At 42.2% G+C, this 60,228-nt stretch overlaps 1 protein-coding gene across 4 annotated transcripts; it reads right to left on the reverse strand.

Moving 5' to 3' along the window:
* Positions 1–11,560: 11,560 nt before the first annotated feature.
* On the reverse strand, positions 11,561–59,337 carry USP36 (ubiquitin specific peptidase 36). 4 transcript variants are annotated; one of them, XM_077166136.1, is made up of 21 exons: positions 59,174–59,336; positions 56,759–56,926; positions 54,443–54,704; positions 53,591–53,812; positions 46,253–46,363; positions 45,033–45,135; positions 40,223–40,290; positions 39,594–39,664; positions 38,798–38,880; positions 37,718–37,829; positions 29,679–29,819; positions 28,998–29,098; positions 27,900–28,038; positions 23,459–24,139; positions 22,670–22,800; positions 20,186–20,749; positions 19,402–19,619; positions 16,991–17,092; positions 16,228–16,343; positions 15,676–15,827; positions 11,561–15,503 (listed from the first exon to the last, which is right to left on the reverse strand). In XM_077166136.1, the coding sequence occupies exons 3-20, from the start codon at positions 54,693–54,695 to the stop codon at positions 15,696–15,698; spliced, it is 3,348 nt and encodes a 1,115-aa protein (XP_077022251.1). In that variant the 5' UTR covers positions 54,696–54,704; positions 56,759–56,926; positions 59,174–59,336; the 3' UTR covers positions 11,561–15,503; positions 15,676–15,695. The 4 variants fall into 4 exon arrangements, with proteins under 4 accessions (XP_077022251.1, XP_077022250.1, XP_077022252.1 ...); XM_077166135.1 differs by having other exon boundaries at positions 59,099–59,336; XM_077166137.1 differs by lacking the exons at positions 56,759–56,926; positions 59,174–59,336 and adding an exon at positions 54,877–55,534.
* Positions 59,338–60,228: the final 891 nt, after the last annotated feature.

The raw sequence follows: 60,228 nt of genomic DNA on the forward strand, positions 1-60,228 counted from the left end.
AGCCACTGCCATACCGCCCTACTATTGCATTTTTTAACTCCACTTTCTACTTTCTACAGGATCTAAGAAGCAAATGCATAAAATCAAATGATAAACCAAAGGTTCTGGACACATAATGTATAAATATGTCATTTGTGATAGGAATTACATAAAGGTGTGGGAGGCAAAGGAGTATTAGAACAAAGATCGTGTACACTATTAAAGTTAAGTTAGCATCAAAGCAAATAAGATTGCTATACATTCAGGCTGTTAAATTTAAACCCTATGGTAATCACAAAGAAAATATCAAGAGGATATGTAAACTCATAGAGAATAAGAGTGCAAGTTGCCAGGGGCAGGAGACAGAAGTAACTGGGAGTTACTGCCGAATGAGTGTGGAGTTTTTGTTTGGGGTGAAGAGAGAATTCTAGCAAACGGTGGTGAGGGTATTGCAACATTGTGAATGGGATTAACCCCACTGAATGGTGTGCTTGTGAAGGGTTGGGAGGGGAAGATTTATGCTATATATATGTTCCACAATTGAAAATGCCCGGTAGGCATTTTCCTTTTCCATCTCCAAAGGTCACTGGCTGGTGGACTCTGTCTGCTTCACGTGGCTATGTCATCCTCTGCTCTCTCAGAATCTCCCACATTCTCCAAATGTTTCCTCTTCTATAGGTGGAGACACATCTCCACTTAATCCAGTTTAACAACCACTCTTGATTGAGTTACATCTCCAGGGAGATGATCTAATAACAGTTTCAAACATACAGTACTGAATAGGGATTAGAAGAAGTAGCTGCCTTTACAAAATGGGATTAGGATTAAAACATGGCTTTTCTAGGGTACATACATTCTTTCAAACCAGCACAATATTTTAAATCAATGTTGAATTTTTGAAGTTGATAACAGCACATGAAGTGATTATAAGTGAATCAATGCTTGTTTGTAGGAAATATACCTGGAAATGGGTGTTCAAGGAGTATTATGTGTGCGACCTGCTCTCAAATGCTCAGAAAATAGATGATAGAATGATATGGCAAAGGTAGCAAAATGTTAAAAGTTGGTGGGTCTGGGTACCTGGCTGCAAGATGTGTATGTTAAAGTTTGCACTTATTATTAGAGAAATTGTGGGTTACAGAAAAACCATGCATAAATACAGGGTTCCCATATAGTTTCCTAATATTAACATGCATTGGTATGGTATGTTTGTTACAACTGATGAAAGCACATTTTTATAACTGCACTATTAACTATACTTCTTGGTTTTAGGGCTGTTTGTGTACAGTTCCATGCTTTTTAAAAAAATTTGTTCTAGTACACATATACAATCTAAACTTTCTTTTTAACCTCATTCAAATATATGCCAGTGCTATTAATTATGTTCACCATGTTGCACCATCCATTAGAAAACTTTTCCATTCTTCCAAATAGAAATTCTACATTTCTGGCCTTAAGTCTCTATTCCTTTCCCCTGATAACCTATATTCTAGATTCTGACTCTGTAAGGTTGCTTGTACTAATTACATCATTATCAGTGAGATCATATTTGCTTTTTTTGTGTCTGACTTCATTAAACATAATTCACTACTGATAATGCAGGACTTTCTTCTGCCATTTTGGTATTTAGTTTTTGTACATTTTATACCTTTTCTTGGCACTCAAGAAACAAGTATGTCCACTTTCATACTAATTAGAGTTTTTGTATTATAAGAGATTGAGTCCCTTCTCATTTCTATCGGGGTATATTTTTCATATATTTCTCTCATGATTATCATGGGGTTAAGTAATAATATTTGATTTGATACCAACTTGATTTTAACAGCATACACATATACTGTTTCTATACCCCATCCCCTTACTTTTTGTACTTACTACAAATTCTATCTTTGTACACTGTCCAAAACCATAGGATTTTGTCCATGACTTTGTCCAAAGCCATAGGATTTTCATTACTTTTTATCTATTTGCATTTTAGCACTTATAGGGAGTCAAAAATGGAGTTACATACCAAAAAAAATACAACAGTACTTGCATTTATATTTACCCAAATGCTTTCCTTTACTGGAGGTCTTCATTTCTTTATACTGCTTTGAACCACTGTTTTGTGTCCTTTCCTTTCAGTCTAAAGAACTCCCTTTAGCACTGCTTGCAGGGCAGGTCAAGTGGTAATAAACTCCCTAGCTTTTGTTTATCTGGAATGTCTTAATTTCTACCTCACTTTTGAAAGAAAGCATCATTGGATATAAAACTCCTGGTTGGCTATTGTTTTCTCTCAGCACTTTTTAAAGTATTTGAATCCACTGCTACTGCCTTCTTGTCTCCATGGTTTCTGGTGAGAAATCGGTACTTAACCTAATTGGGACTCCCTTGTCTAGAACACCTTGCATTTCTCTTGTAGCTTTCTCTATCCTTGTGTTTGCATTAAACAGTTTGATCAGTTCAAGCTAGGGTGTATTTATTCTTCAAGTTTATTCTGTTTGGTGTTCTTTGTGCTTCTTAGCTGTGCATATTCACATCTTTTGCTAAGTTTGGGAACTTTTCTATCATCATTTCTTTGAATATACCTTCTGCCTCTTTCTCTTTTTCAACTCCCATAACACTTATTGGTAAGCTTGATGGTGTCCCAGGGGTCTCTTGGGCAATTTTCCCTTTTTATTCTTCTTCTTTTGTTTCTGCTCCTCAACATGATTAATTTCAACTGTCTTGTCTTCAAGTTTGCTACTTATTACTTCCGCCAGCTCCAATCTGCTGCTGAAATCCTCCTGGGCATTTTTTATTTCAGTCATTGTGGTCTTCGACTCCAATAGTTCTGTTTGGTTCCTTTAAATAATTTATCTCTTTATTGAGATTTTCAAATTGTTCATTCATTGCTTTCCTGATATCCTTTAGTTCTTTCTATTTTCCTTCATCTTCTTGAGCATATGGATGATAAATAAAAAAAAATTTCTGTGTTAAAGCTTTCTGGATTTTTATCCTCCTCTTTTGGATGGGCCACTGTACATGCTTCTTGTTTGTGTTGTAATCTTTTGTTGCACATCGTACATTTCAGTATTTTTTTTAATTGACAAAATATAACAACATACAAACATGAACATTCTTAATATATGAACATTCCATTATTGGTATATAATCAATGACTCACAATATCATTACATAGTTGCATATTCATCACCATGACCATTTCTTAGAACATTTGCATCACTCCAGAAAAAGAAACAAAAAGAGAAAAGAAAAAACTCATACATACCGTACCCCTTACCTCTCCCTCTCATTGACCACTAGTATTTCCCTCTACTATATATATATATATATATATATATATATTATTAATTAACGGAAAAAAAAGAAATTAACACAACATTTAGAAATCATACCATTCTACATATGCAATCAGTAATTCTTAACATCATCACATAGATGCATGATCATCATTTCTTAGTACATTTGCATCAGTTTAGAGGAACTAGCAACACAACAGAAAAAGATATAGAATGTTAATATAGAGAAAAGAAATAAAAGTAATAATAATAGTAAAAAAAAAACAAACCCTATAGCTCAGATGCAGCTTCATTCAGTGTTTTAACATGATTACTTTACACTTAGGTATTATTGTGCTGTCCATTTTGAGTTTTTTTTTTTTATTATTAATTAAAAAAAGAATTAACAAAACAATTAGAAATTATTCCAATCTACATGTACAATCAGTAATTCTTAATAACATCACATAGTTGCATATTCATCATTTCTTAGTACATTTGCATCGATTTAGAAAAAGAAATAAAAAGACAACAGAATAAGAATTAAAACAATAATAGAAAGAAAAAAAAAAAACAAAAACAAAAAACCTATACCTCACATGCAGCTTCATTCAGTGTTTTAACATAATTGCATTACAATTGGGTAGTATTGTGCTGTCCATTTCTGAGTTTTTATATCCAGTCCCGTTGTACAGTCTGTATCCCTTCATCTCCAATTATCCCTTCTCTTTTTTTTTTTTTTTTAATTAACGGAAAAAAAGAAATTAACCCAACATTTAGAGATCATACCATTCTACACATGCAATCATTAATTCTTAACATCATCACATAGATGCATGATCATCATTTCTTAGTACATTTGCATTGGTTTAGAAGAACTAGCAACATAACCGAAAAAGATATAGAATGTTAATATAGAGAAAAAAATAAAAGTAATAATAGTAAAATCAAAACAAAACAAAACAAAACAAAAACCTATAGCTCAGATGCAGCTTCATTCAGTGTTTTAACATGATTACTTTACAATTAGGTATTATTGTGCTGTCCATTTTTGAGTTTTTGTATCTAGTCCTGTTGCACAGTCTGTATCCCTTCAGCTTCAATTACCCATTGTCTTACCCTGTTTCTAACTCCTGCTGAACTCTGTTACCAATGACATATTTCAAGTTTATTCTCGAATGTCCGTTCACATCAGTGGGACCATACAGTATTTGTCCTTTAGTTTTTGGCTGGATTCACTCAGCATAATATTCTCTAGGTCCATCCATGTTATTACATGGTTCATAAGTTTATCTTGTCTTAAAGCTGCATAATATTCCATCGTATGTATATACCACAGTTTGTTTAGCCACTCTTCTGTTGATGGAGATTTTGGCTGTTTCCATCTCTTTGCAATTGTAAATAATGCTGCTATAAACATTGGTGTGCAAATGTCCGTTTGTGTCTTTGCCCTTAAGTCCTTTGAGTAGATACCTAGCAATGGTATTGCTGGGTCGTATGGCAATTCTATATTCAGCTTTTTGAGGAACCGCCAAACTGCCTTCCACAGTGGTTGCACCATTTGACATTCCCACCAACAGTGGATAAGTGTGCCTCTTTCTCCGCATCCTCTCCAGCACTTGTCATTTTCTGTTTTGTTGATAATGGCCATTCTGGTGGGTGTGAGATGATATCTCATTGTGGTTTTGATTTGCATTTCTCTAATGGCCAGGGACATTGAGCATCTCTTCATGTGCCTCTTGGCCATCCGTATTTCCTCTTCTGGTAGGTGTCTGTTCAAGTCTTTTTCCCATTTTGTAATTGGGTTGGCTGTCTTTTTGTTGTTGAGATGAACAATCTCTTTATAAATTCTGGATACTAGACCTTTATCTGATATATCATTTCCAAATATTGTCTCCCATTGTGAAGGCTGTCTTTCTACTTTCTTGATGAAGTTCTTTGATGCACAAAAGTGTTTAATTTTGAGGAGTTCCCATTTATTTATTTCCTTCTTCAGTGCTCTTGCTTTAGGTTTAAGGTCCATAAAACCGCCTCCAGTTGTAAGATCCATAAGATATCTCCCAACATTTTCCTCTAACTGTTTTATGGTCTTAGACCTAATGTTTAGATCTTTGATCCATTTTGAGTTAACTTTTGTAAGGTGTGAGATGGGTCTTCTTTCATTCTTTTGCATATGGATATCCAGTTCTCTAGGCACCATTTATTGAAGAGACTGCTCTGTCCCAGGTGAGTTGGCTTGACTGCCTTATCAAAGATCAAATGTCCATAGATGAGAGGGTCTATATCTGAGCACTCTATTCGATTCCATTGGTCAATATATCTATCTTTATGCCAATACCATGCTGTTTTGACCACTGTGGCTTCATAATATGCCTTAAAGTCAGGCAGCGCGAGACCTCCAGTTTCGTTTTTTTTCCTCAAGATGTTTTTAGCAATTCGGGGCACCCTGCCCTTCCAGATAAATTTGCTTATTGGTTTTTCTATTTCTGAAAAATAAGTTGTTGGGATTTTGATTGGTATTGCATTGAATCTGTAAATCAATTTAGGTAGGATTGACATCTTAACTATATTTAGTCTTCCAATCCATGAACACGGTATGCCCTTCCATCTGTTTAGGTCTTCTGTGATTTCTTTTAGCAGTTTTTTGTAGTTTTCTTTATATAGGTTTTTTGTCTCTTTAGTTAAATTTATTCCTAGGTATTTTATTCTTTTAGTTGCAATTGTAAATGGGATTCGTTTCTTGATTTCCCCCTCCGCTTGTTCATTACTAGTGTATAGAAATGCTACAGATTTTTGAATGTTGATCTTGTAACCTGCTACTTTGCTGTACTCATTTATTAGCTCTAGTAGTTTTGTTGTGGATTTTTCTGGGTTTTCGACGTATAGTATCATATCGTCTGCAAACAGTGATAGTTTTACTTCTTCCTTTCCAATTTTGATGCCTTGTATTTCTTTTTCTTGTCTAATTGCTCTGGCTAGAACCTCCAACACAATGTTGAATAATAGTGGTGATAGTGGACATCCTTGTCTTGTTCCTGATCTTAGGGGGAAAGTTTTCAATTTTTCCCCATTGAGGATGATATTAGCTGTGGGTTTTTCATATATTTCCTCTATCATTTTAAGGAAGTTCCCTTGTATTCCTATCTTTTGAAGTGTTTTCAACAGGAAAGGATGTTGAATCTTGTCGAATGCCTTCTCTGCATCAATTGAGATGATCATGTGATTTTTCTGCTTTGATTTGTTGATATGGTGTATTACATTAATTGATTTTCTTATGTTGAACCATCCTTGCATACCTGGGATGAATCCTACTTGGTCATGATGTATAATTCTTTTAATGTGTTGTTGGATACGATTTGCTAGAATTTTATTGAGGATTTTTGCATCTGTATTCATTAGAGAGATTGGTCTGTAGTTTTCTTTTTTTGTAATATCTTTGCCTGGTTTTGGTATGAGGGTGATGTTGGCTTCATAGAATGAATTAGGTAGTTTTCCCTCCACTTCGATTTTTTTGAAGAGTTTGAAGAGAATTGGTACTAATTCTTTCTGGAACGTTTGGTAGAATTCACATGTGAAGCCATCTGGTCCTGGACTTTTCTTTTTAGGAAGCTTTTGAATGACTAATTCAATTTCTTTACTTGTGATTGGTTTGTTGAGGTCATCTATGTCTTCTTGAGTCAAAGTTGGTTGTTCATGTCTTTCCAGGAACCCGTCCATTTCCTCTAAATTGTTGTATTTATTAGCGTAAAGTTGTTCATAGTATCCTGTTATTACCTCCTTTATTTCTGTGAGGTCAGTAGTTATGTCTCCTCTTCCATTTCTGATCTTATTTATTTGCATCCTCTCTCTTCTTCTTTTTGTCAATCTTGCTAAGGGCCCATCAATCTTATTGATTTTCTCATAGAACCAACTTCTGGCCTTATTGATTTTCTCTATTGTTTTCATGTTTTCAATTTCATTTATTTGTGCTCTAATCTTTGTTATTTCTTTCCTTTTGCTTGCTTTGGGGTTAGCTTGCTGTTCTTTCTCCAGTTCTTCCAAATGGATAGTTAATTCCTGAATTTTTGCCTTTTCTTCTTTTCTGATATAGGCATTTAGAGCAATAAATTTCCCTCTTAGCACTGCCTTTGCTGCGTCCCATAAGTTTTGATATGTTGTGTTTTCATTTTCATTCGCCTCGAGGTATTTGCTAATTTCTCTTGCAATTTCTTCTTTGACCCAGTCGTTGTTTAGGAGTGTGTTGTTGAGCCTCCACGTATTTGTGAATTTTCTGGCACTCTGCCTATTATTGATTTCCAACATCATTCCTTTATGGTCCGAGAAAGTGTTGTGTAAGATTTCAATCTTTTTAAATTTGTTAAGACTTGCTTTGTGACCCAGCATATGGTCTATCTTTGAGAATGATCCATGAGCACTTGAGAAAAAGGTGTATCCTGCTGTTGTGGGATGTAATGTCCTATAAATGTCTATTAAGTCTAGTTCATTTATAGTAATATTCAGATTCTCTATTTCTTTGTTGATCCTCTGTCTAGATGTTCTGTCCCTTGATGAGAGTGGTGAGTTGAAGTCTCCAACTATTATGGTATATGAGTCTATTTCCCTTTTCAGTGTTTGCAGTATATTCCTCACGTATTTTGGGGCATTCTGATTCGGTGCGTAAATATTTATGATTGTTATGTCTTCTTGTTTAATTGTTCCTTTTATTAGTATATAGTGTCCTTCTTTGTCTCTTTTAACTGTTTTACATTTGAAGTCTAATTTGTTGGATATTAGTATAGCCACTCCTGCTCTTTTCTGGTTGTTATTTGCATAAAATATCTTTTCCCAACCTTTCACTTTCAACCTGTGTTTATCTTTGGGTCTAAGATGTGTTTCCTGTAGACAGCATATAGAAGGATCCTGTTTTTTAATCCATTCTGCCAATCTATGTCTTTTGATTGGGGAATTCAGTCCATTGACATTTAGTGTTATTACTGTTTGGATAATATTTTCCTCTAACATTTTGCCTTTTGTATTATATATATCATATCTGATTTTCCTTCTTTCTATTTTTTTTTTTTTTTTTTTTTTTTATTTTTTTTTTTTTCTCTTTTCCTTATCTCTCTCTTCTGTCTTTTTGTATCTGACTCTAGTGCTCCCTTTAGTATTTCTTGCAGAGCTGGTCTCTTGGTCACAAATTCTTTCAGTGACTTTTTGTCTGAGAATGTTTTAATTTCTCCCTCATTTTTGAAGGATAATTTTGCTGGATATAGGAGTCTTGGTTGGCAGTTTTTCTCTTTTAGTATTTTAAATATATCATCCCACTGTCTTCTAGCTTCCATGGTTTCTGCTGAGAAATCTACACAAAGTCTTATTGGGTTTCCCTTGTATGTAATGGATTGTTTTTCTCTTGCTGCTTTCAAGATCTTCTCTTTCTCTTTGACCTCTGACATTCTAACTAGTAAGTGTCTTGGAGAACGCCTATTTGGGTCTAATCTCTTTGGGGTGCGCTGCACTTCTTGGATCTGTAATTTTAGGTCTTTCATAAGAGTTGGGAAATTTTCAGTGATAATTTCTTCCATTAGTTTTTCTCCTCCTTTTCCCTTCTCTTCTCCTTCTGGGACACCCACAACACGTATATTTGTGCGGTTCATATTGTCCTTGAGTTCCCTGATACCCTGTTCAAATTTTTCCATTCTTTTCCCTATAGTTTCTGTTTCTTTTTGGAATTCAGATGTTCCATCCTCCAAATCACTAATTCTATCTTCTGTCTCTTTAAATCTATCATTGTAGCTATCCATTATTTTTTCTATGTTTGCTACTTTATCCTTCACTTCCATAAGTTCTGCATTTGTTTTTTCAGTTTTTCTATTTCTTCTTTATGTTCAGCCCATGTCCTCTTCATGTCCTCCCTCAATTTATCGATTTCATTTTTGAAGAGGTTTTCCATTTCTGTTCGTATATTCAGCATTAGTTGTCTCAGCTCTTGTGTCTCATTTGAGCTATTGGTTTGTTCCTTTGACTGAGCCATATTCTCAATCTTTTGAGCGTGGACAGTTATCTTCTGCTGCTGGCGTCTGGGCATTTATTCAGATTTCTCTTGGTGTTGGACCCAGCAAGGTTGTAATATTTTTCTGTGAAATCTGGGTTCTGTTTTTCTTATCCTGCCCAGTAGGTGGCGCTCGTGGCACACGTTTGTCTGCGGGTCCCACCAGTAAAAGGTGCTGTGGGACCTTAAACTTTGGAAAACTCTCGCCGTCCTGGGGGTTCGCTAGCCGAAGCGGCTTGAGCCGGCCCAGGGTCCGAATGCAGGGAGGGTTGCTGGTTGCCGCAGCCAGGGAAAGAGCCCGTCCGAATTTCCTAGTCGGCCCTGGGCAACAAGCGTGGCGGGAGGGCGCCAGCGGCAGCGGCCCGCCCGAGAGAGTGCACGTTCCCCGGGAGTCACGGGGTCACCGTTCTCCGCGGCCTGGGGGTTTCCGATCCAATTCTCTCAGTTGGTCCGGGGGCTGCGCGTGGTGTGGGCGCCAGTCGCCTTGGTTTCAGGGGACCACCTCTCCAATTCTCCCAGCCGGCCCGGGAAGGGGGAAGGGAGTAACTCGGCCGCTTGCCACCCCGCCCGGTAAGGCCCGCGCGCCTCGGCGATCTCACCCGAGCTGCTTCTCTCAGCCAGCCAGCCGTTCCAGGATGGGTACGCTGTCTTTTTTATCTCTGTTGTGGCTTTGGGCGCTTTCTGTATCGTTTCTACTCCCCTAGTAGGTGTCCTGGAGAAGAAACTAAGATCCGCGCGTCTTACTAAGCCGCCATCTTCCAGGAAGTCCCATTTTGAGTTTTTGTATCGAATCCTGTTGCACAGTCTGTATCCCTTCAGCTCCAATTACCCATTATCTTACTCTGATTCTAACTCCTGCTGGACTCTGTTACCAATGACATATTCCAAGTTTATTCTCGAATGTCCGTTCACATCAGTGGGACCATACAGTATTTGTCCTTTAGTTTTTGGCTGGACTCACTCAGCATAATGTTCTCTAGGTCCATCCATGTTATTACATGCTTCATAAGTTTATCTTGTCTTAAAGCTGCATAATATTCCATCGTATGTATATACCACAGTTTGTTTAGCCATTCTTCTGTTGATGGACATTTTGGCTGTTTCCATCTCTTTGCAATTGTAAATAACGCTGCTATAAACATTGGTGTGCAAATGTCCGTTTGTGTCTTTGCCCTTAAGTCCTTTGAGTAGATACCTAGCAATGGTATTGCTGGGTCATATGGCAATTCTATATCCAGCTTTTTGAGGAACTGCCAAACTGCCTTCCACAGTGGTTGCACCATTTGACATTCCCACCAACAGTGGATAAGTGTGCCTCTTTCTCCGCATCCTCTCCAACACTTGTCATTTTCTGTTTTGTTGATAATGGCCATTCTGGTGGGTGTGAGATGATATCTCATTGTGGTTTTGATTTGCATTTCTCTAATGGCCAGGGACATTGAGCATCTCTTCATGTGCCTCTTGGCCATCCGTATTTCCTCTTCTGGTAGGTGTCTGTTCAAGTCTTTTTCCCATTTTGTAATTGGGTTGGCTGTCTTTTTGTTGTTGAGTTGAACAATCTCTTTATAAATTCTGGATACTAGACCTTTATCTGATATGTCATTTCCAAATATTATCTCCCATTGTGTAGGCTGTCTTTCTACTTTCTTGATGAAGTTCTTTGATGCACAAAAGTGTTTAATTTTGAGGAGCTCCCATTTATTTATTTCCTTCTTCAGTGCTCTTGCTTTAGGTTTAAGGTCCATAAAACCGCCTCCAATTCTAAGATTCATAAGATATCTCCCTACATTTTCCTCTAACTGTTGTATGGTCTTAGACCTAATGTTTAGATCTTTGATCCATTTTGAGTTAACTTTTGTGTAAGGTGTGAGATACGGGTCTTCTTTCATTCTTTTGCATATGGATATCCAGTTCTCTAGGCACCATTTATTGAAAAGACTGTTCTGTCCCAGGTGAGTTGGCTTGACTGCCTTATCAAAGATCAAATGTCCATAGATGAGAGGGTCTATTTCTGAGCACTCTATTCGATTCCATTGGTCGATATATCTATCTTTATGCCAATACCATGCTGTTTTGACCACTGTGGCTTCATAATATGCCTTAAAGTCCGGCAGCGCGAGACCTCCAGCTTCGTTTTTTTCCCTCAAGATGTTTTTAGCAATTCGGGGCAACCTGCCCTTCCAGATAAATTTGCTTAGTATTTTTTAACTCAGTATATTTTAACCTTTATTCCCCCTCCTTTTTCCCATACCCCTTACCACTCCCTTTCAGTGATCACTAGTATTTCAGTCTACTCAGTTTAACATTTGTTCCCCCTATTATTTATTTATTTTTAATCCATATTTTTTACTCATCTGTCCATACTGTAAACAAAAGGAGCATCAGACAAGGTTTTCACAATCATAGTCACACTGCGAAAGCTGTATCATTATACATTCATCTTCAACAAACATGGCTACTGGAACACAGCTCTAGTTTCAGATTCTTCCCTCCAACCTCTCTAATATTCCTTAAACTGAAAAGGGGAAATATATAAAATGCCTAAGAATAACCTCCAGGATAACCTCTTAACTGTTTGAAATCTCTCAGCCACTAATATTTTGTCTCATTTCTCTCTTCCCGTTCAGTCAAGGTTTTCTCAGCCCCTGGATGCTGAGTCCCAGCTCATCCTAGGACTTCTGTCCCACATTGCCAGGGAGGTTTACACCTCTGGGAGTCATGTCCCACGAAGAGGGGGGGAGGGCAGCGAGTCTACCCACTGTGTTGGTCGAGAGAGAGATAGGTCACATCTGAGCAACAAGCGGTTCTCTGGAAGTGACTCTTAGTCCTAATTTTAAGTAGCCTTAGCCTATCCTTTGTGGGGATAGGTTTCATATGAACAAACCCCAAGATCTAGGGCTCAGCCTATTGATCTGGTTTGTCCCCACAGCTTTCAAGAATATCAGGAACTCTCCAAATGGGGAAGCTGAATTTTCTCCCTTTATCCAGGTGCCATTAAATGTTATCTCCAGGATTTATGCCCCAAAATGTCTGTTTCTTGAGTTTATAACCAGTTGAAGATATGCCAGATTTTGAGTGTGAGGAGCTAATAAAAACAAGCAAATCTAAGCAAAAAGCACCTGTCTCGGCCTACTGGCTTTGGGTTAGCTGGTATGCTCCATCAGAGTTCAGCCCTCTTCTTAAGAAGGTCAGCCCAAAGTGAATGCAAAGTACAGGGTCCAACCTGTCTTTTCTGGGCCTATCCCAGGCTTGTGCTTGTTAGTGGCCTTAGAATTTCCTGTGTAGGGGTTTGAATGTCCCCTCTACTTCCCTGCAAATGGAGCTTCTCCCTTTTCCATGTCTTCCACTGCAGGATGGCCTGTACTCCTCCACTCCTACCCCTGAATCTTGGGGAAGGGGATTTTTATGTCCCTCTCTGGTGTGAGGAAGCTATGCCAGGGTGAAATAGTTGATTCATCCTGTTTAATAGTTGTTCTGGTGGAGGGACTGATTTCTAGAGCTTCCTACTCTGCCATCTTCCCACAATTCCTCAGGTTTTTTATTTTTGTAACTGTCTTGTAAGTTTGAGATTATTTCAAAATAGAAAGTTAAAAACACAAAACAATGAAAAGAACCTTTCTGAAAGATATATTCTTTCCAAGTACTCTTAATACAGTAATCATTTTATATAACTCACAGTTTAGCAGACCACTTCAAAGATTCCTGTTGACTGTTACTCTCAAGTAAGACCTGCTCTACTTTCTCCCAACACAGATACCTGCAGGTGCCCGTTTCTCCATTACTGACGATTACATGAAAGTACATCAAAGACAACCTTTTATCTGAACAGGAGGTTTGGATATAACTTTTTAAAAATCAAAGGAAAAATATAAAGACACAGGCAGGACTCACAAAAACTTATTATTTTATTGCACCAAGATCTTGGCAACATCCAAGGATCCCAGTCCCAGAAGAAGAGGTGCCAAGCATAAGAGAAGAGGAATCTGCACTCATACAGGCACAGCCACGAAACTGTGACCCAGGGGCTGAGGCTCAAGCCAGGAAAGGCCAGGCTGGCAGAATAGATGCCAAGTGGACCTCACCCATGGCAGAGAAAACAGGGACCACCTGGGGAGGCTGCGTGCCTGCCCCAGATTCGGCGCCTTCCAGCTAGGCTCCTAAATGCAAAGTTAATTTAAATCCATATTCTAAGTCAACCAAATGGCTGCTATTATAAAAGCTTTAGTTTTCATATATATTTATATATGTACATGTCACCTCAAATTTGGATTAATTCTCTGGGCGTTATCCTTTCCCTTCCCAATTTGGCCAATGATTATTTTGAGAAAGGAAAGAATGAGCCTCTACCTGATTATTTTGAGAAAGGAAAGAATGAGCCTCTACCTAACAGTGATAAAATGCTGCCCAGTCAGGCCAGTGCTCCTCACTGCCACAGAGATAATAGATTATTTTCAAAGTTTAGGAGTGAGGAATAGGTTTTACAATTACATGGTCTAGAAAGGAAGACATTAATTGGAAGACAGGACAGAAAGAAAGCAATGAGATAAATTCTGTGCTAGCAGACAACTAAATTTTTCTTTTTCAGTTATAAAACGTTACAGAAAAATCTGGTAAGGTAAATAGTTCATACAGGAATGAATGATAACACATTAAGGGGGAGAACCCCACCCATAAAACCATCTTCTTTTCCTCTGAAGACAAGGAATGACGGCTACAGGCACCCCAAAGTCAGCCCTGCATCTTTTAATCAGGTATAAGACAATGCTCAGACATCAGTCCTCTAAGGAAAGAGAAAGTCTCTGTTCACTTCCTTCTGGGGCTGTAAATGGCCAACCAGTTTAGGCCCCAGTACCATGATTCTCTCCAGCCTTTTTAAAGAGAAATACAAAAATGGTGAAAAGCCAAAAAAAAAAAAAAACCACTCCCGTGAAAAAACTGATGTATCTTCTCATATAAAAAATACAATTCTTCCTTCTATACCATTGGTATCAACTTAGGCCCTAGATAAGGTGGCAGAGCAAAAAGCCAAGCCAGTTCAGAAAGGAAGTGGCACAGGGTCCCAGAGAAGGGTGCTAGCCAGTTTGTTGCTTAGACGTAACCCTCTGGAGAAAGGGCCCAAGTTGATTCCATCTCCACATATGCCATCATTCAAAAGCAAAAGGAAGAGTTGAGAACAAAGAGGGGGTTTTCAGATTGACTTCCATACCTTCTACTGGCAGGTCGCTTGTCTTTTTTTCTTGAAAACATCAACATAACTAGTAATATCTTGTATTTATTAAATTACAAGTTCGCAGGCACAGCTTGAGCAAGATAAAAAAAATATCTTCTTGAATTATACAATCATCTAAATCCAAAGCACTCACAAAATTGAGCAAATAAAGCCAGTATTTTCATATTTGGGGAAGGGAGCATAGAAAACATACTGTTAATGAAACCACAGGCCTGGTAAAAAATAAATGCTTTATATTAAGTAGTAAAATAAAAGAAGTCTACCCCACGACCACCACCTCAGTAAAGACCCATGGGTTACTGCAGTTGCAAGGGAAGCTGCAGCAAGGACACCTCAATAAATAGCAGCCTTAAAAGCAGGTACATGACACATAATTTTAAGGACTCCCCCTCTGGCTCTCCAGAGACCACAGAGCTACTTCCAAGGAAGAGAAGCACTGATGAGGCATTTCCCCAATCCCAGAAAGGAAGAGGTGGCAGTGTGGGGGGTGTCACAGACAGGTGAGGCCTACAAACAGAGGCCCCACTGAGGAAATGCGGGAGGACACGGGGCGAAAAGTGCAGTGCCCACTCCCACTGCAGAACAGCCCACCCCCACTTGTCCCCTAGGAGTGCCTGCTCCTCATACTCTGTGAGGATATGCTAGGAGCAGTGTGACCACCTTCCCCCCTTCTGAAAGCCATAGGGCCAACAGCCTCTGTATGGAGAAGATACCACTGTCCACCAATACTGTCTTAGTGTGCTGCCCTCTCTGCTTTGCTCTGACCCTCTGTGCTTGTTGTCAATATCACCAAGAGTGACTCATCTGAAAACTTCACTCATTTAGATCATAAAAGTCCACAAAATGCCATCTCAGGGTCATCCCTAGACAGCAGTTCAGGGACAGCCTCCTCCCACCAGTGCAGTTTTACAATTCAGGGGGCCAAGAAGTGACGTAGTCAAGGTCCACACGGCTGCTCCTTTAGATCCAGACGCTTCCCAGGAAGGGATGCCTTTTTGCCGGGAGACTGTGGAACAAAGAACATGGTCACTGACAGAAGAACTAGGGTCCCAAATACTCCCACTACTATCCCCAGTGTTAAGGCTAATACAGGAAGCCAACAAAGGATATTCTGATTGGAGCCTGGAATGTCCTCTTCTGCAAGTCACACACATTCGCACATCCATACCCAAACAGACCTGCTTCAACAGCAGCAAATTCAGCGGCGATAGCTGAGGCTTGCAGCCTTGGCTGGATGAGTCACAGACCAAAAGTTCCATCTACTCTGAAGTTTCTGGAAGGCATTAACGTTTCTCTTCTTCTCCCTCTTGAATTTTTTAATCTTCTTTTCCTACATCAAAGACCACAGGCATTATAACTCCCACAAAGGCCTGTCACCTGAACCAAGGGAAATCCTTACTGCAAATATTACTGAGCACTTGTGACATGTGGCCTGATTCTAAATGCAATGCAAATATTAACAAGTTTAGTCTTCACAATTACCCTGCATGGTAGGTTCCCTTATCAACCCCATTCTACTGATGAAGAAACCAAAACAACGAGAGGACAAAAGGCTTCCCAGCACAGCACAATCATTAAGTGGCTGAGCTGGGATTTGAACCCAGGTGCCTGGCTCCAGTCTTGCCCCTTAGCCAGTTTTTGGCACAGCTAGCACTTCACACTAACTGCTCTAAAAGCCAGTTTCACGCTCTCCTCCTCCCCTCAGCCCCAGTTGTGGCTACATATCAGACCTTCCCGCGATCAAACTCTTCATCCCAGTCGTCGAGCACCGTCTCTGCCCGGGCCAGCCTGCTGTCTCGAATAGCATCCTGGCTGACAGCTGATACCTCGCCGTCCCACGTCAAAACTGCAGAACAGATACACAGGTATCAGTACTTCCGTGTCTTCCCAGCTGCCCTGTGGACGTAGTTCAAGAATGTGGCCCATCAACTAGATGAGTTTACCCCAGTTATTTCATCTTTTTGGTGACATGCAAAAAGGAAAGGAGGAGGGACAGCATGCTTGAAGGCATGCCTGATGGCTGGCAGTGACATGCCATCAAACCCTTAACGACTGCACCACAATCCAGTTTTGTTCTTTCTCTAAGTCTGAATTATGAAAATAATGGTACAAATATGAGCTCCTACTGTATTAAAGGTGTTGGATGCATTTTTTACCCTGCTCCCTCTCCCCTACCCAGAGAAGTTAACACTCTTCCTGCCCTGGGCCACCCAGAAGTGCTGCTCTGCTCCCTAAGCCCAAGGAGAATCTGTTAACTATCTTCTCTACAGATAGGAACCCCCCAGCCTTACCACACCCTCACCCCCCACCAGCCCTTGAGTGTCCTCTGACCTCTGTGAAGCGTTTATCTTGGTAAAAGATGATTACAACAAATGTTTGGAGTCCTCTTCCTGTTTCTGAGCCATTCCTGCCTTCCACACTCACAATACACCAGGATCCATTTCATGCTTCCCCACCTCCAAAATAAAAGAAGTCCAGTCTCAAAATCGGTACCTTTTCTCCCATAAGCTGTGTCAGATGAGTCTTTGAGCAACTCCTGGACCACGTCAGATCCTCTGTCTCTGTTCCAAGACACGAGAGGAAAGCGCCCCGGCCCTGCAACCGAGGAGAGGAACGAGAGGAACGTTTGCAGACAATGAAAACTAAACCACAGAGGCAGGACAAGTAGACACCTTATTTAAAACAGAACTGTAGAACTCCTAATGAGAAATGCTGCAAAGAACTGGCAAAAGCAAGCTCTTCCTGCCTGGCCTGCCAAGAGAATTATTACTTTTGTTTTCTTCTTTCTGATTATTACTTTTTAAATTACTCAACAGAAAAGGCTTTTGTCTGAATCAATTCTTTTTTTTTATTCTGTTCTATATATATAATCAGTAATTCACAATATCATCACTTAGTTGCATATTCATCATTTCTTAGAACATTTGCATCAATTCAGAAAAAGAAATAAAGACAACAGAAAAATAAAATGAAAACAGAGGGAAAAAAAAGATTATACATACCATACCCCCTACCCCTCACTTTCATTGATCACTAGCATTTCAAACTAAATTTATTTTAATCTTTGTTCCCCCTATTATTTATTTTTATTCCATGTGTTCTACTCATCTGTTGACAAAGTAGATAAAAGGAGCATCAGACACAAGGTTTTCACGATCACACAGTCACACTGTGAAAGCCGTATCATTATACAATCATCTTTAAGAAACATGGCTACTAGAACACAGCTCTACATTTTCAGGCATTACATCTTGAATAACAAGGTGGTATCTACTTAATGCGTAAGAATAACCTCCAGGATAACCTCTCGACTCTGTTTGGAATCTCTCAGCCATTGACAGTTTGTCTCATTTCACTCTTCCCCCTTTTGGTAGAGAGGGTTTTCTCAATCCCTTGATGTGAATTCTCAGCTCATTCTAGGGTTTTTCTTAGTCACTTGATGCTGAGTCTCAGCTCATTCTAGAACTTCTGTCCCACGTTGCCAGGAAGGTCCACACCCCTGAGAGTCATGTCCCACGTAGACAGGGGGAGGGTGGTGAGTTTGCTTGTTGTGTTGGCTGGAGAGAGAGCCCACAACTGAGCAACAAAAGAGGCTTTCTTGGGGGTGACTCTAAGGCCTAAATTTTAAGTAGACTAGACCTATCCTTTGTAGGGTTAAGTTTCATATGAACAAACCCCAAGACTGGGGGCTCAGTCTATAGCTTTGGTTGTCCACAAAGCTTGTGAGAATATCAAGAATTCAACTTGGGGAAGTTGAATTTCTCCTTGTTCTCACCATTCCCCAAAGGGGACTTGGCAAATACTTTTCCACTTGCTGATGAAATCACTCCGGGATTCATCAGGGCATCACTATGGACAAACTAACAAAATCTCATGTCCTACCCAAGATGAATCAATTCTCGAAAAAATAAAAAAAGACAAAGCAATTCACCCAGCAGGCCCACTGAGCCCTGCCAGCTTGAGGCCATGGGGCAGGCACACAGTGTCCTCCTGGGGGCTCCAGAACAATTCTCCACCAACCCCTGCCTCTCTCCTGACCTGCTGGAAAAGTGCTGGGAAGCACTAACCTCCTGACCAAGCCCCACCCCCGCCTCCTTGTGTCCACAGGCTGTGGGCCCACAATCCCAGCACCCAGCATGGCCCCTGACCTATCTTGAGGGCTTGATCTCCTTGAAGGAACATTAACAAATCCCTACCCTCCACCCCCCAACACTGGCCTGACCACTGCTATCAGACACTGCTCTCATGTCACTTCAGTTTAGCCTTTTCTATAACACATGAATTCCTCACTGCCTGGCAGTGTGTCTTTCAATATACTTTTTATGTCCTGACATCCATCTCCTGGGAGTCTTGACGAATGAGAAGTGATCCCTTGGGCCTGTCTGCCAGTGAAAGGGCCGACTCAGCTGAGCCCTGCGCCTGCCGAGTCTGATAACCCCACTGCCTCCTCGCCCTCTAACACCCAGAGTTAAGGGCCCTTTACCATATCGCAGTGGCCTTATGACACATGCTCCACCAGCCTTCAAGACCCCACCAGAAGGCCCACTACAGTGAGCAGAGGAACATGAATTTCTGAACCCAGCTCCTCCAAGTTCAAGCAAGACGAAAAATTAGGCTGGGAGTCCAAGAGCCATCACAACGGGAAGATTCAGTCACCAACAGCCTCGAACTGGAAGGCCTACAGGCACTCAAGTAACATTTTAAGGTTTGGGTGTCCCATCTCTCCTTCTATGTAGACTCTGCCAAATGCTTTCACAGGTGAGGAAGGTGTGAGCAAATCAAGTAAATGACACAGGGTAAGGGAGCTAGAAAGGGGTGGAGGAAAGAAGAGACCCCAGGTCTTGGCATCTGCACCTGGGCCCTTGCTACTGTGATGTGCCAGGGGAGTGCAGGCCCCTTCTCACCTGGGTACAAGATTACACGGTCCCCAGGTGGCTGGCCATTCACAGACGGTGTGTGGCAATCAGGGACAGGTGAGTCATCCTGCCTGTCACTCCTCTGGCCTTTCTGATGCTTATTCTCCTCTACTTTCTGCTGGGACTCTTGCTTTCTTTTCTTCTTTTTCTTTTTCCTTGGAGATTCTGTAATCATTTTTGGTTCAACTTCATCCAAGGGAGAGCAGCTGCCACGAAAGGGTCAAGAGTGAGCCCTCAGCAAACATAAAGCACGGAAAGGAGTTAAAATACAGACAGCCCCATCCAATTTCAAGTGGCACCTGCTTTAACACTTTAGAAGAGTATCCCTAAAAGAGAACACCCCAAACTTGAAGAAGAGGACAAGAGTGTGCCAGCTGCTCATCCTGGTACATGAAAAAAAAAAATTGGCCACACGTAGTAGCCAATATTTGCCAAGAGAAGTTTTGGAGGGGTACGAGTACCTGCACTCAGTGGCCACAGATTCAAGCAGGAAAGACATTAAGAAGAAAATTCTGCAACTCCATTTTGACCCCTAACAGAGGCAAGGACACAGGGTACCCAAGACAAGCAGGTTGGCTGGGGTCACATGACTGCACAGCCTTGGACCACACTCCACAGCGAGTGCTGACAGCACTCTGCTGACCCCTTCCCAACCCTAAAGAGCCACGCTGCTGTCACTCACTGCAGAGGACATTTTATAATATGTCCCCATCTCAGAGGTCCAGATGGAGAGAACGAGTGTGCAGACAGCATCTCCCTGTGCCGCACTCACCTGGGCTGAGTGAGGTCCTGGCAAGGGCAGCCCTCTCCACTGAGCCCTTCCACTCTCCTGCCCCTCCTCTTCTTGCGGCTCCTGTGCTGCCCGTTCACCTTTGGCTGACCGCCTGCATCCTCTGGACTGCCAGGTGGCAGCTCTGCCTGCCACTCCTTCCCACTCTCAGGGTCCCCACTTGGCATGTGTGGTGGCCACCCCGGCTGAAGGGGGGTGCCACTGTCCTCAGTGCGTCTCCTCTTCTTTCTTTTCTTCTTCACACCAGGGACGACGGCAGATGCTACCACTTGCTGGGAGCTCTTCTTGGGGCTGTGCTCCTCAGCCTCTCCCCCAGGGCTCCTTTTTCTCTTTTTAGAGACGCTCTGGGGGGCAGGACTGGCCCCTCGCGGCTGGTGTGGAGGGGATGAGAAGGCCCCGCGTCCCTGAGACTGTGCAGAGGTGAAGGTGCGGCTCTGTGAGTCTGATGCCCCCAGAAATGGGGCACTGCTGGGTGAGGGGGCCGTGGGGTGGGGGTCGGAGGGAGGCTTCAGGCGGCTGCGGGACAGGGGGGCAGGTGAGATAGTCCTGGAATGACAGGCAGGTGTCAGGCCCAGGGGTTCTGGGAGACCCAAGCAGAACCCCTTCCTGCCCACCCTCCCCTGACTTTTAGCCAAGCATTTTCGATGATTTCTTCCCTGGAATTCTCCAACATGTGTAAATTACATGTATGTTAAAAAAACAGACTAACAATAAAATTCAGTCTACTTAAGATCAAAGTTATTAAAGATCAAATTCATAGGGGCAGAAAGTAGATCAGAAGTTATTAGGGTCTGGGAGTGGAGGGAATGGGGAATTAACCCTTAATGAGGACAGAGTTTCTGTTTGCAGGGATGAAAAGCTTTGGTCATGAATGGTGGAGATTCAACATCGTAAATGCAATGAGTACCACTGAATGGTACAACTAAAGATGGTTAGAGGGAGAAATTTTATGTTATATACCTGTTACTACACATACAAAAAACTTAACAATCATTACGTCTTACTTTCTTGTTACCAAGCAGATCAAAATATTTTTGCCAATTCTAACGTTTTATTTTTTGATACAAATATGCAGAGAGGAAAACTCCTCTAAGCAGTAACCGATAAGGAACCTGATCCTGTTGGCACCTTTTCTTAAAGGTCCCCAAAGCCCCAGTGTATTTAAGTACAGAATGAGCCTCACGAGAAAAGTGTGTTGGCCTTGGCATCTTTTACTATTATTTTCCTCAGAACTGGGAGCCTGAAAAATCAGGAACATAGCCTACAGTTGAGTTATACAGGATGATGGGTAACAGGCAGGATTTAGTACTGTGTCAACTTAGAATCTTCCATTTACCTCTTGCTAGCTGTAATCTTAAAAAGCTAATTTTCCCATTCACATGGGGGACAACAGGGCGCACCCCAAGGGCTGCTGAATGTGCAGCAACTAAACAACACTGTCCTGTTAGGGGCCAAGCCAGAAAGTGGTCTTGTCCATCCCCACTACACTGCAGTCACATCACTCTAACTGTTAGGAACCTTTTGAAAGGTGGAATGACAAAGAAAGTAAGAAGAAATACCCCATAAATCCCTCAGATGCTCACAGGCCCATCGCGGGCAGGAGAGGGTGTGAGCGAGCAAGCAAGAAGCGGGGAGGCGAAGGGGTACCAGGGAAGGGCCTCGACGACGGTTGGTGGCAGCCAGGATTAAGGTCAGGGTGGGCAGCAACTGAGCCCCCCATCCCCACCCTAGGGTCTCACCCCAGCTCTCCTGCTTCCTCCCCACCAGCAAGCAGACAACCATTTTCAGTGACTCCACTTTTTTGCCATGCAGCGCAGCCAGGGAAGCAACCTCCCCAGTCTGTTACCTCCATGGGGATGGGGGCGAGTCCTCATGGGCCACAAGCCTGCAGAGCCCACTAAGCAGCCCTTGCCTGTGCTGCACACCAAATCAACCTACCCAGGAAAGCTCCACAGGGCCATGGAAACAGAATCCCTGGCCCCTGCACTGTCTGGAGACCACAAAACTATATGGCAGGCAAGAAAAGAAAATATCCCTCAACTTATTCACAGAACTCTGGGCTCACTTGACGGTCTTGCCTCATCCTTTTTTTCTACTGTGGCACCACCATCCTGGGGATTGGGGAGAGACTCCAGTACAGACCCGTTTACAGAGCTCCAGAGTTGCTATATGGCCAGGGAAAATGGGTGAAAATAAAGATGAAAATAAAAATCCAGACGACAGAGACCCATGGCCTTCAGACTGCTGCCATGCATTTAGCAGGTGGCTACAGAGAAGGCAACCGAAGAAGCTGGTCTGCTGGCCTCTTCCCCACACCTTCTCAGCTCCTTTAGGAACCTTTGCAAGGGTTCCACCATGCCTTCTTCATCCTCTACGGCTGGGAGTCCACCTCTTCACCAGGGCCAAGTTAACATGAACCCCAGAGAGCACCAGCTGGCACCCGGGGATCCGGTGCCCACAGCTCACCTGGCGTTACTGTCAGGCCGTGTGGAGGTGATGACAGGGTGGATGGTCTTCATAGGGTGGGTGGGGTCGGAGAATGGCGAGTGGGGAGGTGAGCGGAGCTCACTGCCGGTCGCCCTCCACAGGGTGCTGGCCTGCAGTTATTGACATAAATAAAAACTTGGTGGTCTAAAAAAAGGTTTCCGTGAGTGAAGAGGGAAAATAAAAATAAACAAAAAATAAAATAAAATAAAAAAAAACAGAAGAGCCCAGAGAGAAGGATGAGGAGGCAAAAGGAAAAAAGGGGAGGGGGGAGGGTTGGGGAATGGTAGAAGGAGAACCAGAAAAGTGTTTTTGGTTAGAAACAAAAAGGAAAAAAAGGAAGGAAATTTAAACAAAAATCTCAGTACAACCCCGCCTACACCTCCGGACTATGGAGTCCTCAGGGTCCTCGATCCCCTGGAAACCTAGCCAGGGGCCCCAGCCTTGGCCCGCCCAGTGACAGCTCCCCCCGCCCCCTCCCACACCATGGTACAACGGCACGCCTTCACAGCAGCCTCTACAGACACAACTGTGCAGTTGCTATCTCACCCCACCTCCCCAAGTGGCAAACTGGCCTTCCCTCAAAACCCCACCACCCTCATCTGAGTGACAATAAAATAACTGGGAATGCATAAAATAAACTTCGTCCCTCTGAATCGAGGGAGGCCAGAGCCCCTAAATGATTTTCCCACATCACCTTTAGACTACTAGCAAATCTACTGCTTTTAGTCCGACTGACACACTTTTGGGAACGAGACCCCAGAAACCCACCTTCTTGGCAGAAAGGGCCAGTTTCTTGGCTGGTGGAGGAGACATGGTGTTTGCAGGCTCTGTGGCGGTGTTGCTTGAGACAGGTGCCTTCAGCCCCACCGCCTTGGACTCTTCTCCATTCGGCAAGGCTTTGGGGTGACCACCAGCAGCACCATTAGTTTCCTGAGAATCACAGAAATGGACAGCTCCGTTCTTGGGGGTCGGGGGGGTCCTAGCAGTGACACCATTGGCCGAGTGCTGTGAGCTGGGACTACCAGGGTCCTTCCTCTCGAGGTCGGAGCCCCCCAAATTCCCCTTCGGCCTGGGCCCATTGGCTGTTGCTTCTGCTAGGAGCTTGGGTGAGGTAGAGAGGACAGCATCCCTGCCATCCCAGGAGCCCGACTTTCGGCTCTCAGATTTGTTGATACTCAAGTTGCTGGTGCCATGTAACCCCTGAGTTTTGAGTGGTGGGGAGCAGTGCTGCAGGAGAACAGACTTCTTGACCTTCTTTCCAGGCTCATCTATAATGGTTGGCATGTGTATGGGTGTTTTGGTGGCTCTGGGGGATGAGGTCCCCAAGGGAGGCTTTGGGGTAACACTCCCATTCTGTGACTTCAGGCCAGCCACGGAGCCATTCCTGGAAACTGGCACACCGATTTCTTCTGTGATTTGCCGTTTTTTTACTGTCACTGGGTCTTGTCTCTAGGAGAGCAAAGCAGAAAACAATCAGAAACTTTGAGGAAGTGCGGGCGAGGAGAGTTCTTCACACAAGGGGGCGCTGTATTTGATGTTGCAGGCATGGCCTTTGATTAGCAGCTCAAGAGAATTACTACACAGATAGGTGATGAAGACATTTTTATATCCCATTTCTTTAAGCAATCTCAGTCTTTTGTGAGTTGTAGGCATATGAGTGTGTCTTTGTCTACTTTTAATATGAAAGTAGCATATTCTCAACAAGATTTGAAAAATACAAAAAAAAAAAGAAAACAACTTACTCATTGTCCCACCACCAAACATAACCACTTATTAATGTACTAGTGTTTCCTTTATTTGGTCTTTTCTTGTGCATGGTTTTGGCCTGAGTAGTTGCATCCTACTTTAGCTTTTTGTGTGTGTGTTAGAGAACTTACTAGTTTAAAAAATAATCATGTATCAAATACAGGATTCTCATTTACTACCCTATTTTTAACACCCTGCACTGGTGTGGAATATCTGTTACCCTAGTTTTATCTTAATGCTATTATCTGAAAGATTTTTGTTTTTTACAAGTCAAAAATTATAAGTTTATTTTTCACTCAACAGGCAATTGAAATACATGGTACAAAAATAAGTGGTAAGATACTGTAAAATAAAATGAACAGAATATTCAGTTTAATTTTCCATTTATATTATACTTTCACTATAAAATCATAGTTTATTTTGTATTATAGATGTGCTTGTTGGATCTATTCATCCTCATATAAGTCAACTGACAAATTCCTGAAAGTACTGATACTTTATTTGGGTGAATATCTTTTTTAATGCTTCAAATGTTTTCTGCCTTATTACACTATAAAGAGGGCAAGAGTTTGTAAATTATTTTCTAAAGAGGCTGAATGACATAAGGCAAATATGTTAGATGTGATGCCACGTACTTCAGTTTTATATACAGAAGTTGTTCAAACCATCAGCTTATTTTTGATGAGTTAGCAAGAAACATTACCTAAATTTAAAGTGAAAGCATATTTACATAATTTTTTTAGTATTCAAAATTCTGGTATTCTTTCCCCATGGCAGTCAATATTGGGACTTCTGCACAAGATGTTTTAGCATGCTTCACTACTTGCTTTTATGTATATGCCAGTAAATGCAGTTTTGGAAAAAAAATTCCCATTTCTACCCCCATTTTCAAGTCTAAACATTTCAAGCTACTATGGGCTTTAACAATCCATTGACTTAATAATGAAACTATTTGTTGTCATGTTTCAAGCACAGGTGCCTGCCATGAATGAGCTTACAGTATTATTTATACAGCATAACGAGCAGTTCTAAACCTAAGCAGTTGCAATCTCTGATAGCATCTGAAGCATTTTTATCGCTTAGATTCTCAATAAATCTTCAATGTCTAACTAACATTTCATTGCATAAGGTTAATTTATATAACCTAAACTGTCTTCAAATTCCACTGACATTAATTATGTAGTACTAAACAGACCATCCTTTTCCATAATAATGCTTATTACAATTCTATCTAAATTATGTACTCTGATTCACATGTGAAGTCCCAGAAGCTGTAACTGTGTCCATCTTATCTACTATGACAGCCCCAGTAATTAGCTTAGGGTCTCCCCTAAGTAAGTGCTTAAAAAATATTTGTTGAATGAGTAAAACTTCTTCTCTATATAGCTCCCTATGCTAATTTCCTAGAAACAGAATTACCAAGTGCGATGGATTAAATCTCATTTCCCACAAGAAGCTCTCAGGTCCCTGCCCCTGGTCCTGTGGGTATGAACCCATTCGCGAAAAGACCTCTGAAGATGTTACGAGTTCAGATGTAGGCCAAACTGAATGGGGGAATGGGGTTTCATCCGATACGGCTGAAGTCCTTATAGCAAAGGAAACTGGATGCGGAAGCACAGCCACGGGAAGAAGGAATCTGACGCCAACAGAACCCAGAAAAGAATGGAAAAAACAACCACCACAAGCAATGTCATGTAATGGCCAAGGTCCGAGGATCACTGGCAGTTAGCCCCAGAATGCCAATTTGGGGAGAAAGCATTGCCTGGCTGATACCTCGCTTTTGGACTTATCTAGCCCCCAAACTGTAAGCCAATAAATTTCCATTGTTTAGGCCAAACCATCTACGGTCTTTGTTATGGCTGCCAGGACACTACAACACTACACTATGACTATTTTCAGGAACTTTGACATACACTGCCAAACCGCACTGCCTGCACTCCTATCGGGGTCATGCGTTCCTGCTCACCAGACGTCCCTTCTGGCTCTCTCTGGCCTTCACCCCCCTGCATCTGTACCAGCGGCGGGCAACCATTTCAACAAGCACTTCATCTGTTATAGATGGGAACCTTTTGTTTTATGTGTTGGAAATATTTTTAGAAGTTTGATAGCTTCTTTTATAAGTTTGTAATTTATAATTTTAAATATTTAAAATAAGTTAAACATTTATATGTAACATTTTATTTAAACTTTAAGTTAGTTCACTTTGCTTTTTCTGTATTTCTTCTCTCACTTTTAAGTTTACAAAGTCTTCCCTCTTTCAGAGATTTGACAGGAATTCACTTCCATCTACATCTGGATTTTTTTTTCTTTTTCTCCATTTTAAAAATCTGTTCTTTACTAACATTTTTCTAAATGGAATACATCTTTCCATTGTACTGTAAAGCCTTTTCATTTGTCAGGCATTTAAGTATATGGAACTTACACAATTTTATTTCAGGTAAAATGACTTCTGTATAACTGCAATGCATTTGGACAACTGCTTTTGTCAAAAAAAAAAATGCATAACTGAAGCATCCCTGTAGATGCCAATGACAACAGACAGACACATTCTCTAGGACTGTCAAACTTTTCAGCTGTGGCCTAACACCACAGGCAGGGTGTGGCTAGCCTATAAAAATAATCAACTTAGCAATTAGATCGTGTGTTTTAAATGCTATATCAACTCCAATACGTTTAATTTTGGTTTCAATTTTCTTAAACCAGGGATATTGGATGGGGAACAGTTACATAAATAACTAAAACCTCTACATCATGATAAGCCTGTGTCTGGGTGGAACTTTAGAGGAAAAAGAGCACTGAGAGATAGAGGGAAACATTTACTGCATTCTTAAATTATAAACTGTGTTGTATATAAGGAAATTACTCCTTACTTTATAGTAATACTTTAATTTTTAAGCTTTTTAAAGAGAAAAATTCAAATATGAAAAATTCAAGCATATTTCTTGCCTGTTAAAATTTTTGCACATTTTTATCATCCTCTCTGTGTTCATACATGTGCATACATACACATATGTCTGTAGTTATTTCTTTTTCTGAGCCGAGTAAGTTGCAAACATGATGTCCCTCAAATATCCCAAATACTTCTGTGTTTACTTCCCAACTATAAGGCCATCCTTCCATATAACCACAGTATAACGGCCCAAGTCAGGAAACTAACACTGATAGAATGTGCTCAACTGTGTGGATAAAAAAGCTTTTCCCAGAGGCCAGCGCCCCCGCCCCCAGCCTTTTGTGCGGGGGCTCTGGAGTGCCCCTTGGCCAGGATGGCCCAATGGGATGGACGTGGCCACCCACCATCGTCGGACTCACTGTCCAGGCTTGCTCATGATACTTCCTCAACAGTGTGCACCAGCTGCAAACCCTTTCCATCTGGCTGAGCTCTTGAGCTCAAAGATCTCTGGCTCTCTCCCAGGGCCCTAGTGGCAGGGTCAGCTATAGGGACCATGACACTGAAAACAAGTACCTTTGCCACTGGGGGGGAGGAAACAATCCCGTTGCCAATGTTCTTCTTGAGGTGGCCTGGAGCTACACCTGGGTGGCCGGAAAAGGTGGGGGCCATCCTGGAGATGGGGACCTCAGGGCTCTTCTTTGAGCTTGGAATTCTGTCAGAGAAACAAAGCAGATGAATTCTCTCACTAAAGCTAAAGTCATTGCAGAACCCAAACATGAGAAAAATCACAACAAGTTAAAATCAAGGTTACAAACACATCTTTAAAAAAAAAAAAGAGGACCAAGGACAGAAAAATAGCCAGAGAGAACCCTGAGTGTTTTATTTTTTTTCTTTTTTTTTGCATGGGCAGGCACCGGGAATCAAACCTGGGTCTCTGGCATGGCAGGCAAGAACTGTGCCTGCTGAGCCATCGTGGCCCACCCTAAACAGGCTTTTCTTAAACCCCACTCTGCCCCTGACCCAACTGACAGGTGAGACAGAGTCTCCAATACCTGGTCCAGTGTAAGCACAGAGCAAGTTAGTTAGAGTCTTCCAAGAGTAGATTCTCAACTTATCAGAAAGCAAACAACACCTCTCAAATGTCTCAACAACTCAGCAGGTAAAGTATAAAGCAACATAAATGCTCTCCACAACCTCGGAATCTAAGACATTGATAGCCACCCCAGGTCCAAGAAAAGGTGCCTATAAAACCAGCTCTGCTGCAGGCTTTCACCCACAAGAGTTTTAGTTCATGCCACGGTAATCATTTTCACCACCGAGGAAGCTACAGTGGCTGGGCCACTGGCCAGAGGCACTGTATTTAACTTGGGTCAGATATATAGAAAAATAATTGGGAATTACCCATTTACATTCAAAGCAGGATCAAATGCTGGGGCAAGGAGACGCCCTTCCTGAGGCTCTGGCTATTACTCGGCAAGTAGGCAGACTTGATCTACAAGGGTCCTTTCGAATGGAGGCTCCCACTACACAAGGTTGAGAGATAATATTTGCCAAAGTTTTCCCCGTGGAATTCCTCATTCCTCTCAGATAAGAAACGGTTTGGAATATCCAGGAGCACAAGAAAAGAACAAAACGTGGCGGAGACCCCTGCGGAGGGTGGGTGTGAATTACCGGAGATAGAAGAGCAGGTAGGCCTGCTGGTTCAGGACCACCTTCACATTGCTGCAGTGCACCAAGGAGTCGTTCATCTGGTACCACTGTCCGTTGCTTGCCTAAAGCAGCAAGGGGCATTGCAGAACACAAAACAATAAACAAATGGTCCATGATCCTTAGGTTCTTTTAAAGGAAATAAAAAATCTGCTGTTAGCTGCCATATATATTCACATGATAGTTGAGGAGCAATGATGTAATGTCTAATATCTGAATGTAACCCCAAAAAGTGTGATCTGAACCCCAGTTCCTCCCAAGGCCTCCAACAGATACAAATTTTCCTATTTTAAAGGATACTGACATTAAGTCTAACCTCCACAACTTCTCCCACCAATACTTTGCCTTCCCTGAGATTTCTCCAGGGTACTAAGGACAAAGCACCTGAAGCTGTGATGTCTTCTCTCCATGCCTCACTGTAAATTCAGGAATTATTATCAATTCTAGTGAGAAGGTTTTTAAAAGACATCTTTTCACTCCACCCCCCTGCACCAAAGCAAAAACAGGAACTGAATACAACCACAAGACACCACCATTTTCTGCAGGATAAATGTGGTACAAAGGCCCGATGTGGACTTGGTTGGGTCTTGCAAACTCACCCACTACTGTCACAGGCCACTGAACCTGTATCCGAAAGCACCTCACCTTCACGTAGCAATAATAGTGCCCTGCATGGCAGCTATAGCCTGAATGGACCAGGACAGCATACAGCCCGTACATGACCGCTTCACCACTGCTCTGGGACATATATGGACGGATATTCAGGAATTCTGGATAGCCAACATCCTGTTTGAAAAGCCAAGGAAAAGACATAAAACTCATCATTGAGGGTAAGGGTCAATTAGTTAAGCAGCAACGTCACAGTGGAAGCCTCCATTTACTACTGATTAAAAACCAAGAAGCAGAGAGGTGAGTCTTTTCCAACTGCCCTATGGGAAAGTATTTTATTGTCCATTAAATGATGTATGCTCTATTCTTGGCTTTGCAATGCATATGAATTAGTTTTCTCACCACCTGGTTTTCAACTGTAAAATGAGATTAATAATCCATTTTCATCCCTACCACTCAATGGAAACCTTTTAGGAAGGAAAACAGGGAAGAGAATGCTGGCTTTTAAGTCTTCAGAAAAAAAAAGATGCTAAATCAACAGAGCCAACTGCTTTAGTGAGTTTAATTGTTAATAGACTAGAAAAGAACAAAGGTCACTGCAAAATTTATTCCAGAAAGAGACAATTTTTCACTGGGGAAAAAAAGAAAAAAGATGCTTCAAATTATCTTTGAATGACTAAAGATGTAATATACCTGCATGTCTGCCTACGCACATACTTTTTTTTTTACTGAGGTATAATTTACACAGAATAAAATGCACAGATCCCAAGTATACAGTTAAATGAATTTTGATAAGTATATTCAAGGATATAATCCACAGCCCTATCAAGAGACAGAATATTTTCAAACACCCAGAAAATTACCCTGTGTCCCTGTCTGGTCACTGTCCGACCATCTCAAACAGCCACTGTTCTGATTTCTATCACCACAGATTAGTTCTACCTGCTTCTGAGCTCTACATAATGGAGCTCATACACCATATACTTTTTTGCATGTCTGGCTTCCTTAGAGCAACATGAGGTCTGTGAGGTTTACCTCTTTTTCCACCTCCTAACAAACTCAAAATTTCAAAAGCCAATATAGACTCTGGTCGACCAAGGTAGCAATAGCAGACAGTCCAGGATATCTTTCCCTCACAGAATCTTTCCACAATCAGCAAAACTGGTAACTTAATTCTTTAGATTAAAAGGAAAGGACATTAGACAGCAGACTGAAACGACTCAAATATAGACCTCAAGTGAAAGAACCATATGGGAAATGACAAATGTCAGTACTACTGTGTTGTGTTTTTTGGTATATAAGGCAATGTTTTACAGGTTCTAGAGTGCATGTGCAAAAAAAGGTAATGCTATATCTATGCATTGTGGCATACAATGTATAAAAAAATAGTTTGTAACAAATACAACAAAAACAGTAAAGGGATAAGACGAGTACAGAACAATGTATGTACATCCTACTAAGTTCGAATTGAATAAAATATGATTGTTACAGATTGTTTTATTTGTTACAGATTGTTTTAGTATCAAGGTAACCACAAAGAAAATATATGAAAAATGTACACAAAGAAATCAGAAGGGATTAAAAATGGCACAAAAAATCAAATAAGCATGATAAACAGGCATTGATAGAAAAAAATGAGACAAAAAGAGGTATAAGACTTTTTACAAAGACCAAACAGCAAAATGGTAGATAGTCCTGCATTATCAGTAACGATTTTAAATCTAAATGGATTAAACTCTCTAATCAAAAGGCAGAGACTGACAGAACAGATAAAAAACATGATCTGGTTCCGGAGAAGATGGCGGCTTAGCAAGACGTGCGGGTCTTAGTTCCTCCTCCAGAACAGCTACTAGGGAAGTAGAAACGATACAGAACAGCTCCCGGAGCCACGACAGAGACCAAGAAGACAGCATACCCCATTCTGGAACGGCTGACTGGCTGGGAGAACACGCTCCGGTGAGATCGGCCGGGGCGCGGGCTTTCCTGGGCCGGGACGGCAGGCGGCCGGAGTCCCTCCCTCCCTCCTTCCCGGGCCGGCTGGGAGAATTGGAAAGGCAGTACCCTCAAGCCGCGGCGGCTGGCACACCCCCACCCGACGTGCGGCCCTCCGGGACCAGCTGGGAGAATTGGATTGGAGATCCCCAAGCCACGGAGAACGGCGACCGGGGTCCCTTCCAAACACGTGGTTTCCTGGTCCGGCTGGGAACGGTGGATAGGAACTCCCCAAAGCCACAGTGGCTGGCGCCCACCCGCCAAGTTTGGTGCCCCGGGCCGGCTGGGAAATTTGGATAAGCGCTCCCCCAAGCCGAGGAGGCCGGTGACCCTCCCCGCACGCGGATCCCCGGGACGGCTGGGAGATTTGGATTAGCACTCCCCCAAGCCGCTTCGCCTGGCGACCCCCCCCTACAGCGAGAGTCTTCCAAAGTTAAAGGAGCCACAGCATCTTTGACTGGTGGGACCCACAGAAAGATGAGCACCACGAGCGCCACCTACTAGGCAGGATAAGAAAAACAGAGCCCAGAGATGTCACAGAAAAATCTTTCAACCTGCTGGGTCTCACACCCAGGGAAATCTGATTAAATGCCTAGATGCCATCAGAAGATAACGGATCATGGTCAGAAAATTGAAGATATGGCCCAGTCAAAGGAACAAACCAATAGTTCAAATGAGATACAGGAGCTGAGACAACTAATGCTGAATATACAAACAGAAATGGAAAATCTCTTCAAAAACCAAATCGATAAATTGAGGGAGGACATGAAGAAGACATGGGCTGAACAAAAAGAAATAGAAAAACTGAAAAAACAAATCACAGAACTTATGGGAGTGAAGGACAAAGAAGAAAAAATGGAAAAAACAATGGATACCTACAATGGTAGATTTAAAGAGACAGAAGCTAGAATTAGTGAACTGGAGGATGGAACATCTGAATTCCAAAAACAAACAGAAACTATCGGGAAAAGAATGGAAAAATTTGAACAGGGGATCAGGGAACTGAATGACAATATGAAGCGCACAAATGTACGTGTTGTGGGTGTCCCAGAAGGAGAAGAGAAGGGAAAAGGAGGAGAAAAACAAATGGAAGAAATTATCACTGAAAATTTCCCAACTCTTATGAAAGACCTAAAATTACAGATCCAAGAAGTGCAGCGCACCCCAAAGAGAACAGACCCAAATAGGCGTTCTCCAAGACACTTACTAGTTAGAATGTCAGAGGTCAAAGAGAAAGAGAGGATCTTGAAAGCAGCAAGAGAAAAACAATCCATCACATACAAGGGAAACCCAATAAGACTATGTGTAGATTTCTCAGCAGAACCCATGGAAGGTAGAAGACAGAGGGATGATATATTTAAATTACTAAAAGAGAAAAACTGCCAACCAAGAATTCTATATCCAGCAAAATTGTCCTTCAAAAATGAGGGAGAAATTAAAACATTCTCAGACAAAAAGTCACTGAGAGAATTTGTGACCAAGAGACCAGCTCTGCAAGAAATTCTAAAGGGAGCGCTAGAGTCAGATACAAAAAGACAGAAGAGAGAGATATGGAAAAGAGTGTAGAAAGAAGGAAAATCAGATATGATATATATAATACAAAAGGCAAAATGGTAGAGGAAAATATTATCCAAACAGTAATAACACTAAATGTTAATGGACTGAATTCCCCAATCAATAGACATAGACTGGCAGAATGGATTAAAAACAGGATCCTTCTATATGCTGTCTACAGGAAACACATCTTAGACCCAAAGATAAACACGGAAAACATAGGTTGAAAGTGAAAGGTTGGGAAAAGATATTTCATGCAAATAACAACCAGAAAAGAGCAGGAGTAGCTATACTAATATCCAACAAATTAGACTTCAAATGTAAAACAGTTAAAAGAAACAAAGAGGGACACTATCTACTAATAAAAGGAACAATTAAACAAGAAGACATAACAATCATAAATATTTATGCACCGAACCAGAATGCCCCAAAATACATGAGGAATATACTGCAAACACTGAAAAGGGAAATAGACACATATACCATAATAGATGGAGACTTCAATTCACCACTCTCATCAATGGACAGAACATCTAGACAGAGGATTAATAAAGAAATAGAGAATCTGAATATTACTATAAATGAGCTAGACTTAACAGACATTATAGGACATTACATCGCACAACAGCAGGATACACCTTTTTCTCAAGTGCTTATGGATCATTCTCAAAGATAGACCATATGCTGGGTCACAAAGCAAGTCTTAACAAATTTAAAAAGATTGAAATCATACACAACACTTTCTTGGATCATAAAGTATTGAAGTTGGAAATCAATAATAGGCGGAGTGCCAGAAAATTCACAAACACATGGAGGCTCAACAACACACTCTTATACAACGAGTGGGTCAAGGAAGAAATTGCAAGAGAAATTAGTAAATATCTAGAGGCAAATGAAAACGAAAACACAACATATCAAAACCTATGGGACGCAGCAAAGGCAGTGCTAAGAGGGAAATTTATTGCCCTAAATGCCTATATCAGAAAAGAAGAAAAGGCAAAAATTCAGGAATTAACTGTCCACTTGGAAGAACTGGAGAAAGAACAGCAAACTAACCCCAAAGCAAGCAAAAGGAAAGACATAACAAAATTAGAGCAGAAATAAATGAAATTGAAAACAATAGAGAAAATCAGTAAGACCAGAAGTTGGTTCTATGAGAAAATCAATAAGATTGATGGGCCCTTAGCAAGACTGACAAAAAGAAGAAGAGAGAGGATGCAAACAAATAAGATCAGAAATGGAAGAGGAGACATAACCACTGACCTCACAGAAATAAAGGAGGTAATAACAGGATACTATGAACAACTTTACGCTAATAAATACAACAATTTAGATGAAATGGACGGGTTCCTGGAAAGACATGAAGAACCAACTTTGACTCAAGAAGAAATAGATGACCTCAACAAACCAATCACAAGTAAAGAAATTGAATCAGTCATTCAAAAGCTTCCTAAAAAGAAAAGTCCAGGACCAGACGGCTTCACATGTGAATTCTATCAAACATTCCAGAAAGAATTATTACCAACTCTCCTCAAACTCTTCAAAAAAATCGAAGTGGAGGGAAAGCTACCTAATTCATTCTGTTAAGCCAACATCACCCTCATACCAAAACCAGGCAAAGATACAACAAAAAAAGAAAACTACAGGCCAATCTCTCTAATGAATATAGATGCAAAAATCCTCAACAAAATTCTAGCAAATCGAATCCAACAACACATTAAAAGAATTATACAGCATGACCAAGTAGGATTCATCCCAGGTATGCAAGGATGGTTCAACATAAGAAAATCTATTAATGTAATACACCAGATCAACAAATCAAAGCAGAAAAATCACATGATCATCTCAATTGATGCAGAGAAGGCATTTGACAAGATTCAACATCCTTTCCTGTTGAAAACACTTCAAAAGATAGGAATACAAGGGAACTTCCTTAAAATGATAGAGGGAATATATGAAAAACCCACAGCTAATATCATCCTCAATGGGGAAAAGTTGAAAACTTTCCCCCTAAGATCAGGAACAAGACAAGGATGTCCATTATCACCACTGATATTCAACATCGTGTTGGAGGTTCTAGCCAGAGCAATTAGACAAGAAAAAGAAATACAAGGCATCAAAATTGGAAAGGAAGAAGTAAAACTATCACTGTTTGCAGACGATATGATACCATACGTCGAAAACCCGGAAAAATCCACAACAAAACTACTAGAGCTAATAAATGAGTACAGCAAAGTAGCAGGTTACAAGATCAACATTCAAAAATCTGTAGCATTTCTATACACTAGTAATGAACAAGCTGAGGGGGAAATCAAGAAACGAATCCCATTTACAATTGCAACTAAAAGAATGAAATACCTAGGAATAAATTTAACTAAAGAGACAAAAAACTTATATAAAGAAAACTACAAAAAACTGCTAAAAGAAATCACAGAAGACCTAAATAGATGGAAGGGCATACCGTGTTCATGGATTGGAAGACTAAATATAGTTAAGATGTCAATCCTACCTAAATTGATTTACAGATTCAATGCAATACCAGTCAAAATCCCAACAACTTATTTTTCAGAAATAGAAAAACCAATAAGCAAATTTATCTGGAAGGGCAGGTTGCCCCGAATTGCTAAAAGTATCTTGAGGAAAAAAAACGAAACTGGAGGTCTCACGCTGCCGGACTTTAAGGCATATTATGAAGCCACAGTGGTCAAAACAGCATGGTATTGGCATAAAGATAGATATATCGACCAATAGAATCGAATAGAGTGCTCAGAAATAGACCCTCTCATCTATGGACATTTGATCTTTGATAAGGCAGTCAAACCAACTCACCTGGGACAGAACAGTCTTTTCAATAAATGGTGCCTAGAGAACTGGATATCCATATGCAAAAGAATGAAAGAAGACCCATCTCTCACACCCTATACAAAAGTTAACTCAAAATGGATCAAAGATCTAAACATTAGGTCTAAGACCATACAACAGTTAGAGGAAAATGTAGGGAGATATCTTATGAATCTTACAATTGGAGGCAGTTTTATGGACCTTAAACCTAAAGCAAGAGCACTGAAGAAAGAAACAAATAAATGGGAGCTCCTCAAAATTAAACACTTTTGTGCATCAAAGAACTTCATCAAGAAAGTAGAAAGACAGCCTACACAATGGGAGACAATATTTGGAAATGACATATCAGATAAAGGTCTAGTATCCAGAATTTACAAAGAGATTGTTCAACTCAACAACAAAAAGACAGCCAACCCAATTACAAAATGGGAAGAAGACTTGAACAGACACCTCTCAGAGGAGGAAATACAAATGGCCAAAAGGCACATGAAGAGATGCTCAATGTCCCTGGCCATTAGAGAAATGCAAATCAAAACCACAATGAGATATCATCTCACACCCACCAGAATGGCCATTATCAACAAAACAGAAAATGACAAGTGCTGGAGAGGATGCGGAGAAAGAGGCACACTTATCCACTGCTGGTGGGAATGTCAAATGGTGCAACCACTGCGGAAGGCAGTTTGGCGATTCCTCAAAAAGCTGAATATAGAATTGCCATACGACCCAGCAATACCATTGCTGGGAATCTACTCATAGGAATTAAGGGCAAAGACACAAACGGACATTTGCACACCAATGTTTATAGCAGCGTTATTTACAATTCCAAAGAGATGGAAACAGCCAAAATGTCCATCAACAAAAGAGTGGCTAAACAAACTGTGGTATATACATACGATGGAATATTATGCAGCTTTAAGACAGGATAAACTTATGAAGCATGTAATAACATGGATGGACCTAGAGAACATTATGCTGAGTGAGTCTAGCCAAAAACTAAAAGACAAATACTATATGGTCCCAATGATGTGAATTGACATTCGAGAATAAACATGGAATATGTCATTGGTAACAGAGACCAGCAGGAGTTAGAAACAGGGTAAGATAATGGGTAATTGGAGCTGATGGGATACAGACTGTGCAACAGGACTAGATACAAAAACTCAAAAATGGACAGCACAATACCTAATTGGAAAGTAATCATGTTAAAACACTGAATGAAGCTGCATCTGAGCTATAGGTTTTTGTTTTGTTTTGTTTTGTTTTGTTCTTACTATTATTACTTTTATTTTTTTTCTCTATATTAACATTCTATATCTTTTTCGGTTGTGTTGCTAGTTCTTCTAAACCGATGCAAATGTACTAAGAAACGATGATCATGCATCTATGTGATGATGTTAAGAATTACTGTTTGCATATGTAGAATGGTATGATTTCTAAATGTTGTGTTAATTTCTTTTTTTTCCGTTAATGAATAAAAAAAAATAGGATTAAATAAAAAAGACAGATTTAGAAAACCTCAAAAAAAAAAAGGTCATTAAAGGATTTGGGGGAAAACAAGTTCAGATTCCTGGGCCCTGCCCTCAGAAATTCTAATTTAATGGCTCTGGATTAGGATACCCCGGATGATTCTAATGCAAACTGTGGCCCAGTGTGCACCCTGAGAAGTACCATGAACCCCCACTCACCTTGGTGATCTTACCCCCACTGAAGTTGGCAAAGCGCTTGAGAGAAAGGGTTAAGATGTTGGATGTTCTGTGGATGGTGAAACGCTTGCTCGCTGGAACCTTCTTCTTGCACCTATAAGGAAGAGGAGTAGGAAATGTGCTGGTGTATGCTGAAGAATGATGCTTTTGTGCTCAGTTAAAGATATCTACTATAACTACATAAGAACAGAGTCTCCACAGACAGAAGTCTTGCTTTCTGCACCCCCCAAAATCAAATCAATTTTACATACATAAGTGATCATAGGGAAGAGAAAAGTGGTAGATCCAAAGGCAAATAAAATAATTTACCAACTAGGAAACTAAACAAAATATAGCACAAGTTATTTTGGGATAACACTTATAAGAAAGAACAGATTAAAGCCAAGTATATAAAGATATGGTCAAGTATATAAAGGACAAGAGGGAAATAAATTTAAGCCAAGCTAAAAAGACAAGTAAATGAAGGGGAGAAAATAGAAGTAAAAATAGATAGCTTCAAGAGCTAAGGGAAATAAAAGCAGTATTTTGGTAAAGAAAGAAAAATGTGAAAAGGAAAATAAAGAAAGTACTCTTTAAAGCTGATTAGTTTTTAAATGATGCAGCTATAAAGTAAGGCCTCGATATAATAAGATTGTGCAACCATTGAAAGAATGAATGTTACATCTGTTGAAATGGAAAAACGTCCACAACAATGCAAACTAATGATGTGTGATGAGAAGGCAGGTCTCATGCAGGAGCCTAGCCTCTGCAGCAGATCAACTCCCTCAGCTGAACCAGCCCAGGCTGGTCGCTGATCGTCTCTGGCCTATTTTCCCATCTTGCGTACAGCATTGAGAATAATAGCTACACATCTGAGAGCCACGTAAATGTTAGCTATGAAAAGTATGGTTATCGTTTCACTGTTGTCAAAGGGTTTTATTTTAAGACAGGTATGAATTAAATGTGAACGATGGTCACCTCTGAGGGAGACAGGGAATGCAACAGAGTGGGTGTCGGTAAGTGACTTATTTTGCTGCTTTCTGGAAGGTCTGAGCTTTTTGTCAGGTGCAAAATGAAACTTACTTAGCACACATATAGGCATTCTCACCGCTCAGGACATCTGGTTTCACAAAAATTTCTAGAGCACGCACAATATTTGCAGCTTGCTGAGAAAGACAAAAACAGGGAATAGAATAAATAGCAGAAAAAAAAAAGGCTGACTCAAGAAATGCCAACTTTAAGGTTGTTTCCAGGCTGAGGCAGCAAATCACAAAACTACTTGCTACTCCACTGAGTAGCTGAGAAGGAAGCAGGGGAGCCGTGGCTGTGAACCCTTTCTCAATTATACAAAAACTGGTGAGAAAGCCCCACCCCAGAAGGTTTACTGCGACAACCAGTCACTTCTATTCAGACTGCTGCTGGGTCTGCTCTAAACCACAGACTGCCAGCCTCAGCAAAGGTAGAGACGACCCCGGCCAGGTACAGCAACAAGTATTAGAATAAAATAAGGCTGCTGTCCGGGGGAGCATGAGCCTGTATGCCTCAAATCTGCCTGCACTGGGAGCTTGGCATCCCGATGCACCACAGGCCCCTCTTCTCAAGCTCTGCACTTAAAGTGCCATCATATCCGTGCCTCAGGACACAAAACTGCATTTCATTTCTTGTTTAAATAAAAGCCATGCATGTCAGAAAAAGGCTAGAAAGAAATATGCAAAAGTAATGGTTTCTACTTTCAAGGTGGTAGGATTTCAAGTACTTTTTAAAAATCCATTTTGATTATAAGCTCTTATCAGGTCTCCTTTTCCTTCCTTCTTTCTTTTGTCGCCCTGTGATCTCACTTTCCCTACCCAGATAGGAAATGGCAGAACCCGTTCCATACCCGAATCTCCAGCGCTATGTCCAGGTAGGGGTCATAGGTGTCCGATACACTTTTGCACACCGAACACTTCACTGCAATAAAACAGAGAGGGAGCAGAGTAACTGCGGCCCCAAGCGCTGCACCACTGAGTGCCCCCACTTCTCCAAGCTAAGATCTACCATGGGGGATCTACTGTGAAATGGGCTTCTGCTAAGAGCTACAAAATCATGCCCCCCCCCCCCCAAGAATCTCACTACCTTCAAAAGCAGGGTCCACAGAAGGGCCTGCCCAGGACAGTCCTAGTGCCAAGGTCAGCCCCACACATCAGGGCCTCTCATGGGAGTCTCCCTGCCCTGTTCCTGTTCACTGGTGCCTTAGGGACTACACACCTGATAAATAGTAATGGCCACCAATTCAGGAACAAATGAAGGGTTAAAGGACAAAATAATGTCAACAGCTTTGGCACATGTAAATTACACCAAGGGAGAGCAGGCCTATGAGCCATGAGTCTCGTTGATGAGGAAATGAGACCCAGACATCACTGACTGCAGAGCTTGTAAGTAGCCCCCGCTGGGGTTGGGTTCCTAGGGTTTCCTAGGCTAATCCTCCAGTCCTCGACAAGGAGGGGGCAACAAAATGTCTCCACTTACCACGTGATCTGAGATAGCCTCCAAAAATTTGATGGACCAAAGTAGTAGCCTGTGTCTGACGATCCAACCTGAAAAAGAAGCAACAATCTTCAAGAAACTGATGCAATAATACAGCCTCCACAAGCCCAAAAGTGACATCACATGAGGTCCCGTGGACCATGTTCATAAGCCCCATCCTTGCTGGACCCCTGCGCTGCCTGGTGGTCACTCTACGCAGCTCTTAAGTCCACCCCACCCACTAGCCACCAGAAGCCCCTTTCACCCTTGCAGGATGCTACTCCCACCCTCTCAGCAGGTGGCCTGGCCTCCACTTCACCGAGAATAAAATGCCTTGAGAAATGTACCTGCACCCTCGCTCAGCCACACTCGTTCTCCTCAGTCTCAATAAAGTACACCAAATCTTTCTGGAGGCTGGCCCTCCCCAGGCCATGGCATTCCCCCCCACCCAGTGCCCCTCCCTCAGTGCTGTACGCCAACCTACTTCTCCACTGGCTGCAAAGGCATGAGGCCCTTTTGTCTGGTAAAAAGGAGGGGTGGGAAGAAAGAGCCAATGAAAGAAAAGAACCCCCAGTTCTGTACAACCTTCAGAGTATAGCCGAGGCCAAGGGCACAGGCCCCCAGGGTCAGCCCTGCATTCAAGCCCCCAGCACTGCTGCCTCACTGGATATGAGCTGTGACCCCACCTCCCCGAATTCCGGCCGCTGCCTACCCTCAGCCCACCCCCCAGGAGGGGCACCATCTGTGGAAAGCAGGCAGCCGAGCTGGGGCCCATGCTCGCTCCTCCGGCAGTGACCTGTGGGAAGAAGACTCCTGGAACAACAGGCTGTCCTGGACCTGCTCCTTGTTTTCAACTTGCTGTTCACAGACTCTGGCCCTGACTCACTCATCTGAAACTGCTTCCTCCCAATCATTTTCTCATCTTTGCATAAGAATGCTCTGGAAGTGACCAGGGTGGTCCCCCTCCTCCTTACTGTACTGCTCCCCTGGGCTCTCCCAAGCCCTGTCTCCTGGGCCGGGATCTATGTGCTGCTCTCCCAGGACTGACCCCTCATGGCCACAACTGCCCAGCTCCAGCCACTGACAGCGGCTTGAACGATGCCCACATCTCAATCCCTCACCCTATCCTTTCCCATCTACGTGCGCCAAACATGAGGCTTCAATGAACAGTATAATTCCTAAATATCCAGGGTACCAACACATGGTTATCAAATGAAGATGAACTGCCACCATCCATATCACCACCATTTCACCCAAAGTAAGCACACTTACACGTCAAACAACTATCAAAAGTATGACCTCAGAACAAAGTGAAGATGTCTGGGTAGTTACACATAACTGCAGCGTCTGAAATCCTAACTGCCCCAAAAGCTGTCCAGAAGTCATTTAGAACAGGAGAAAACAGAATCCCACAGAGCCCAACTCTCAGCACAGGCAAGAGCAAAGAAAATTCAACCTTCAAAATGCCCACAAGAGGGAAAATGACCCCACCGTGGACTCTGGGTAGCCAGGGAAAGCTGAGCAAGACAGAAAAGAGGAAAACTAGAGGCTGGCCTGAGAGGCATCCAAAATCCCCAAAAGAGGAAGTCAGAAGTCACGTGAGATAAGAGGGTTCTGAAAGAGTCCTGGCAGGTGCCAAGTCCTCAAGGATGAGAGCAGAATGTAAAAAGGAAGCAGAGGCATCCTTAGCAGACTGGGTGAAGGACACAAGGAGCAAATGGGAAAAAATTTGAGGCTTAAAAGAAAAAGGCAAAAAACCCAGATTATCAAATGCTCTCCCCATGACAGAAAACGCAATCCAATAGAGAAACTGAACTTCACGACATGGAAAGAAAGCAGTGCACTTGAGTTAGGAACCTTGCAACTCGCTCAAACCGTGAGACAACAGATAAAACCAACCTAAATCCATGCAAAGACACTTGAATCAAAGCCCTTCAATGGACAGAAATTAACGCCCCTCCTCAAGCAAAAAATTCAAAGCAGAAGAAAGCAGCAACACAAAACTCCAAAATGAATTAAATACCCTCAAACAAACTTCTGAGACTATCAGAAGCCACTTTGAATAAGAAATTAAATACTTAAATAAAAAGAGAAGAAAGCTAACTGAACTCTGCAAAGAAAGAGACAAAAATTTAGACAGACTCACTTCAGAAATGAAGTACCCAAGGGAAAAGAGAGTCAGATGAAAACTTAATAAAAGACAATGAATTAAGGCAGAAGAATGATCGAAAGAATGAAAACAAGACAAAGAAAGGACAGCCCGACAAAAAGTAGTTGAAATGGAAGAAAGCCAATAATGGAGATGCTGAAATGTAAAAGACAACAATTAAACACATCCAAAATCTAAGAAAACTTTCCAGAAATTCAGAAAAAAAAATTCAGGATGAATGGAGAAGAATAATATCTAAATCATTTCTGTCCCAATAAGAAGAAAAAAGGTGACATATCAGATAGAGTCAAGGAGATGGACTCAGGGCACTTAGAATCAGAAAGGAGCAAAACAAACATACTCTATAAAATACAGCAATAGGACAACTGAGACCAAACTTTTCAGTCATGTCAATAATTGTGAATGGGCTTAACTGTCTATTAAAAGGAGGTTTTCAGTTTGGCTCATAAAGCGAGCCTGAACTATATACGGTACACTTGAAGCACATCTACAACCAAGTGTTTCAGAAAGGGGCTCTGGCCCAGAAAAAACGGACAAACGGAAATCTTATTTAGAAAGCAGGGGTCATGAGCCTTGGATCAGACCCGTTCCCAAACTATTCAATGTGATCAAGAGAGACACTTGATAAAGTTAACAGTGTACTTCTCAGTGAAGATGTGACCATGTGAGCATGTAACAGCAACCACCTGGATGAGGCAGAAGCTACAGGACTACAGGGGACAGACAGAAACACACCTTAAGAGGAGCCTTGGACACACCGTGCTCTTCCAGAGCAGATCACACAAACTAAAGGATGTGTATCAACAGGCTACACCTCAGGGATGTATACTTTGAACCCGACACCCTGGTAACACAAGGACATTATCTTCCCAAGTGCACAGAGGCAGGCATAAAAACTGACCACCTATTAGGTCACAGAGAAAACACCAGTAAGTTCCATAAAGTAGAAATGTTATAAACTCTTTCTAACCACAATGCAAAGTAAACTAAACATTACTAATAAAATCAAAGAACAAAAAGGTCCTTCCACCTGCAATATAAATCAAATAAATTTATCTTTAGGAAAAAGTCAGCACTCGCACCATTCTCATTTTCTCTTATTTTACTGCAGACTGGAGGAAACAAACTCACAGTCTCATGTCTGCTAAGTGCCCACCTCTCTCAGGGCTACTGCCCAGCCCCAGACCTGCCACCTGCCCCCAACCCTCATTTCTCCCCCAATTCCCCACACGAGTGCATGGCCCACCACCATCTGCCCTGCCAACCAAACCAAAGACCTGGACTCCTCCCCCCAAATCCCCATATCAGAACTTATCCTTCTACTGTCCATCACTTCCCAATTTCTTCTACCTCCAGAGATTCCGGTTTCACTGGCTTGGGATGGGACCTAGGTGTCAGTCACTGTCTTTAAAGCTCCTTAGGTGATCCCACCTGCAACCAGGGTGCTGAGACCCATGGCTGCAGATGCAGTCCCCTCTGAAACCATGTTCCTGGCCTAATTTCTTTCAATCTCACTCAGCCTCAGGGGTCACTTCCTTTGGAAAGCTTTCTGGGTGAGTGGCTCCTCTCAGGTGCAGTCCAAGAGCCTCCCCCCACAGCACCTGACCTGCAACTGTGTATGCGCCAATTGGTTTACCTTTTCCAACTGCCCCGGAGTCCCTCAAACTCAAGGACCTCAAATTTAATCTCTAAATACCCAGGGCTTCATTCAGTGCCTGGTACACAGAAGGTATTCAGTTAGGTGGTTATTCAGTCAGTTAACTGGGGGACATCAGGAAAAGGGCAGCCACAGAATGGGCATGGGAGGGAGAGAGACTTTGGCTCCTTCTGGGAAGAACAAGTGGCCAAGTCAGATTATCTCAGACTAGCAGGTGAAAGTGTCTGAGGAATCCTGTGAAGACTTTTTACAGGAATTCTTATGCAATAATCTCATCCACTGAAACCAGGGGCTTTCCTTTTCAATCACTTACTGAAACTTGGGTGACTTTTCTAAAGAATATTCCAGTTATGTTTTCCAAATTGTCTAAAGAATTATTTCCAGAATCAAGGATTCTGTCCTACTTAAACCTAGGCATAACCAAAAAATAGTGAACACCTCCTGCCTATTTTCTTCCCTCTATGAACTCAATGGTATGAGTTTTTATACCAAGCATGATACAAAAACAATTCTTGATGGTAACTGTATTTCTGTACACATGAAAGAAAATGGAATATAAAGTAGTCTATTAGTCACATGTATCAATTCATGCTTTCAAATTTGAAACCTGGATTCAAGAGACCATAAATTAAAATGGTGATTCAGAAAAGAGAGAAAGTCCATGGTGCCAGCTGAGCACCTTAAAAAAGATCTGTTAAAGCCCCTTCCCGACAGTGAACTGCTGAGACAGGGTGCCTGCTCTCATGGCTGAACCACCGCAAGATGCCTTTGGAGAGGAGAACTGAGGTGGGAGACTCCTTCCCTGGAAGGAAATACTGTGTTGGAGCTTCAGCAGGGAAAGGGCCCTGATGCAAATCCCTTCCCATCTACAACAGGAAAGCCTGCGCAGCCAAGAAGCTAGGGTTGGCTGCCCCGCGGTCAGGCCCTGCCTTCTCTGCCACAGAGAGGTGCTGCACACCCTCCGAAGGTGGGTGACACCCACATACTTAGCACAGCCACTCAGGCAGGCCTTCTGCATGGCATCGATGGTGTACCGGAGGAACTCATGGGCGTCCTCTTGGTTCCCAAAGCGGAAGTGCCGGGCAATTTCTGAAACCGGAAGGAGAGAAGAGTCAGATGGGTAGGAAGAACTGCTGTTCTGAGAACTGCCCAAGCATAAAATGACACCTTCCACATGGCAAATAAAGAAAACAAGAGCACTGCATGAGCACTACAAGCCAATCATGACTCGCTGCAGTTTTCACCTTCTCAATAAGACCCAATGGCTCAAATGTTCAATACCTGAGATAAACAAAAACACTACTGAGCATCAAGCCACTAAAAAAGGTAAAATTCACTGATTTAAACTAGCTTTCCAAAGAGCCCATATAGAATACAAATAGATTATAACCGTTTCACTGCGTTGTATTTTACATGGGTTTCAAAAAGCAACTGACAGATCACTCCTGCCATGTGAAATGGACATCTGACAGCAGTGGGCATCAGGTTCCCCCAGAGAGCAGGGTTTGCCAAGCTTTCCGCATCCCACTCCACCCCCAGGCTCTCCATCCAGGCTGAACAGCCTACCTGAAACTCCCAACCAGCCCCCAGCCTGGCCCCTAACTGCCCGTCCTTCAAAGCCAAGGTTGTGTCTAGCCTCATGGTGGGGCCTTCCCACCCCTGGGACCCGCTGAAGCACTGTTCCTTTCGTCTGCATCCACTACAAGATGACAAGCTCCCAAGAATGGGACTCCTGGGATTTTGTTCAAGACCCTTCTCTCAGTATCTCAGAGAAGCTAGAAGTAAAAACCGAGAATTGTGGAATTCTAAACTGTATCAAACTCTGAAATCTGTTCTACAACTAATTGTTGTGCAGCGCTTTGAAATTTATCGCTTTTTTGTATATATGTTATTTTTCACAAAAAAAGAAAAAAGTCGATTGCAATGATAAAAAAAAATATTTATTCTTTCTAGTCTCCTATATTCTGGAGCAGCTAGAAAGAAAAATCTGAGAGGATCATATGGTAGCCCATGACAAACTCTGGGCTCTGTCCTGAAACTACTTGTTGAAGAGTGCTTTGAAAACCACTGTTTTTTAATTTCTTTGCTTTGAATACATGTTATGTCATACAACAAAAAGAGTTAAAAAAAAAAAAAAAGACGCTCCTCTCTTAGCACCCCCTTGCTAGCCCCAAGTGCAGTGTCCCAACAGTGGGTCGGCTCTTACTTTTCAGATCTCGGATGAAGGAGATGGGCTTGATGGCGTTGCCGCTGTTGGCGAAGGCCTGAATGATGTGAGTCTGCATGACACACAGCATGCAGAAACCACCGTGGTGACCTGTGGGAATGGGAGCAGCAGTCATCTTAGCTCGAGAGCGTCCAAGAGAATCTGATGACAGCCCACCCGACATAACAGAAAGGAAAAGCACATGACAGCAAACCAGTCTGTGAAAATACGGCTGAGCCAGACAGCCAAGACTCCCCAAGCCAGCCAGCAACGGCCAAGGAAATGCTCTTCTCGCTGGACACTTTGAAGGGCCATGACTCATCCAGAGTTGCTGCTTCTGACAACATCACACAATCACTCCAGCTTGATGTTTTTGACCTGCATTAAATTATTTTCCTATTTCACTGGTACTATATACTTATAAAAAGAATAAGTTTGATTTTCAAAATGAAGTTTAGAAAAAATTTTTTTTCTAATTTCCTTGTTGCATCGCATGGTCAGTGTGCCGGCATACTGTAGGGCTTCCTGATATCCCCTCAGTTTGCTCCTCAAATGCAGAAACCTCAGTTCCACTGCTTATAGCAAATGGCTTACTGCTATATTTCAGGGGCCAGCAAACTCTTCTGTAAAGAGCCAGATAGTGAGTACTTTTGGTTTTGGGGACCAGATGGTCTCTGTCAAAACTATATAATTCTGTCATCGTAGAACAGAAGCACCTTACACAATAGCTAAGCAAATAGATATGGCTATATTTCAACAAAAATTTTACAAAAACAGGGAGTGGGTATCATTTAGCCTGTGGGCCAGTCTGTGAACCTCTGCTGTATATGCTACTTGTTCCTCTTTAGCCATTAGGCCAAAAAGCGATACATTTTCAGCTTCTCTAAAATTATGAAATATTTTAGACATAAAGAGAAGTACAAAGAAGATATCACCAGATTTTTAGGTGTTTTTTACTAAGATTGGTGCAGAAGTGGAACACTCTTCTCAGCCATTGATCCATTCTCCATGTTCCTTCAGAGGGACCTACTATCTTGAATTAGATCACTATCACTCTCCAACACACATTTACATGCATGTGTGCATAAAAAACATATGGCATTATAATGCATTTCTACAAATTTACTCATGGAACTGTCCTGTATGTTCTATGTCACTCGGCAACTCTCTTTTAAAATCCATGTTGCTAGACTTAACCCTGGCTCATTCTTACAGGTAGGTATTTCACTGGATGACTACATTACCAGTGATTACTACATTACGTTTGTTTATATATTGCCCGTTTTATGTGCATACAAACATCACAACAAATGCTCCTGGACCCTTTTCCTTGTGTACATGTGAGTTTCTCTAAGGCGTACACCTATAAGATAAATTTCTGGGTCAAAGAGGAAGCACATTTCAATTCTGCAAGCCACTGCTATCTAGATAGACTCAACAGTATGTAATCTTTGCAAACAGATCAACTTCATAACATAAAATTCAATTTGCATCAATTATTCCCCTTTTAACAACTCAGCTGGCCAGTTATTTAGACCCATCTCAAAATCAATAATGGAATATCACACAGCTTATTTACTATTATTTATAAAATATACATAAAAATGTTAGTCTTTACACATAAAAACTTCTTGGGAAGATACCCAAAAACTCTTTATGGGATTATCTTTATATAAAGGAGAGGCTTTTATTTTTCACTGTTAATCTTTTCTTGTCTTTTTAAAACATATCTGTTTATTACATTTATTTTTAACTGACAAAAATGGTTTTGTGTAGGGGCCTCAAAATTAAGCAAAAACCTAATGTGCTGTTTAAAATATCTTAAAATGTAAAGCTTAACAAACAAGCAGAACTCCTTTTTCCAAATACCTAACTGTAGGTAAATTATTTACTGCATCAATTCTACTCATTTCTAAAATGTTGCTGACTTTGAGCCTGAGAAGGCATCATTCTTACAGAGAGGAAGTAACAACCTAAGGCAAAACATATGACACAGGGTCTCTCAAATATTTCACAATACATGAGATTAATTTAGGTGGCACAAGGACAAGCACTTAAAGAAAGACATTTTAATGCACCCAAGGTTAAGGTTTAATTTTATGTTCCTCTAGGGTTTTTACATAAAGTCTTTATTTTCTAGCTAAGTATATTGGTGGTCAGAAATGGTTCCACCACCTGGCAGGAGCTGGTGCTCCATCGTATATGGACAGGAGAACCTTGTCATGTTCAAGGCACATCTCAGGGTTTCTGAGAATATTCAGTGTAATTCGAGGAGAGGACAGACAAACTCACTTAGTGGCCACTGAGATCCAGTGGTGTAGAGGTGAAAGTACAAAGACTTTTCTCTTCATATGTTTTATTCTAAAAAAGTTAAGAAATTAAGGTATATTAACACCGTGCTTATTATCAATAAATTGTAACACACCATGGCTTATAAAAGCCATGTCAAGTGAATTTATAGATGTTCTCTAGTTTTAACTACACTAATCCTCACAGGGTTGACAAATGGTTCAAAAAGATTCCTGCAAAGGATCCAAGAATGGAAGACAGTGGAAGTATAGTTGACAAAAAAACAGCAGAGCTAACAAACCTACCATTGGCAGTACCTTGTCATCAATACCATAAGATAAAAACAACCTAGTCAAATCTTACCAAAAGTCTGCTCCACACAACCTCAAGATAACCAAGGTGACTATCTGAATTAGGAACTTACAATCATCAACTTCATTTAAAATGTACATTGTGCCTTGAGATAGTAACAATTGCTGCTATGAAATATCAGGAAGACATTTAAAAATATTCTCATTTCCACTGCAAGGTCATCTTTCATTCATTCATCTTAAAAAATAATGCCACTGAACATGCCATGCAATCCATAACTTTATTATAATTCGCTTTTCCCACATTCCCACCCATTTCCTCCAGTCTCTGGCCCTATACTAATTTTTTTTTTTTTTCATGGACCAGCACAGCAGGAATTAAACCTGGGTCTCCGGTATGGCAGGTGAGAATTCTGCCACTGAGCCACCATGGCCTGCCCCCATCCTGATTTTGATCACTGTCTTTTAATTAATTATTCTCTTATTTGTTATTGGGTTGGTTTTTTTTTTTTAATGTATCATCATGTTAATTCCTAAATACAAAATCAAACTTGTCTTGCTTGTTTTTAAACTCTGTAACAGGAATTCATGCTGTATGTAGTCATTCAACATTATGGTATTAAGATTCAGTCAGGTGGCTATATTCGTTCTTCTCAGTGCTATATAATATTCCACCTGGTAACTCGACCATAACTCACATTTCCATTCTTCTCCTGCTAGACAGCTGGGTTACTCAGCTGTTTGCTATAGATACTTTTACATGGCTCTCCTGGTATATATGTTCAAGAACTGCTTGGTAGCAGAATTACTGGGTAATACATTTGGAAGAGAATGATAAATAATCTCAAGGATCCACATCTTCTCTAACACATTCAATACTGCCAGACTTTAGGATTTTCATCACTTATAAACATGCGGAATCATGGTTCTGACAGTACTTCTCTGCAGCCAGATGTCTTTTTCCTTGTTGATTTTTGTAGCTCCTTATATATTCTTGGTACCAATCCCTTGGTTGCTTTTATGTTTCACAGGTGCTTCTTCCAGTCTGTAATGGCTGTTCAATTTTTTTCAGGTATTCTCTGATGAGCAAAAATTCTTATTTTTAAGTTTCACTTTTTTAAAAAATATTTTTATTGACAAATCTTCATGCATATATAGTCCGTATATGGTGTACAATCAATGGCTCACAATATCAGCACATAACTGTGTATTCATCATCATGATCATTTTTAGAACATTTGCATCACTCCAAAATAAAAAAAAAACCTCATATATCCCATACTCCCTAACCCTTCCTCTCATTAACCACTAGTATTTCAATCAACCTAATTTATTTTACCCTTACCCCCCCATTATTAATTTTTTATCCATATTTTTTTACTCATCTGTCCACACCCTAGATAAAAGGAGCATGAGACGCAAGGTTGCACAATCACATCGTCACACTGTAAAAGCTATATCATTAATAATCATCTTCAAGAATCAAGGTTACTGGAACACAGCTCAACAGTTTCAAGTATTTCCCTCCCTCCAGTCACTCCAATACACCATAAAATAAAAAGGGATATCTATATAATGCATAAGAATAACCTCCAGGATAACCTCTTGACCCTATTTGAAATCTCTAAGCCACTGAACCTTTATCTTATCTCATTTCTCTATTCCCCCTTTTGGTCAAGTAGGCTTTCTCAATCCCATGATGCCAGGTCCTGGCGAATCCTGGGAGTTCTGTCCCATGTTGCCAGGGAGATTTGCAACCCTGGGAGTCATGTCCAACATAGGGGGAAAGGGTAGTGAGTTCACCTGCTAAGTTGGCTTAGAGAGAGAGCCCACATCTGAGCAAAAAGGGTTCTCTGGGGATGACTCTTAGGCATAATTTTCAGTAGGCTTAGCCTATCCTTTGCAGGAACAAGTTTCATAGGGGCAAACCCCAAGATCAAGGACTCAGCCTGTTGATTTGGTTGTCCCCACTGCTTGCGAGAATATCAGAAATTCTCCAAATGGAAAAGTGGAATATTTCCTCCTTTCCCCCAGTCCCCCAAAGGGATTCTGCAATACTTTTTTATTCACTGCCCAAATTACTCTGGGATATTTCGGGACATCACCTTAACCTGGAAAACCAGTAAGATCTCATACCCTATTCAGGATTCCACGTACTTACGATATTCAACTAAACTGACCATACAAGTTAATTAGGTAACATGCTACACAATATATAAATTTTGCACCAACAAACATCTCTCCCTTATGTCTTACAAAGAAGTTGAAGTTTTAAAATATGGGTATCATCTTTTATTCTGTATTCTGATCTACCCCAGTCCTGTCCAGATCAGCTTCATTCATCTCTACTCAAAATCTGAGCCCTTTTTCAACTCTTAAAACTGTTCCTGTATGGGGTAATGCTGATTTTCATAGTTTCAGAGCTCTAACTCTGAGTCTCAGGTATCACATAAATACCTGAAGTTTCTGGGAATGACCAGGCTATATACACAAGCAGTATCTCATTAATTCAGAAATAACTGAATATATGTGACTGCTGTAAGAGCATACAATCTAGGACCCTTTACGATATGTCCCAACCTGATAATCTGTGCTCTCAACTTCACTTCACCGAGTTTTTATATTATAGTTAGTCCATATGAATGAGGCATGATAATATTTGTCTGTTCCTGACATTTCACACAACATACTAAGTTTTACTTTTGATATTAAGTTTTTAATGTATTTGAAGTTCACTTTTCTATATGCTATGAAATGAAAATCTTGTTTCATTTTCTTTCCATATGGAAACAGTTTTTTCAGTTCCAAAACTGCTGGTCCACATATATGTGAAAAATTGCAATTTCCAAATATATGCAGGTCTGTTTCTGGACTCTATTCCATTTCATTGGTCTGTATGTCCTCTCCCTAATCCAATACCATTATGTCAATTTCTATGATTTATAGGAAGTCTGCAGAGTTGGCAGGGAATGTCCCCTCTCATTCTTCTTTAGACATGTTTTGACTATTTTTTGATCCTTTGGTTTCCTTTCCCACATAAATTTTACATTCAAATTAGTTATGGTCCACTAAAAACCCTTTTGGGATTTTTTTTCTAACTGGTGCTAAATTAAGCTTACACATTTGGGTTGAACCAACATTTTTATGATATTAAGCTTTCCTTTTGTGAATACTGTCCCTCCATTTATGCAGGTATCGCTTAACATTCTATAGTAAAAATTTTCTGCATACAGATCTTGTACATCTCACTAAATTTAGGTGTAGGTACTTTATCCTTTTGGTTGCTACTATGATTTTTTTCTATATAAGCAAAATTTTAAATAGCTGCTTATTGTTGGTGTAGAGAACATCTACTGACTTTTGTATACGGACAAAAAAAACTATACTATGTCTAGCAATGCTGCCAAATTCCCCTTGCCAAGGTTCTGATAATTTGCTGACCTGTCTTTCGGTTTTCTGTGCAGGCAGAGGTGTCGTTTGCAGACAGCGATGGAGGAGCAGCACAGAAGTGAGCATTAGTGCTGGCAGAGGTCAGCCTGGTCTCACCTCCGATTTTAGAGAGGACGCCTTGGATATTTTCCCATTTAGAATGATGCTTTTTGCAGGCTTTTTTTATAGATATCCTTTATAAAGCTAAGGAAACTTTGCTAAGAGTATTTTGTCATGGTTTTCCTTTTAGCATCTTAATTAAATACTAGTAATTAATTAAGGTAGCTGAATTCATAATTGCTTACATCGGATATACTATGTACCAAGTACTCTTCTAAGCTCTTTTTATAATTCATTTCGGCCTCACAAAAACCCTACCAGGAAGACAGTATTACTATTTCACAAGTGAGGAACTGGGAGCATAAAGAGATAAGGAATCCCAGCTACTGAGCAGCAGAACGAAGGCCTGGCTCTAGAGTCTGCTCCTGAACTACCATCCTCTCTGTAAAGCACATCTAGAAATTTTCTCATCTTAGAATATTCTCACATTCCTAGGATGAACATGAGTTGCGCACTGTGTTTTAAGACTTGAAATCAATTTGCTAGTGCTTTATTAAGCATGTTCATATCCATAGTCATGAATAAAACAGGCTTCTTTTCCATATTGTCCTCGTTTAATTTTGTTATCTGAGTTATGCACACTTCAAAGAATGAGTTAGGGAACATTCTCTCTTTTCTAGTCTTCAGGAGAGTATGAGAAGGGTCAGAATGACCTGTTTCTTAAAAGTTTCACATGACACCATAAAATCATCTCAACCTGGTGTTTTCTTTATGAGAAGATTTTTAACCACTGCTTGGATTTCTTTAATAGTTAAAAGACTATTGAGACTTTCTATTTTCTTCAGTTTTGGTTAAGTTACAATTAATTTCTTATTTCACCCATTTTTAATTTTTACTTTGAAACATCTTTTATAATGTACATAAAATGCTGGCACAATGACCTAAAGTCTATAAATAACAGACTGTATATATTTTGGAGGTTTTTTTAAAAACCTTTTTTACTCTTTGGGTAATTACTATAAAGAGTCTGGAGACCATTACTCTATCTGAATGACTCGGTTTCCTAACCTGGTCTTGCAGTAGGCACAATTCACCTTAGGCTTTGTGGGTTACTACGCATGTGAAACTCTCTGCTCACTTTGCCCCAGACTGAGAATGGCCACACCATGAGTACACGGCTCTGTATGCCTTGGGTACTGGCTGGTTCAGGGGACCCAGATCCACCCCAACGCCCAAGAGCCCCACTCACAGTGGCGGGCATGTTCCTTGGACAGCAAGTAGTTGGCTAGAGGCGGCGTGTAGGTCAGACACTGGATGGTTGAGTTCAGGAAGCAGGTGTTGCCAAGGTTGTGGAGACCGGCTCCGACCCGGTAAATACGCTCCCACTTCAAAGACAACCGCTCCACTGGGAAAAGCACTTTCTGTGGGGCTGGGACACCATCACTGCAGCTTTCATATGTATGCTCGTTGCCTAAGGGAGAGACAAGGGAAGAAAGAATGGCAGTCTAAATCTATGCAGAGGTGTAGTATTAGCTAGGTCACAAAAAGAAACTGCTTACACATACACTGACTAACGCAGTTGCTCAGAACACTGCAGTTAAGAATAGCCAACCAGCGTTCCTCTCTAACGGAAGTTCCTAAAAAGCTTGGAAGTAAATCTGATCATCCCTTGGGACCACTCAGACTGCTTAGGTCTAGGATTCACAGACCCTTCTATGGACTAGAAGATAAGATTCAGAGAGTGAGAAACTGAAGAAGGAAGGCCCTGGTCCCCTGCACTGTATCCTGTCTCCCAAGGGGCCACATCATTTTTCTTTCCCAATTTCCAAGCCATGCTTTGGGTCCCAAGAAACTTGAGGAGGAGATAGGTGGGAAGCAAGTTTCAAGGAAATTCTAAGACACAGAGAGATCTCTTTCCTACCTCGTATCAACATTTCTACAACTAAAATCAGTGACCCCCGCCCCTGCATCCTAGTAAAAGTCATAATCCTCTGAACACGTTGTTTCTGTTTCTACTTCAGTCCACCCCAGCCACCCAGTACCCAGTAAGCGCCGCTGCACCACCCTCCCATGCATGTGTCCCGTCTCCTGGGGTGTGTACCCTGTCTTCGGGCCTGTGCTTCCTCAGCACTCCTGTGGCGACTGGCTCCCTCTGTTTTAGGGTTCAGCAACACATATTTGCTCTTTAGAGATTCTAGCTGGTAGGAGAAACCCTTGCTGGCTGGCTCAAACTCGATCTTCTGTAAAAGGACCTTCTTGGCAGAGGAGGCCAGAAGTCTCCCCAGATCCCCATCATCAGCCAAGTCCTTGCGGCCAGGTTTCAGAGCTTCCTTCAGCTTGTCAACTATAGGCATGGTGTGTCACTGTGGGGACAAGAAGGAACACTGAGCTACGAATTCTGAAGGCCCCAGGAACAGAAACACCATTTCTCTTAAAATCCCCTTTAGTCACCAAGCATGCGCTACACCATGAAAGCTTCCCTGGACCACTTTCCAGCACTACATGAAGTACAAAATATGGAAGCACATTACTGACCATCTGGAAGCAGCAGAGTCCCTGTTCCCCATCTCAAAAAGAAAAGGTGCCCCCACAGGAGAGCTAATGGGCAGTAACCAACTGGGGAGGCAAGGCTGTCCCTCTACAGGCATCTCGTCAATCAATGACTATGGATGTCAAGCTTGGTACAATTGCCAGTATCCCCTCAAAAGGCCATTATGAGGTTGTGGTGTCTACTCAAAACCAGGGAAACATTAATCCTGTTGGGAATCTCACTTACAGACATACACAAAATCTATGTGATAAAGGAGTATGTTGGGTTGAACAGAGACACCCCCCCATGCAATTCATGTCCACCTGGAACTTCAGAGCGTGACCTCATTGGAAAACACGGTCTTTGCAGATATATTAGTGGAAGTGAGATTTAGGGTGGGCCCTGAATCCCAAAGGACTTCTTATGATGTCCTCATAAGAAGAACACTGGACAGAGACACAGACACAGAGGGAAAAGAGAAGTAGGGACTGAAACGATAACAGTGGCCAAGTCAAAGAAGGCCTGGGGACACTAGAAGCTGCCAGAGGCAAGGAAGGATCCTCCCCTGGAGACTCTGGAGGAACCAGGGCCTTGCCAACACCCTGATTTTTATTGTTTTAAGTCATTCAGTTTGTGGTAATTTGTTACAGCAGTCCCAAGACACTAGTACAAGAAATTAGCATGGCAAGTCAGACAGACGCGTTAACAGACCCTTAGACTGGTACTGATCACTATGAAGGCCACAAGCCCCCTGGGCTACCAGGTACATGGAATGACACCAGTCCAGACTGAAATGTGCTGTAAACATAAAAACACACTGAAAATGTGTGTTTAAGGTTTACAAAATTTAGTATAAGAAAAGATGTGAAGTTTCTCTATAAGATTACATGTCAAAATAATACTTTATATACAGTGAGTTGAATAAATTATATTAAAATTAGTTTTACCTTTTTTAATGAGGTTACTATAATATTGTAAATTACAATTCTAACTTACATTATATTTCCACTGGACAATAAGAGAGGAATGAGAAGAAAAAGAAAAAAGTAAGAGGACTAGCGAATAATATAGATAAGATGGCTATACTTAAGCAAATCTTCCTGCAGACCACTCATCAAAACATAAGGACAAGTAGGCAAAGTGGGTGAGTGGCCAGATCACAGGCCTGGCTCACTCCTTGCCCCACATGCCCATTAAATGGGAAGCCTAGGGAAAATCAGCCTAACTTCTCCAAGCCTTCTCATCTTCCACTGTTAAGAGGGGACAACAGCAGCTCCGTGGGTGGCTGCCAAGAGTAGGCCAACAGCACACACTTGGTAGGGGATGATACTGCTACCCAGCATCCCCAGGAGATGACTGAGGCTGGCCAGCATCTACAAAGGAGGAGGAGGCCCAGTCACTCTCTGCTACATTTGTATCCACCTCATTTCTTGTCCACTCACAGACCTTGCAACTCCAGTCCTAGCCAAAGCTCAAGGACCATTTTAGCCACACTTAGAAAACTGTGGTCAGAGAAGCAATGACGCCCCCTGGTGCCCAGTATCCGGCGTGCCAGGAAAGAACCAGCTAGTCTGTCAGCTACCCCAAAACTGTTCTGGTAAAAGCAAGGACTTCCTCCAACAGCTCATGAGACCATTCAAACATTTTGATTCAGCTAATTCTGCTCATGGATCCAATTTCTCTTTCTACAAAAATCTCTATGAAGAAATGTAAAAAGCTTAACTAAAGAATAAAAAAGCATCCATGAGTTCTGTGATTTAAGGAAATAAAAAATCCTTTTGGCAGGGGATCCTTCTTTGAGTGCTCACCAATTCAAGAACCACTGCAGGGTCTCATTCAGGTGGTCGTTGAAAACATACAACTACACAGAAGCTTTTGCAGGCTTACCTGGGACAGGTGAATGTGGGCCAGCTGCCTCTGCAGCATCAAATCAGGTTATCAAGGAAGAGACCGTGTCAGACTGGGCAGGTGCTAGGCTAGGTGAACGCATTCAGGTGCTCTTCAGCCTGTTAAAGGCCAAGCTGCTGAATGTTTTTGCGGAACGGGTATGAAAATCTGCGGAATGAATGGCAAGATCTTCGGGTGAGGCCGACTTCTCCCCACGGACGCCACGCAAGAACGTGGACGTTACGAATCTACCAGGAACGAATCGTTACGAAATACCGAAATACCAAGAGCTCCAGAATCCAGCAGAATACGGAGGAGAATAGTGCTGACCAGATACAAACCTTCAGAGTGAACCCAATACCTGTGCTCTGCATCTTAACTGGGACAATGACAATTCCAGCGAGCAAAATTTCTACTCGCTGGCCAGTCTAAATCTCACTTCCAAAGAATAAGAGGTAACAGATCATCATCCTACACTTTTGGATTTCATGAACCAGTAAGATTTCAACAAAAAAAGGGGGGTGGGGTGGGAGGGGGTATTAAGACTTGCACAGTTTTACTTAACTAAGTATGGATTTTTTTTTCCTTAAACTATCATCTGCAGGCAGGCCACGGTGGCTCAGAAGCAGAGTTCTCGCCTGCCATGCCAGAGACTCGGGTTCGATTCCCAGTGCCTGCCCATGCAAGCAAAACAACAACAACAAAACTATTACCTGCGATCACTGTGATTAGACAAAATTCAGGTACTTAAGAAATACCTTTTCACCGTGAGAACGATCAAATATACCCAAATGTAGAGAGAACAGTATAGTGAGCCCTGTGCTCCAGTTATTCAGCTTCAATAATTTCTACATATGAAATTTCAATCTTGATTCACGTTCCCACCCCCAGATTATTTTAAAGCAAATCCAGATACATGATTTCACCCATGAATAAAAGCATACTAACATAAAATGGTAGACTGAGTATGCTCTTGGAATGAAGGATGAGCCTGATAGATATTTAGCTTTTAATAGGGTACAAGATCATTACTTTGTCTACTGAAAGCCAAGATCTTGGTCATACCGGGTCCATCAGCTCAAGTCTGGGACCTGTAGCTAGAAGATAACAGACTCTGAGAGTTAAATGCCTTTAACTCAAATTAATCTGAGACAAGGGGCTTAAATAGCAGACACCCACTCCATAAGTAGCTCCTGAATGCAGAGCTAAATGTCTTGACAGAGCTCAACCTTTACTTCAGCAATTCCACTTGAAATATCGTAAATAACCCAATACTCATTTCCTACTCTGAGATGTGTATATCTATTTATCTATCTATCTACCTCCAAGACTACTCAAACATAGCTTCCTCAAAACACCACTCAAGCACATTCTCTCTCCTTTTCCCCTTTAAATTCACTTTTCCAGGATGAACTGCACTCCAGAGTGACACCATCAGCCAAGTGCTGCTGGGGGAGGAGTAAAAGAAGCAGCATGCAGAGGCCTCCCCAGGGACCGCTGTTAGAGAGGGGCCTCCAGGGCTCTTCTGCAGAGCGCCAAGGCTCCGCTGGGAAAAGAGCAAATTGAGCAGCTTTTCCCTTCAAGGCTGGATTCTTGCCACCCATTAGAGACACTGGACTGTGAGCACCGGGATATTCTCACCTATCACCTCGGTTTTAGGGTGCTACCCCATCAGGCAGAAGGCCGAGGAAACCGAATATTGCCCGACAAGAAGCAACGCGTATTTAAACAGCCCACAGCCGGTACCGGCGCTCAGGACCGCCTCCTCCACCGTGACCGTGGGAAGGTTACCTTCTCCAGGGGGGAGCCCTCCCCACCTCTCCCAGTTACAGAAAACAAGCAAAAAGCTCTCTCCGACTGACTTTGACCATTCCAAAAAAGGTCGGGATCCGGTGTAAATGATGCTTTCGTGGGTTAAGACTGTGCCCGACACTGACGCTGGCCACTGCCGCCTCTCCTGGCCCTGGGTCCTGGTTGGGGTCCACCGGGGACAGGAGAAGGCAGATCTCACGCAGTGACAAACGCACTCCACCCGGCCCCTCCACGAGAACACCCTGGACCTCTCACAGGGGACGCATCCCAGCGTCCGCTCCTCGAAACTCCACGGGGACACTCCGGACCCCTCGCGGGCGGCGCTGCCCCGGGCCCGCTCCCCAAGCCTCCGCAGGGACACCCCGGACCCCTCGCGACGCGTGCGCGCGGCCCCTCAGAACGCCCGTGGGTGCGCCCCGCCACCCTTTGCAGCGCCCCGGGCCCGGCAACATCTCCACCCCTTTCCCACGGCCGCGGTGCGGCCCCGCGGCGACACCCCTGCGAACGGCCCTGACCGGCCCAGCCTACCGCGGCCCCCGGTCGGCCTGATACGGGCCCGCGCGGCGGTGGCGTCTCCTGCAACCCGCGGCCCCGCACACGCACCATCCGGGCCTCCGGCGCCTCACACACGTGTCACAGAGACGCTTAAAGAGGCCTTGCCCTGCGCAGCGCGCTGCGCCGACGCCAGACGCTCCAGCAACTTTAAGAGGCGGAGCTATCTCCGGACCCAGTTTCCTGGGCCCGCCCGCGGCCGCGCTCCGCGCGGGAGACGTCACCGTCCCCTCCCGGGCCCCGTCAGCCTACGCAATGACGCAACCACGCTGCGCCAAAATCGTCACGCAGCGAGTTCCCGCAGAGCACGTGATGCCGCCTCCACTTCCGGGGCGGGGCGGGGCGCACGCGCCGGGTGCTGAGTGCCCCGGGGTCACTCCCTCCTCCCTTCGATGCTTTGTGTGAAGTGCGCGCCCCACGCCCCTCCAGGGGGAGTGGTTCGGGCTAAGGTCCTGTGACCCAACTCCCCGGGCCTGGAGGGACTTCGTGACCTATTGATGACGTGCTGCTATCTTGCACCTGGCCGTTCTGACCTCACTCACTTCTTCAGCTGCGTGGGCTAGTTCTGGGGAGAAGCGGGTGCAGAGGCGGAGGGACCTGGGTCTGCAACCTCTGGGGGACTTACCTGCAGTTCGAAGTCGTGCGTGATGGGGACATCGTGCTCGGTCACAGCCAGGGAATGCCAAGGCAAAAGGGGTTTTTCGGATGAAGGGATCAAGAAGTGGTGGCATTCGCCCTTTGAAGCGTCCCGAGACTATTCCCCATTCCCTAGGCCCACCCCACCTTCCTAAAGCATCACCCCTTGACAACTGTATATTAAGGTCTTGGCTGAGTTTTTACAAAAACATACCGCTTTTGCAGTTTTTTCAGTCTTCGACTGAAACAAGGACTCAAAGGCTGGTCTCACTATTCTGAACTTGATACAGTGTGCAAGATGACTAAAGATTGGGGGCAAGGAACACCCTCAATGGCAGGGGAATCAGGAAAACTGGGTTTTATCCCACCTCCTCCCTAATTAGCTGGTTGCCTGTTTTAAATTACTCAGGCGGACATCTCTTTACTTCTGGTAATAAAACTGACAACGTTTACTACCTTTGCCGAGCTCA

The sequence above is a fragment of the Tamandua tetradactyla genome, chromosome 6, assembly GCF_023851605.1.
Source record: "Tamandua tetradactyla isolate mTamTet1 chromosome 6, mTamTet1.pri, whole genome shotgun sequence".
NCBI classification, from domain to species: domain Eukaryota; kingdom Metazoa; phylum Chordata; class Mammalia; order Pilosa; family Myrmecophagidae; genus Tamandua; species Tamandua tetradactyla.

Bases quoted from the DNA above. Each gene is read 5' to 3' on its own strand.
- USP36 (XM_077166136.1), bottom strand. From the start codon at position 54,695: ATGCCTATAGTTGACAAGCTGAAGGAAGCTCTGAAACCTGGCCGCAAG. The intron at 37,830-38,797 runs GTAAGTTTCATT...TCTTCCTTATAG, and splicing joins AATGCCTATATGTGTGCTAA to GTGCAAGAAGAAGGTTCCAG. The intron at 16,344-16,990 runs GTACCGATTTTG...TCTGTTCTGCAG, and splicing joins CACAGCTTATGGGAGAAAAG to TTTTGACGTGGGACGGCGAG.